At 32.7% G+C, this 72,089-nt stretch overlaps 1 protein-coding gene and 1 long non-coding RNA gene across 2 annotated transcripts; one reads left to right on the forward strand and one right to left on the reverse strand.

Moving 5' to 3' along the window:
* Nucleotides 1-3,322: 3,322 nt before the first annotated feature.
* Nucleotides 3,323-59,604, forward strand: LOC129220393 (SEC14-like protein 2). Its single transcript, XM_054854807.1, has 13 exons — nucleotides 3,323-3,461; nucleotides 6,863-6,932; nucleotides 19,649-19,692; nucleotides 29,296-29,358; nucleotides 29,443-29,536; nucleotides 29,614-29,708; nucleotides 44,775-44,853; nucleotides 44,938-45,018; nucleotides 45,142-45,228; nucleotides 53,482-53,580; nucleotides 54,218-54,225; nucleotides 56,436-56,736; nucleotides 58,277-59,604. The coding sequence occupies exons 1-13, from the start codon at nucleotides 3,405-3,407 to the stop codon at nucleotides 58,381-58,383; spliced, it is 1,185 nt and encodes a 394-aa protein (XP_054710782.1). The 5' UTR covers nucleotides 3,323-3,404; the 3' UTR covers nucleotides 58,384-59,604.
* Nucleotides 59,605-66,612: 7,008 nt separating this feature from the next.
* LOC129220038 (uncharacterized) lies at nucleotides 66,613-67,437 on the reverse strand. Its single transcript, XR_008580446.1, has 2 exons — nucleotides 66,971-67,437; nucleotides 66,613-66,891 (listed from the first exon to the last, which is right to left on the reverse strand). It is a non-coding gene; the product is annotated as an uncharacterized LOC129220038 (long non-coding RNA).
* Nucleotides 67,438-72,089: the final 4,652 nt, after the last annotated feature.

A 72,089-nucleotide genomic window follows, 5' to 3' on the forward strand; every position in this document is an offset into this window, starting at 1 on the left:
CTATCCCAACTCTGATTTATTATTGACTGGCATAGCCTCCCAAAAGGTGTTTCAATTTTCTTGCATTGAAGTGCACAATTTCAGGTTTCTTCTTTATAGTGGAATTCCTCTGGGTCCCGAACGAAGAGGAGAAGCATACATGTTAGTTTCCAGCTGAAAATTCTTTTCCAGGAAATTGAATTGTTTGAACCAATTATTTTAATGTTGTAGAAGCGATTTCGGGAACCTTGCAAGAGAACTGAACTTTGACTATGTCCTCTATGTAAGAGGACATGGATTTCAGAATTTCCACAGATTGTGCAGCAGGAAAATCTGCTTCCTGTTCTTTGCAGGAAAAAGTCCATCTCATTATGCTCGTAACAGTCATTTTGTTGTTGGATGGAGCAACAACCTGTTCGAAATTGTGGAATTCAAAAACATTTCTTCCAGACTTCTTCATCTCCTGCTCTGCACCATGATGAACAAAGTTGGTGCTCCTGAAAGTGTGCCCCTGTTTGAACTATCTTCTTGCTGTTGATCAGTTCAGTCATGGTAATAAAAAGGCATCCATTTTTATTCTGGGCCATGCAATGGTACATATCAGGAGACTATCATTTTGCTGTTTCTCTTCAGTTCTACAGCTTTGACATGAGGCAATTTCTCCGGCCTTTGGCCTGGCGATAGCCTTATGCCAGAGCACTGGGATCTTCCTCTTTTTACTGGACACATTTAGAGTCTTGCTTTGATCCTCCATGACAATGAAAGTTTCGTGAAAAACCACCATCTTTTTTGTGCAACAGACTTTTGACTAAGAATTCAGGGCAGCTTTATGACTTTCTGCAAGCCAATGCTGCGTATAATCTGATATGGATCAGGATTCTGAACTGCGTTTTCAGAGCTTATCTCGTAGCAAGCCCTGCCATCTTTAACGTTTTTCAAATGAGTTTTCCATGACTTGCATGCATTACAGTCAGATTCAGTCAACTTGAGAGTGGTAGCATGGTTAGGATGGTTTTGACGCTCATATTCTAGATAAGTACAAGTAGTGCATTGTTCTTGTCCGATACTCATGCTGGTCACCTCTTTTAGGTAGGTTTTATAGCTACATGGTTTGTCTGGGTGTTTTTTAACATAATCTTTGTGCATATCACAAACTGTTAACTCACTTGGTTCTTTCCTGAAATGACTTATGTTTGGAAGACATGATAAAATATGGCTTCGTATAGGATCTCTATCAATTTTGTTTCCAGGAGTTTTATGACCGCGTAGTGAGTGCCGAGGTGCGATCGAGTCGAGCCCAGCAGTCTTAAGAGCAGTTGTAACTATCCTGTCATTCTTTGGGTGGAACCCAAGAGTACTCAGAAAGAAAACTTTGCACACAGGATATGTTCCGGTGGGTATTTCAAGAGAATAACTTAAAGTAAATTTTCGCCGCAGCGTGTCAGTAGTCTTCCTTTTTACAGATTCTTTTTTTACTCTTTGGAAGACCCAGCATTTTTTCTCGTGGTCGGACATTTTTTTAAATTCTTCTAAAATGTTCTTTCTTTCCTCAAGGGAAATCAGGCTGTGGCAGTTTAGTTTGCAAGTACTTGAATTGCAAGGTCTCCTCAGCTGCAGTTTTTCTGCATCTCGGGCAATGCGTTGAGCCTCAGTTCTACATCGCTTTTTTGTAGGCTGTTCCGGACGAGGGGTCACATAATTTATTGTGTCCTCTGGAAGCAGAACTTTAGCAGTCTGCGTGACATTATGAGTAAAGGATGGATTGGATAAGTGCTCTTGCTTCGAATTCTGTGACAGCAAGTAGTCGACAAGGCTAATGCTTTGATCACTTATCACCTTTTCCAAAACTCCATTATGTTCTTGTGTTGTCACTTTACAAGTGGAAGATCCTTCATCCATTTTTAAAAAAACTACTAAAATCACTAATGTACACTTTGCAAGAAAGCAATATATCACTGTAGAAATTCAGATGGTTGCAATGTTCAGTGCATTAAGAGTAGTTTTCCCTGAACTAATTAAAGTGCAGCAGCTCAGTAATAAATCCTAAAAAATATGTCTCGATAGTTGAAAGTAACTGTATTTTAAAAAAATACTAAACAAAACAAATTGAATGGAATCATTCTTTTGCTACATTTACACTTATTGTCCACCTAGTTTTGCTCATGCATGATTATCATATGTTATCTTCTAGAACTGCATGTTAGCAACAAATAGTGTTTAGTTTTCGGAATATGGATATGAAAAATGAATGAAGTTAAAAAAATATCTGATGAATATAATTGCAAAATTGCAAATGAAGAGCTAGCTAAAAGCAGTTGATCTGAATAACCACTTTTTTAAAAAAATCCTTTTTTTTTTTTAGCGGCAACTAAACACGCATCTTTGTACACAAAACTGAAGTAGATTACGAAAATGCAAAAAATAACAATCACAAATTTATAGTTTGCCGTTTACGTGGAGCAGTGCGAAGGAAATACGCCTAACTTCTCATTTGAGAATTGGAAACAAACAAGAAAATAATTTTTCTTGGGAAATCGTGTAAGTCAAATATCAATAACAACACTTGTGAAATGCGAAAATGAAAAGGAAACTATTATCGCTGATTGCCGTCTACTGCTGGTATTTATTATTATCGAATCAATAGTGCCATCTAGAAAAGAATATTGCGGCATCGCGTAAAAAAAAAAACACATAAGAATGGAAGTTTTATGTTTAGATCAGGAAAAATAATATAGTTCCTTTAGAAACCCAAAACCGTTTGCAAATTTTCATTCACATTACAAAGATTGAAAAATTAACAAATAACCAGGCTTTATTTTCATAATACTTAGAGTCCCTACGTGAAAATTGCTCAAATTTTTCACCTGTTAATTCTTTCCATTCAAAATTTTTGGCGTTTAATCAAATGACATGCTGGAAAAGAAATTTGAATAAAAGATATGAAAATTGAATGAATAAGTAAATTTAAATGAAACAGTCTCTCAAAAAGATAATCACTTATGCCTTTGAAACAAGATTAAACTGTCAAGCTCTGTTTCAAATTAAAATCTAGTTTTCGTGAGAAATAAGTTAAATAAATTCAACAGTATTTTTCAAAGAGTTGGTTTTATTATTTTTTTTTTAAGTTTGAAAATCTCTCTTGTTTAAAATGCACTGCGGTCTTTCGATTTTTTCTCCCCTGCTGTTGCTGCATAAAATTGGGATGTGCGAACTCCACTCCACTGTTGATTTGAGGTCATTTTCGGTTTCTGGAGCTGTCAACTGTTAACGAAGTTGATTTCAATTTTAACCTGTCATCAGTAATAATTTTTAAAGTGAAATTTAGTCTAGATATAAAGATCTTTTTATCTGTTTTCCAATCAGTATCTTCCTGAAAATTGGCTAATCTCTTGTTGTTTTTACCGTAAAAATTTAATACCTTAGAAATGTCAAGTGGTAGAGTTGGAGATCTGAGTGAGGAGCAGTTAAATGCTTTGGATAGTGTAAGTCAATTTCCGCTTTACTGAAATAAATAACGTACTTCTAATGTATCAGTTTCTAAAAATATACTTAGGAAATACATGTAAACCGAATCCAAGTTTTTGATAAAGTTTAGTTTTCTTAGATTAATGTTCAACTTCACTACTGTATTTCAAACTTCTTCACTTTTATTTTTTAGATTACCAGACTGATAAAGGCTCTTTTTTTTCTTCTTAGTCTTGCGTTTTGTATAAAAGCAAACTACATTCTTCATTGTAATATTTTAAGTTGTGTTTGATTAATCGACTTTCTTCCCTGTTTTAAAAATAAGAAAACCATAGTTTTTTTTTTCCTAAGTGAAATGAATTTTGTATGTACTGAACTGAACAGTGCTTCTTATTTTCTTCATTGTGTAATTTTAAATATTTTGCTTTCCCTCCCCCCCCCTAACCCCATTCTTTTTTTTTTTTTTTCTTTCTAGTAGTAAGTTGATAAATTAACACTTGTCATTTTCTAAATTTGTACAATTCTATTAATGTGCATTTTCTAACTCTTTTCAAAAAAGAACATAGTCTCTTATTCTGAAAAAAAAAATTAGTTAGCAAAATAGGAAATGAGTGATTGAACTGTTTTATAATCTAAAAATTTGTTTGTTCATATTTCTAAATTAAAAAAAAAATTCTATTTTACACTACGTTATTTTACATTATTTCTATAAATAAACACATTCATAAAAGAAACTTTTATCTAATTACAATTACTTACTTTCCAATATCTGCTATAAAAAGATATCACAATAGTGTTTCCCCCTAGATCTAAAACGGAGACCCATTCTAGTGGACAAGGGAACGAAATAGCTATATCTCAAAGCAGGGTTGTTTGGCTTAAACCACGTTGGTTTAAACCATAGTTTTAACCATGGTTTAAACCAATTGGTTTTTTTAAAAAAACCATGCAGTTTTTTTTAAAATGGTTTTTTTAAAAAAAAAGCCAAAAAAAAAATTATTTTACAGGTTTACATTGATTTCCCCACACACATATTGAAAAATGTAAAATTCCATTTATGCTAAGTTCCTAGCTAAGTTGCAGAGATAAATACTAAAATTGCAAAGTTGCTTCTTCAAAATGTATTACAAGCTTTAATCGAAAAAAAATATTAATATATTTTTTATTTCATGTATGTGCCATAAAGCAGATTTCAGTCAACTTCCATCATTATGCTTAATTTGCATGATTAGTTAAGATTTACTAAGGATTGAATCTTTTATTGTAGATGCAATGCATTATATTGCTCACTCCTGTTGCAGGGGTGTGACATTTTTGCCCATTTATTTGTACTTTCCTGGAATTTTAACTTTGATTTGTAAGGTAATCAACAGTCTAACTTAATTGTTTGCACATAAAAATTAAGATTTGTTCTGCAAGTGAACACAAATAATATATTTTGAATCAAATTTAAAAAAAAGTTTATACTTCATATTATGATACATATAGTTCCTTATATTATAATGTAGGAAGATAAAAAGACAAATTTTTAAATTCACAGAACAAAATGCAAATGTATGCGTAAAAATTGATTGAGAAATATATAAATCTTCACATATAAACTACACTTTCTATTGGTGTTTTTTTTTTTTTTTTGGATTCTGTGTGCTCAAAAGATTTTGATTGGCTATACACCTATGCTGCTTTATGACTATTGGGTGCAGATAATTCTTAGTTTTTTCCCCCCCTTTTGTTCATTGGAATTGGGATTTTGGTATTTGCTTTGCCTTAGCTAACCTGTGCAGTTTACAAAAGTTACTTACTCATATTGTTTTAAAAAGAATGTCTAATTCTGGTAGAAAAAAAAGACCTAATCTGGCTTTCATTTGATGAAATCAAAAATGAAGCCAGTATTTCGTATCATAAAGGGTCTATATATACATGCATACTAATATGTTAATCAAGTCAAACATTTCAATCAATATTTCCCCGCAGAAAGCTATTTTAATTTAATTTAGTTACAAGATTTTGTTCTAATCTCTTAAATTAATCAAGAAATTAGGTATAATGTGACTATTGAATAACTGTTAATTACATGGAACCTTAATTACCTTCCGAAAATTAATTGTTTTTCTCGCAAATACTATTTAAACCAAAAAAACCGTTTTTTTTTACCAACCCTGTCTCAAAGCCATGCAGAGTGAATTTTATCTTTTGAGCTAGTGAACTTGCTTTTGTAATAAAGGGTTGACAAATTTTGAAGGGATAAGAGGGCTCGTTTAGAAATGCAAAAATGAGGGCCGGGGATATCAAATGTTGTCTGAAAGGTAGCCGGACGCAATGCCTTCCTAAAAATGTTTGGAGGAAGCACTACCAGGGGTCCCACTGGGTGCTCACAAAGCTGGGTCCCAAAAAACCACTGCTTTTGAAAAAGTGGGTCAATTTTGAAAATACTGGGTTCACGTAGCTGCAAGGTCAATGAGAAGAAGCACACGCAAAAAACATGAACTAAAAAGCCCGCGGAAATAACTGCCTGTGGCGGTGACCTTGATAAGGAAGAATCAAGAGGGGAAAACGCGATAAGGAGTGGATTCTGGTAATCCTGCTCCTCTATATTTCTAGAGATTAGGAAAGAGTCAACTCCTTTTCTCTGATTTTTCTTTCAGGAAATTTGAAACCTAATACTGCTGTAGAGAAATATCGTGTCCCGTGGGACGCATTCAGTTTCAAATATCGGGTCCTTTTCTCGAAAACCGGGTATTTTACGTGCTGTGGCGCGTCAGCGGGACCCTCTGACTACACAAACTTCAAAAATATATGTATAAAAAAACCTTGAATAAAAACGTTATATTTTGAATTTTTTCTGCATAATAATATTTTTTTTGCAGTATAACTTCGATTTAATGATACCTGATTTAATAATTTTCTCAATTTAATGATCAATTTCGTTGGTTCGGATTTGACTGTATTAAATGTATATGCCACTCGATTTAACAATAACTCTTTCTGGTCTCTTAGGAATCGTTAAATCGAGGTTATACTGCAGTTATTTTGAAGTGCCAAACAATTGCATTATTTGTCTTCCCAAATCTTAGTACCCAGCAGTGTGCCTGTACTGATTGGTAAAAGATACCCGTTTCTGCCAGCCGATTTTTCTCCCGCTTTGGTACAATCGAGCCTGCTTATTGGAATACGGTTTAAAAGAATATCCTGCTTAATGTTTAAAGTTTTTAATGGGCCAAACCATTGTAATTTGTCATTTTGATCCTGGATAATGGAATATCTTATTAGATTATATTTATTTATTTATTTTTTGGCAAATTTGCTATTTCATTAAGCAAGCACACTAAAAATTGATTTGATTAAAAGTTTTTTCTTGCCTTGACTCCTTAATTTTTCACAATTTTTGAACAATCTAATTGTGTTTTATGTATTGCAGTTTCGTTCGTCTATGGAAGATATATTGAGGCCTGAACATGATGATTATTTTTGTCTTCGATGGCTTCGAGGTAAGTGGTGCTATGTAACTATGCACTTTTGCAAAATAAGTAATTGAAATATCAATAAATACTAGTGCTAAGCAATATATATTGCTATATTGTAACCTCAGAGCAACCAGCAAAACATCGAATCACAAGAATAACAGTCAGATATCTTACTGTTACTTTAAGGTGGCAATATTGATATGTATTTACTACCACAAAAACACTGTTCAGATTTCAATACGTCTGATGTATCTTCAGACCAGACTTAATTATAAGCTATTTGGTTGAATTAGATAACGCACCTTAAAAAATTTTTGGGAATTAATTGCTACCAATGTCACCTATTCTGCACTACCCATCATCAAAAATCGAAAAATATTTTTTTTACTAATTTTGCTAAAAACATCAAAATGCAGCATTTGATCAAAAGTTGCGGTAGATCAAGCAATTATCCAAAAAAATTTAAATTTTTTATATGCATTTTTTCCACACCAGCACTCATTAAAATTAGAACTAACATTTTGGGATAACCCTGTAATGTCACACACATAAGTTGTTCAGTCTTTTGATATTGTGGCACTTCATGCATTTATTGAAACCAATGTTTAAATATTGTTTCTAGAAATCTTTAAAATTTTATTGCATTACACAGAAGTAGAGACAAAGTTCTTCTTGATGTTTATTGTTTACACAATAGAAATTAAGAAAAATTAAAAATTAAAAGAAACCCCAACTGAGTTGCAACTGTAGAATCAAGAGGGAAAATTGAAAATCCCTTTAAAAGCCTTATGCTGTTAAAAATCAATTTCAAGTATTTTACTTGCTAACAAATAGAAACTGGCAAAAGATAAGAAATTTAAATCATTGCATTGTATTTCATTTCTTTGTCAGCCAGCAATGACTTCGATGATCAATCACGTGAATAAGCAGGGTGGCAACAGATCAGGGAGATCAGGGAAAAGTCAGGGAACTTTATTAATCTGGGAAAAGTCAGGGAAATATCAGGGAATTTTGAAAAAAATAACAAAAAATCAGGGAAAATTGATTTTATGAAGAAAAAAAAATTTTTCTTTTTGCTTTAAAAAATTCAGTGCTTTAATTCCCTACGCATTTTCTGCCAATTATCTGTTCAAAAAAAAAAGTAAAATTACTGAGGTGCGATTATACGCTGCCGCATATTTGTGCATCTTTTTCCCTCAACGTCAAAGTATTGAATCTTACTTATTAACCACAGGATAAACTTTCGAAGATTGCTTCTGTGTCTGTTAGGTTGTTTATTTTACCTAGCTTGAATTTTTCTTTTATGCTTTCAATGCTACGTAAAATAAACAACCATACAGGCAAAGAGGAAGCCTTCATTAATGCCTTAGCTCCTTTGCTTTTATTCCATTGTCTAGAAGTAATTAGCGTACTGTAATCACGATTTCAAGAAGAAATCTTTGGTTTTTGAATTAATACTATAAAAGCTTAAAAGTTATTACTTCTTCGCGTTTTTAATTTAATTGCTAAAATTGAATTTTCAATTTAAAAAAACTTTGTTTTTTGCCGTTACACTATTTGTTGTCACAGCAGATTATAAAGGTTTTCTTTTCTTCAGACTTAAGTGATTCTTCAATTTTATAATCAAGTTGTATTCTTCTTTTATATATTTTGAAATTAACTAATTGCTTTTTTTTTCTTGCATTTCAAAGTTGCTTGTTGCAAAAGCAATCTAAGATTTTTTTTTCGTTACATACTGAAATCATTTGAAACAGAGTTAACTTATATACTTAAGTAAATATCTTTATTTTTTTTATTGTTAAAATGCTGTATTCATTCATTAAAACCTATGTTCTTGATTAGAGAAAAGCTCCCTATGAATGGATGTCAAATGGTTTCATCTGTTTTGCATAAATGTGTCAATTAGTTATATAAGAATAACTACATTACTTCTATTCTTTCACTATTACTTATACTTGCAACAATTATTATACTGTTTGAAAACTTAGTTCAAAATAATTTCAATTGCTTTTTAATTCTATCATAAATACACATCTGTTTTTAAGAGTAATTTTAATAGTTTCTTAAAATTCTAATGCTAAGTGGTTTCTGGAAGTAAAGTTTTTTTTTAATTTTTTATAATCTTTCCATTGTAGAAAAATTTAATATACTGTTTTGTAGGGGTTTTTTTCCCAAAAAAATTGACTTGATAGGGTTTTTTTTAAAACCATTTTATTAAAAAAGTAGCATCTTTTAAAAATATGTCTTTAGTTCAACAAGTTACACAACTTAAAACGTTTAAAATACTGCAATTTATACAAACATACAATGGATTTCAAGTAGAGCAAAGAAAGAAAACTATTATGTCATTGGTAACGTGAATCAGGGAAATTTGAACTTAATGTCAGAGAAATCAGGGAAAAGTCAGGGAACTTTTTTTCACAGTTCCTGTCGCCACCCTGATAAGTCGAATTCTATGTAACATGGAAGTTCCAAACACATTCTATCAGCCGCAGAAAAAAATTATCTTTATTTTGATATTAAATGTTAACTTTTTTAATATGTTTTCACTGAAAAAATCATGAAAAACCTTTTAGAGGTTTTTAATTAATATCTTTGTTAGTTGTATAGGGAACGCTGTGAGCATTTAATGAAAAAAAAAAAACTGAATCTCTCAATAATGTTCCTAAAACTGAAATGTCTCCTAAATCGTTAACCGAACAAACAATTCAGGAATGCCTTCCTGGAAAACTAATGCCAAGGAGAAAGAAAATTGCAAAGCAGCTTTTCTTACACAATACTACTGCAGCAGTTACGAGGAAACATGATTCATCATCTAAGATTCAAAGCCAGTCCCTCAAAAATGCACTTGCTCCTATGTTGAAAAAGTATCGAATTGGTCATTCTGCATTAGTATCATTTTTAGGTATTAAAACTGGAGTAAGAAAATATGTTCCGCTTGCGAAAGATTTAAGCGAGATTAAAAAAAATTCAGTGAAATCATTTTATCTTAGGGATGATAATAGTCATGCTACAGCAAGAAAGAAAGACCATTACAAGAAGTAAAATCAAGAAACAGAAAACGATTTCTTTGCGATTCCATTGAAAACTTATACAAAAAATATATAAATGAAGGTGTGTAACACTATATCGTACTCTTCATTGTATCTTGCCGACCATTCCATGTCATAATTCCTACTGTTAAGGACAGACAAACCTGCATGTGAAAACTTCATTCCAATGTCCAATTTAAAGCTGATAAATTGAAACAGTTAAAATTGATTGGTTCCAGCAACCTGACTGATTTAGCAAATTCCTGTGTTTGTGATGCAAAGAACATAAATTGCATGTATGGAAAATGCATGCAATGCAAGAAGATGGCAGTCCCAGTAAGCTCTTGCAGTGTACTACAGATTACTGACACCCAAACAACTTGGTGGGAGTGGACAACAACTTCAACAACGAAAACTATCATTGTTAATAAAAAGGAATGAGACCAAGAATTTCAAGAAAACTGTGAAAGTACAGAAAGAAGGTACAAGAGAAGAACTTGTAAATAGCTTTAGGAGAGAAATAAAGATGTTGTGCAAGGACATTTTTAATATGCATCAACAGTATCATGCTTATACAGATTGTCGTGATAATCTAAAAAAAAAACGAAGTGTTACTACATGCATAGCTGCCAAGTGCTCCGTTTTTCCCGGAGTTTCTCCGATTTTTATTGCGTACTCCGAAAATCCGATTTTTTCCAAAAAACTCCGTTTTTTTGACTTCGCTTGTACACTTTTCGATTTTTGAGGAAAAAGAAGAAATTTCCCTATCCTCAAAGGCAGGAATTGTGCGCAAACTCAACAAAAGAGAAGACAATTTGATGCTTTGGAAGCTTAGTGTCAGGATAAACACTGAGGGGGAGCGCCGATTGGAGATCGTCGTTTTTTCATCGAGCATTTCAGCTACGTGTAAAACGTAGCCGCCATATTTGGTCATTCACAAGATGGAAGTTAGCAGACGATACTTAAGCGCCTTCGTTTTCAAAGACAAAGTAGAATTGGGTGTTTCTTTTAACTGCAAACTAATGAAAATAAGCAAAATGTGCTGCAAAATGTTTTTTTTTTTTGGTTATTTTAAATAATTTTATTGAGAAATATGAAAAGAGTTATACCATTTAAAATTTCATTTTATCCTTATTGCTTTGGACACGAATGTGCTAAAAATTCGCAATTAAATTGTAGTTTCATGGGGACTTTTTATTTTTGAATTATTTTCATGCTATAAATTCAAAATTTTATATCTGAATTTTTGACTTAGTCGCCATATTTGGTCATTTGCGAGATTTTAGTACACAAGACTCTTAAGTGGCCAAGTTTTCATAATTGGAATTAGTTGTTTATTGGAATGCAAACTATTGAAAATAATGCAAAATAGGCTTTTTTTTCGGAAAATTCAAAATTTTTTTCTTGAAAAATGCAAAATTTTTTCTTCAGAATATTATTCTATCCTCATTGGGGTTTAGACTCTAATGTGCTAAAAACTCGCTATTTCGTCTAAATTTTAGTTTTTTTAAGGCTCATTAATTATTTATAATTACTTTTAATGCAACAAACTCAAAAATCTATTGTCTTGACTTTTTCGCGTTGTTGCCATGTTTTGTCATTTGCAACATGAAGTAGACAAGACTATTAATAGCCTAAGTTCCCGAAAACAGAATTAGTTGTTTGTCTCAATACAAACTATTAAAAATAACAGAAGGCAAAAAGTTATGTTTTTTTTTTAAATAATTTTCTTGAAGGGGAAATTTTATCTATTTGATCCTTAGTGCCTTGTAGGCTTTGCTATAAACTGAAACTATTTCATCTAAATTGAAGGTTCCTGCTGACTTCTCATTCATTCATTTTTTTAAATAAATCAGAAACCTATTTTAACTTAAATTTTCCATGTGCAAAAAAAGTATTTAATATCTCTCTTTAAATCCTATTCATCTATTTTTTTTTTTTTTTTTAAGGGAAGTTGTAAAAACTGCTTCCCCCACTCCAGTTTATATTTCAAAACTTAATGACATTGGTGGCCACTAAGTTTTTGGAGTCGAGTGCCACTGGCCACTTTCAAAATTTCAGAGTCTTGACCTTTACTATGAAGTTGCTTTACTTCCAAGTATAAGAAATAATTGTTTTTTTTAAATCTTCAATATGTTCTTATGCATATAGGATATGTATAAAAGCATATTTTTTAAAAAGGATTGCAGTTTTATTAAATCAAACAGTAATCATGTTTTTTTTAAACTTTTCAATATGTATCTATGTAATGTTGCTTTTTTAATGTAAAATAATTTTGTTTTAAACTTGGTTGTAGTTTTGTTGAAAATCTAACATGAAAATTTAGAAAAGCATTTTATAAGTGCTTAGAATTTATGGAAACTTATGGTACAGAAGGAAGGTTTAGCGCAGCCCACGATTTCATGCTCCTATTTTAGCCCTCAATGCTCCTATTTTTTCCCTTAAGTGCTCCTATTTTTTGTATCTTGAGGTTGGCAGCTATGTACATGTAGATTTTTCAGAAAACTATTTGTGTAAGATGAGTGCCGAAATTCAAAGTTTTCACTTCTGCGACTCCAGAAACCAAGTGACACTTCACACAGGTGTAGCCTATAGTGCTCACAATAAAGTACCTATTTCCTTCTGCTCGGTTTCTTCCGACAAGAGCCCCAGCAGCCATATGGGCGCATTTAGATCCTATTGTTGGGCCGAAATCCCATAGTGGAGTGAGGTACAAAATGTTGTGTTTGATTTGGTGGACTTTTAGGCTGTAGAATATAGAAGTAATAATAGTTGAATTCATTATAGCACATTGAATGTTTATTAAATAAAATAGTACATATACAATTCTAATCTAAGCTTAGATATTTAGTCAGGAGTTAAACATTTATATTCAAAACATTAATGATTTCAAAAATTAAACACATCATAATTCTGCTCTCCAAAGAAATTAAACTTTAATGTACTGGTTTAAATTAAGTAATGGGAAGTGGGAGCTAGTATAGTACGTACCAAGATTTGGAACTGATGTGATATACCCCACCCTTGGCGACTTTTTCCTGTTAGCGCCAAGAAAGCGTCGCCAAGAAAACGATGTATGATGACATATGTCATACATCGTTCTTAGCGAAGCTTTTTTAGTGCCAACAGGAAAAAATCAGATAAAAAAACATGATCAAAGAACTTCAGAACACAATATATATAAAAACAATATAAAACAACAAAAAACATCACGAATATACACTTCAAAATACCAGAAACTAGAAAGTTTTTGTACACAAAGAACAATTTCTAGAAAGTAATTAAAATGCTTAAATTGACAAATTACAATAACAGCTCACCAATGAAATATGTACCAATAGAAATAAAAGCTATTTTCCAACATGCATTTCATCAAACAAAATCTTTTCTCATACTCTGCTAAAAAAGAGCAAAGTGATTCAAATTGCGATGTTTAAAGCGGAAAACATCCCCAAACATCAATAACTATTTCAGCCAAAAAAACGCTTAGTTACTCAAATGTATGATGTATGAAAAGTAAAAATGTCTCAACAGAACCATCCTAAACATAAACAATACAAAAATACTATACATTTATTTGCTATCCAGACATGCTTTCAAAATACCTATTATATTTTACATAATATAACACCTTTATATTTTTATAAAATGCTGTCAACTTATTTTCAGAAATTCAGTACCTACAGGAGGCACGTTCATAGAATGTCTAAATAATTCGTGGCATCGATAAGAATTAACTTTTAGAACAAAATAACCGTACTATTTTTGTAAAATTAATTTACATACAGTAAAAATAAAGTTAAAAACTAAAAGAATCCCTCAAGGATTTGTAAAAACAAAGAATTTCGAAAGTGAGAGTTTTTTTTAATTCTTAAATAAAGAACTTACCTTTTTATGGTATACATCCTCACACTTAGTCTAAAACAATACATTATATGACAATGACACGTTACAGATACACACCACGTTGGAGTTAACTTTTAATTAACGTTCAAGTTTGAAGAAACTGACATTTTATAATGTTTTTACTTCAAAACACAACTACTGAATTGAAACTAATACAAAATAAGCTTTCCTGTAAAGTATATTGCATGAAACAACACCTATCTTTCCTGCGTGAAACCGAGTAAACAACCCAAGTGAACAAGTTTGAACAAGATTGCCTTCGGGTTGCGAAACACGGGTTAATTTCGCCAGGGATGCCATGCTTAAAAAGTTATCGCCTCATTGGCGAGAAAAATATTTCAATTTTGTGCAAAAAATCGGATGTCGCCAAATGGGGGGGTTTATCACATCTGTACCCAAGATTTTGGTCCTTTCTCCATTAAGTAATCCGAAGGCACTCGCGGGAGCGCGTTTCTATCATGACTCCGGACAAAACGTCTCGGAGAAACACTAGAGCTCGGAAAAGCTCTTCTGCCCTCAAAACTCTATCCTCTCTCCTTCCCGAAAAATCCTAACTCCCCATTTTATACCGGAGAATGCAGTTCCCTGATCGGGACACATTCTCCGAGGATCATAGTTCAACATCTGGAGAGCCAGCTTCCAGGAAAACCCTATGTTTTATGGAGTACGGAGTGTCGCAAAGTGTCGGAATGGAATTTTATTATTCCCAAGTCTTCTATTTTATGGGCTCGAAAATGTCAGAACTTCAGAAGTTATATCCTGCAGCTGTGACTGGGGGACGGGAAAATGTTTGAAATCTCCGAAAGAAGCTAACCCCTTTTGACCCAATGCGGGTGTCGCAGAGAGAGGAAAATGCCCTTCTGAATTCCAAGTGTCGTTTACTCAAAACAAGCGATGGGAAAACTTTCCCGCCAAAATGTGTTTACTTCTAATTCTCTATTTTATGAGATGCAACTGTTAGCATAATGGGGGAGGATGTCCCTTACCAGGCCTGTGGGGCAGAAGGTCAAAATCGGGCCCCACCACTGCCGTCTCGAGTCAAGGCCGCACGGCTGGTCTGTGACGTCATCACCAAGGAGCGAACGTTAGTAAACTCGCGAGAAGTATTGAGCGCTAGATGTAACTTTTCTACATAACTTCACTGTTTTGTTTTCTTTCTTAAATTATATAAAACTATTCGTAAATTAATTTTGGAAATATTTCAATGTTAAATGTTTTCAAAAAAAAAAAAAAAAAAAAATCTATTGTGGTAGAAGTAAAAATAATTTAAACATTTTGATGCTTATTAGTTGTACAAGCATTTCCCTTTAACTCTTTAAATGTTATAAAAGATTTTAAAAGATACAACATCAAACTTTTGTTTTCATGAATCTTTCTTAATAATTAGAAGACAGTGGAATGAAAGATTCAAAGCTTCTTGATTTAAAGTGCAAAATCATTCTTATTTTTCTTCGTGTGAATATGCTAGATAATTTTTGTAGGTTAAAATAAAAACAAAAATTCAAGACTACATTTTTATTTCGTACAAAACATCAGTAATACGTAACCATTTGTGAAAAAAAAAAAGAGAATTATTTGACACATTGTTTTTAAAAATATTTACATAGCTCACAATAGAATTCAGCATGAGTAGAACCAAAACATTAGTATATCTTTTCAGACAAAGTCAAAAGTTCATATTAACACAATTTTTATTTCTTATTTAAATTAGAATTTACTAAAAAATTCACTACACTCTTTTGGTTCTCATACATCACACATCGGTTTCACAATTTTAAAAATCACTGTTGAAAATTGCATCTTATTTTGAAATATTACAGGAAAAAAAATATGTTTTTGAGATTTACTAATAGTCTATCCTTTAATTGCATAAGGTGCTTGTTTTAAGCGAAATAACTGCAATATGAAGAGACAGATGTTAATGCTAGAGAAAACCACCGAAATAATATTTTTTGTAATGCATGAAGTAGTACAGGTCTTAGTCAAGTCGATTATAATGAAACAGTTAACCACTTGCACCTTTAAATAATTTCCTCGACGGAGTGGAACACTGCATTTGCTAGACATATCCTAATTGAGAAAAACAACCACTACAATTAGAGAAGTTATGTCATAAAGAAATCAATACTATTTTAAATTTAAAGGGAAAAAAAGAAATTTATTTGTATAAGCATGCAATATATTTTAAGGGACAGTAAAGTGTAGAATTTCCTCTCAAAAATATGCAATACCTAAAGGGTATTGCATATTTTTGCTAAGGTGATAACATCTCAAACTAATTTAAACTGGATTAAAGTTAAATAAATCGAAGTACAAGAATGTAAGGAAATTTTGTGGTAAGAAATATTTTTCACGCTGTAAAGCAAAACATTTGCAAAGTCATACAAACTATTTTTACACGATGCAAAGATAATGATACAATATATTCCTGAAATTTTACTAGCAGTAACTAAACAAAATTTATTCTCAAAGAAGAAAGAAGTATAGTACTTTAAAAACATAGCGTTGCTATCGTTTAAATACATACAGACGTTACGATTCGCGTTAGGGTTAGCTGTTACGGCATTTGGCTCGGGAAAACATGCCTATAAATCAAATTCAGAACAAATTCCCTTCACATTTCTTTTACTATCTTTTAAATTTGCAATAAGAATACAGAAAGATATGTTGATTCTTACCTATTGAGTTCCTTTACTATCACAGCATCGAGTTGGTTCACACTGCCGGTCAAACGGAACAACGTGCACTGGAAGATATTTGCTTTGCGTCATGAACCGCGAATGGAAAAAACTCGCCCCCTCCTGATGACGTAGTAGCCCCTTCCGCTTTCAGAAGCGTGGCCTTGAGTCGAGACGGCGGTGGCCCCACACAGTAAAGATTAATAAAAGAGAAAATGCCAGCGATTGATACACTACACTTTTTTCAGATGGGCACGTAACCCAATATCATCAAAAGAATTTTTTTTTAACTAAAACAAGCGCTTGTTTGATTATGAATTTAAACAAGGAACCTGTCCTTTTTTGAGGCTGGTCATGGAAAGGGAGCAGCAGATGGAATTGGGGCAGTAATTAAAAGGAAAGCAGATAGGCTCATTACTCATGGTAATGACTTGATGAATGCAAAAGAGTTATACGAGTGATTAAAGACCGACGACTCAAAAGTAAAGATGTTCTACATTACGACAAAAGAAATTGACAAGATGAGTCTGCACTTGGTTCAAAAAATTCCTGCTTTAAAAGGAACTCTGCAAGTGCATCAGCTATTTACTGAATTTTCTGGGCAACTGAAATACTGTGATGTAAGTTGCTTTTGCTCTCCACAAAGAGTGACTCTGTAACTGTTTTCCATACTCTGATTTTTCTCTAAAGTACGAAAAAATATATTTCCCAAGCGTAAAAGCAACAAAAGAAAACAAGCATTCATTTCAGATTCTGAAAGTGATGATGTGGATATGGAAGAGATTTGAGAAGATGAATCGGAAGATGAAATGACAAGTGCCAAAAATTCCTTGTATGAAGATGTGCCAATACATGTTGAAGTGATGGCATCAGAAATTAAAAAGGGAAAATTTTTATTATTCAAGTTCTTGGGAGGAGCTCGCAAAAAGTACCATTATAGATATGTTGGTGTAGCACAAGATTTAGATAATGGCTTTGTACAGGTCATGTATTTAAAAGTGAATGACAATTCTGGAACTTTGTACAAATCGGATGAAAATGATGTTTCAGACATAGAGTTCAGCCAAATTAAAAAAAATTTGCCCACACCTTTTCTTTTGCAAAAAGGTGATCGGATAATGTGCAAGTTTCCTCAAGCAATTGATGTTTTCAAAAAATAATTTGATAAAGATATGTTTAAATTTGAAATAAAAGGTTTTTTTGCCTTATAGTGCTTGGATAATCTTTAAAAAAAAAAAAAAAAGAAACAAATTTAGATTTAGTTTGTGTAACTTCTGTTACCATGCGGAAAAAAATCTAAAAAAATTACATATTGATTATTATGCATTTATAAAATTATTTATATTCCTAATCAATGTCTTGACAGGGAGTAAGTATTATTTTTAGAATATAATTCATATTTTTAATTTAGTGGAAAAGTTTAGTGTATAAAACTGCATCATAGCAATATAAACTACTTAGTTTTATTTTTTTCTCTTCTCCTTTAATATATTTAAATAAATTTTCAGTTTTAATTTAGTTAAGGACATCACTTTAACTCAGAAATTAAAAGTTTTCTTTTGTCACTTGCTTTTGTAAATAATGAAATTCAACATTTTGTCCAGTAGCAGAGATTACAAATTCTCGCACTTATGTCGTTTCAAACATATTTTCTGTTTTAATTACAAAACATTAAGATCTGATGTTATCTATTTCCTAAAGTTGAAACCTTATGAATTAATGTAATGCAATATTTAAAACAAAAATACAAAAAAAAAATGGAAATCTGCGAGTAAACTTGGAATGACCCGCCTTTTAAATATAATTGCTTTTATGTAAGTGAACATGTGTAAAATAAGCTATTTTCTATGTGAATGCTTTTAAAAATAGAGTCATGTTTCTATGATTCCAATTAGGGCTAGGCGATGTAGGAATTTCTACATCGCGATGCATCACCAACTTTACATTGCAATGCAATGATGCAAGTTTTTTTTAAACTAAACATGCCTGTTTAAGTTTTACAAGATATATACAAGGTATAAAAATTATATATCATGCCAGATACGAATTAACAGATTTCAGCACTAGAAAGAAATTCATAATAATATAAAGCAGTGCTAAAAGTGCAAGTTTGAGAAAAATATGGAAGACAAATTTTGAGATTACAATGAGCCTCTTTTTTCAATGAAAAAAGATGTAAGTAAATGGATGCAAAGTCATGCATTCCATTCAAAAGCTCAAAAAAAAAAAAAAAAAAAAACCTCCTTTTAATCAGTAGCGGGAGGGGGGGGGGGGCGCACTGGGTGACACTCAAAGAGGTTTTCATTGTTTATAAAAAATGTTCATTCTTTTAATTCTGAAATTTTCTACCAAAAAACTTTTTAATCAAACAAAGTAAACAAAAATAGAATGCACAATGGGTGAGGGGGGGGAGGTACATCTATCATCAAGGACAAACTTTGCATAGAATGGTTTCGTAGTTTATATTTGTCTTCCAAACTTTTGCTATGCCACAAAAATAGAATTGAGTTGGTTCTGAAAATTGTATACATTTCACATTTACATAAAACATTTCTAAAGTTATTTATTTATTTTTTGGGAGGGGGTGATACTACCAGTTATCGACCTGTGTAACAGTTGTGCTAGGAACTCCACTTCTTGTAACACCAAAATACATGTTGCTTTTTTTACTGCAATTTTGCTCTTTAAAATTTACTTTTTTTCTGGCAAGTGACTACATCTGGTAAACTTACTGTTCATCAACATATCTTTTGTCCATAACCAAGAACACATATACATTTCTTGCATGTTTCGGAAGAAATGATGGTCTAACTCTTTGCACTATCATTGTTAAACCAGATTGGATTGACTCACGGCTAATTAAGATTAGTTTGAAAAAATTAGAGACTAAAACGGCAGCAACGTTGGACCAGTGTCTATACATCGGAGCAATATTAATGCACCGGTTTAGAGAAAAATTCTAAACCGGTTTAACGATGTGGGATGCACACCGGTTTTTGGCAATGCATCGCCCAGCCCTAATTCTTATTATAAAACTTAGAATTCTCGTAAAAATATATTACTTTGTTCCTTTTTTTCTTTTTAAAACATTCATTCTAATTGTGAAATGACTTTTTTTCATCAGCTCGAAAATTCAACGCTACCGATGCTGTGCAAATGTTACGAACTGTAAGTATCATAAAAACTACATATTCACTTTCAGCTGTAATTATTTTTGGGAGTGGTGTTTTTCTTTATAAAGAGATTTTGAAATACATTAATTTTTTTTTTTTTGATTTAAAGTTCATGTAGTGAAATATTGAAAGGGTTCAACTAGTTATTTCAAACAATATGTGGCAATGAAGTGAAAGGAAAATGAAAACAATAATGAAATGAAGTTAAGATTATTTTAAACATTCTAATTTCAATTATTAGTGTAATTTACAAAGAGCAAAGGAAAAAATTATGATTTATCGGTGTTATGAAATTCATTTCTCAAATATACAAATACAAATACAAATGTGACGACCAGCAACAGGCACTGGGCCCAGCTAGGCTGGTCCTAGTCAATTAATTTGTCCCCAATGAAGATCAATGGCCCTCTTAAAGCTATCCACTCCCTTGCTCATTACCGCCTCTTCCGGTAAGCTATTCCAAGTGCCCAAGACCCTGCTAAAGTAGTAGTTTTTCCTGATTTCCAAGTTAGCCTGAGATTTAAATAGCTTAAAACAATGACCCCTTGTCCTGCTTTCCCCGCAAAAATTTAATCCATTTACATCTTTCATTTTGATAAATTTAAATAACTGAATCATGTCCCCTCTGACTCTCCTTTGCTCCAGGCTATACATGTTAAGCCTATTAAGTCTGGTATCATAATCTAAATCTGAGAGTCCCCTTACTAATTTAGTTACCCTTCTTTGAACCCTTTCCAATACAAAAATATCTTTCTTCAGATAAGGCGACCAAAACTGAACAGCATACTCCAAATGAGGTCTTACTAAACTCCTATATAAAGGCAGAAGAACTTTCTTAGATTTGTTTGAAATAGATCTATTGAAGAACCCAAGCATTTTGTTGGCTTTGTTACTAGCAATACTGCACTGTTGACTAAACTTGAAGTCCTGATTTATAAAGACACCCAGATCCATAACATTTTCTGCCTGATTTATGACTGAACCCTGTAAACGATATCTCATACGCTTATTTCTGTGACCTAAGTGTAGCACTTGACATTTCCCTACATTAACTGCCATACCCCATTTATCTGCCCACTTAGTAATATGATCTAAATCCTCTTGCAGCTGTTTTACTTGTTCTTCATTTTCGACAATCCCCATAACTTTTACATCGTCAGCAAAACAATTCATGCTTCCAGAAATATTTTCATTGATGTCATTCATAAATATAATAAACAAAAGAGGCCCTAAAACTGATCCCTGAGGAACCCCACTTAAAACATCACTCCAATTAGAATGATTTCCTCTCACAACTACTCTTTGCTTCCTACCAGTAAGCCAATTTCTAACCCAAAGTAAAGTTTTTCCTCCTATTCCAATGTCAGCTAACTTGCTGAGAAGAGCAACATGCGGTACCTTGTCAAAAGCTTTTTGAAAATCAATATAAACAACATCCACACATTTTTTGTTATCTAAAGCTGAGGTAACCTTGTCGTAGAAATGCAATAAATTAGTAGTACAGGATTTACCTTTCCTGAAACCATACTGCAAACTAGTCAACAGACTATTAGCCTCTAAGAACATCATGATCTTAATTTTTATCAAAGTTTCGAAAATCTTACAAATCACCGAAGTCAAACTTACAGGTCTATAATTCCCAGCAATACCTTTAGACCCCTTCTTGAAGAGTGGCGTTATGTTAGCCAGCTTCCAGTCCTCTGGCACCGTCCCCGAGTTATAAGAAGCATTGAAAATATTCAAAATAACATCCACTAATTCCTCTGCACATTCAACTAAAATTTTTGGATAAATATTATCTGGTCCCGGAGCTTTAGTTGCTTTAATCTTTTTCAAATGAAATAAAACCTCCTCCCTGGAAAATACAAAATCCTCAAGCTGTATAATAGCTTGTGTCTTGTTAGTGTCAACTGTTGAGATACAGTTATCGTTAAACACACTGGAAAAAAAGTTATTTAGAACATTTGCAATATCCCTATCGTTTTGGATTAAATTTCCATGCTCATCAACCAAAGGCCTAATTTGACCGTTTCGAGCTTTCCCAGAATTAGCGTAAGCAAAAAACCTCTTAGGGTTCCCATCAATGTCATCTGCCAGCCTTTGCTCCAATTCCCTTTTCTGAATCCGTACCAAATACTTAAAATTTCGCCTTGCCTTACCATACTGGAGCCTCTCCGCACTCTGACCAGTTTCTTTAAACTTACGAAAAGTGGCTTGCTTATAATTAAGAGCTTCTTTAGTCTCCCTGGAGAACCACATGGGCCAAATTTTGGTACTAACACCTTTTCTCCTAAATGGAACATAGTCCCCAACGGTTTTAGCAAGTTTATCCTTAAATTCCGTCCACTGCTGATCTACGTCGCTATTTTCCAACCCTGACGAAAAAACCTCTTTCAAGCTCTGCCTAAGTGCAACAAAATCGGTGTTCTGAAATTGGGCACAAACCTAAAATTATCATCTTTGCACACTTCAAATTTAACCCGGAACCTAATGCTGTTATGATCACTATCTCCAATATGCTCCCCTACACTCAACCCCTGAACAAGACTACCTATGTCACAAAAAACTAGATCCAAAATGGCCTCCTCTCGAGTTCCCTGAGTTACAACTTGATCTAAGAAACAGTCACCAATTACTTTTAAAAAGTCCTCTTCTTTGCCATTACCAGGATAAAAATTATTCCAATCAATACCCGGAAAATTGAAATCCCCCATTATGATAACGGATCCCTTACTGGACATGTCACTAATAATACGGTACATCTGTTCATCTTGTCCCTGGTTTGAATTAGGTGGCCTATAAATGTTTCCAAAGCATAGCTTTATGCCCTTACTGCTCATCAACTCCAGCCAAACCATATCAATATCAGTAGGCTTATCATTTATGACCAATTCATTGCAAATAAAATTGTCTCTAACATAAAATAAAACCCCACCACCTCTTTTACCTACTCTATCCTGTCTGAATAAGTTATACCCAGCAATATGTAATAACTCTGCATCAGATTCGGTAGCCCATGTCTCTGTAATTCCGATAACATCCAACTTCTCATCCATAACTATGCTTTTCAATTCATCCATCTTGTTCATATAAATAATGCAGAAAATCCTTCAAAAATAAATTTGCTAGCTATTGACAAAGTATATTATTATTTTATCAATTATACGTAGTGATGTGGATCGGGTAAATACCCAGCGGGTAGGTAAATATTTTTTGGGTATTTACCCAAGGCCTGGGTAAATACCCAAAAACTGGATATTTTATAAAAAATGCAGAAAAGTGAATGAGAATTTTTTTTTAAAATCTAAATATGAAATAATTGGTGAAACTGATATATACATAAGTATTACACAGTTTATAATTTTTTTTATTGATAGACTTGATGAAATCATGAAAGAAACATATCGTGAACCAAAGAATCTTTCTTTTCAATGTCATAATTGGAGAAGTATAAGCAATTCATTATGAACTTCAGGATTTCAAAATCACAATCTAGGTTAGTCATATCCAAAAATAAAAAAAAGGAAGCATGAGGGATGTTTGGAAGAATAAACTGAGAAGTTATTAAGACACTGTGGTGTTATTGATTTTATTGATATTTAAGTGATAACATGGAAAATATAGAAACAATTTTCACATTAATAAGCAAAAAAAAAAAGCAAAAATTTTCTTTTCTGTTGCCTTGCTCATTTGCATTTGCTCCCCTGTAGGGTGGGAAGGTAAATATTTTTTTGGGTATTTATCCGAAGGCAGGGTAAATCCCCTAGTAATTGCTCATTTTTCAAAATTTTTTTAGGTAGTATTAAAAGGTGACTATTTTCTTTTTTAAACATAAACCCTAAAATAAAAGATTAAAAATTTTAAATGAATTTTAAATGTTTATGTATATTATGTGTGTGTGTATATATATACATATATATGTGTGTGTGATACAGAATACACCTGAACAATTGAACTAAGTTTGGAGGAAATTTCTGCATAAGATATAAGTAAATAAATAGTAATGATAAATTGAGCGACATTTCGTTACATTTTGGTGTCATGCAGGGACATATTACTGGGTTATAAAAGACTAGGACCTAAAAAATTGATGTTTGCTTTTTTTGTAACCAGTTAAGCTTTTTTCTTTTTGTAGAATGGCTTTTTATATCTGAAATTTGGCTATCAACATTGATTAGGCGTATCCAACACATTTAATGTGAATATCATATTAGATTGCTAACGACCAAACGGCACGACCTTGAGGGTCACAGATTTCGACAAAATTCTAGCAATAGGTCCATTCCCACTAGGTATGAGCGCAGGTAAAGCGGTTTGACTGCATAGGTCCTGGTTTGGCTGCAACGAGGGCCCAAATTTGCTAGTTTGGCCCTAGAAATGCAATGGCGTTTCCATTGGAATTTCAGACTTCGACACTATGTTCGATCTCCCAACACCTTTGGCATCTTTTGTTAGTAAATTGAGTATAAGGGAGAACACGTATTTATTTATGGGCACTATCTAAATTATATGAAATATCCAGTAAAAGTAAATGTTTTCATCAGCAAACGATAAATACTTTTTACTATCACAAGATTAATATAAAACGAAAATAATTAGTTTTTCATTTGAAAACGATAAATATCCTGTAACTATGTTATTTTGGCATTCGAGTTATTGAAATTAAAAGTAATAACCAATTTAAATTTGAGAACCGCTTATTAAAAATTAGTATCCAACATAATAAATTTGAAATTAAGCATGCAAATGGCTCATACTGCAGTACAGTAGCAGAAAATTGGATAAAAATGGTAATTTTAAAGGAAACTCCGTCGCATCCTGGATCCAAATTATCAACTTCTGACCCCCGTTGCAGCCGAAATAGGGCCTATGCAGTCAAACCGCTTTACCTGCGCTCATACCTAGTGGGAATTGACCTATATCTAGAATTTCGTCCAAATCCTTGACCCTCAAGTTCGTGCCGTTTGGTAGTAAGCTGTTTCACAGAATAATTCTTTAAATATGTGATCAAAATACAATTTTTGGGCAAAAATTTATTGTTTTGTATATGGTTGGTTGTATATATACATAATGGAATATATACAGAAAAGTATTTTAGTTGAATACAAATTTTTGAAATAAATACCCGGGTATTTACCCATTTTGGGTATTTACCCGGGTATATACCCTGGGTATTTACCCCTAAAAATAAATACCCGGGTATTTTACATCACTAATTATACGTCATAAAATGCATATCTTCTATTCGTATTTCAATCTTCCATTTAAAAAAAGTATGTATTCAATTTTATGTATTCGATCATTCCAATGACTTTTGCCCACTGAGGCATGATTTTTTAAATGCACTGTGAAACTATCTGTTGCACTGTTCGAAATTCAAATAAACTGTGGGAGGCACCCCTTCTCTGACCAATGACTGTTGAAAGAGGTAAAACAAGTAACTTAACCGCTTACATATGTCCAATGAGGTATTGTCCGCACAAAATCAAAATATTTTACCTCATTCCATTGACTAATTTCCTAAATCACCACAAGATGGCATTCTAAAGTTCTCGTACTGTCTATATGTTCCAGAATGTGTCAACACTTCCCAAATACTAAATGCCTATCGCTTTCTGGCTTTTAACATAGAGCAAAATGATCCCAGTTTGGTACTCTCGCTACTGCCATCTATCGAAAGTCAAAAATATTAGAAATTAATTGCAAAAACAATTGGTTAACTTCTAAATTTAAATTTTGTAATTAAACAATTAACAATTTGATTTGAATTGGTTGGATCCATCGTCATCCATGTATTGCTGCCAGGTAGTGTTGATACGGTTCCGGCGGAGGATAACTTTCTCAAGCAAAGGTATAGACATTTAGTATTAAGGAGGAGTTGGTTTTTATACTTTCCAGTCATGAAATACTGGTTGATTCTTTAATATTTTTTTAATGCAGTGGACTCTCTCATATCGGAACACTCATGGGACCAAACAAAACTGTTCAGATTATGTGGGTGTTCATTATAGAGTAGAGGCGTACCGAGTACTCGGTAACTACTCGGTACTCGGCATACTCGGCCAATTTGCCGAGTACTTGGTACTCGGCCAAATTTCGATCAGATACTCGGCCAATACCGAGTAGTTGCAAAAAATTGAATATTGTCCAAGACAAATATTAAAATTTATAAAAAAGCGCAAGCATATTTAATATTCTGCAATCATTTACAAGTCGATTTTAAATTTTGAGAATAATGAAGTTTTTAATGCTTTAATGGAATAAATCTTTATTTTAATGTCCCCAAAGTTAATAAAACTTATTTATTAAAAACTGTGGAAAAAGGTAAGTATAAAAAATATGGAATTTTTACATTAAAAATAGATTTTTGCTACAAACAAAAATTAGTTATAAGAAATATAAAAATTCCTTTGCTTAAAAAAAAGGGAAATAAAACAACATTAAAAGCATAGTACAGGAACGCTGCAGACATATGTTTTGGCGTTACAGGGAATTCCTTTTTCAATGCACAAAATGTGAGCTTGTAGATTTAAAGGCATCCGACAAAAGTCGGATTTTTTTGTCGAATGTCTTAACATTCTTTAGCTCACATTTATGCACTGATAAAGACGTTTCTTGTAACGCAGAAACACGTGTGTGCAGTGTTCCTGCACATTTGCTTTATTTGATTTTAAAAATTATTTATGTTTGGCGGACTAGAACTAAAATAGATTGGTATAGTTGTCTTAATTCCAACTTGATTAATCATATCTTTTATTAATTTAGTTTTAATTTTAAAAAGAATTTTTTTGTAAAATTTTTGACATAAACAAAATTTTTTAAATAATGCGAAATTAAATTTCAGCAGGAGTTTAGTTTTAAAAACTTTTATATGGACAAAGAGGTCTATACTACTATTCCAATAAGTTCAAAATTGATCACGTGTGTGTCAGTGGTTCTTCTTAAAACATAATTGGTACTTGTTAACTCGGCCGAGTAGTGAAAGGCCGAGTACTCTGTACTCGACTACTCGGCCAAAGTGGTACTCGGTACGTCTCTATTATAGAGGGATACTTGGTAATGCATGTATAGGTACTCTAGCACAATTAGTAGGGTCGTGGGCACTTGGAACAGGATTACCGGAAGAGGTGGTAATGAGCAAGAGGTAGATACCTTTAAGAGGGCCGCTATCTTCATTTTTGGGATTTATTAACTGACTCGGAGCCTGTTGCTGGTCGTCACATTTGTATTTGTATATTGCATTAAAAGACTATGTTCAGTACTTTGCCTAGTGAGCTATACCAGTTACTGAGATAGAGGTGCTGAATTTTACATTGATGGCTAGTTTTATGTCTAGTTCAACTGAGTAGAACCTAAACCCTTACATTTCTATTAAATTTAAAAAGTTTTACATAACATTTAACAATAAAATTTTTTATATAACTTTCAATACAATACCTGAAAAAAAAAATTCAAATCTATTTTTGCATTGTGTATTCCAAGCAAAGTATCCATCCTGTCGTCCAATTTTTTAATCGAAAAAGTTTCCGCCTGATTCTCGGCCGAATATTGCTTGAAGGTAATCGTGCTTTAAAGGTCTTGAATACTACTTGATATGAAGGTCATAGTCTTAAAATATTGTTCAGTTGCAGAAACATTAGGATCTCTCTCATACTGCTCAGATGAAAATGATTTTTGTGATGCAGTAATATGCATGAAAAGGATTTTTTTTCTTCCCCTTAATCAGTGAATGCCCTTTGATCACTGATAAAATTGTGAATGTATTTCAGGCTTTCAAATTTGATTCATAGGAATTCCCGAGTACGATTGTGAACATGTTCAGTATATAGAGAGGTAATAATTGAACCAGGATTAAAACTAGCGTTCATAATACTGGGGTGTTCAGAGAGTTCAGCCTATGTTAAATCTGTGGAGTTTCATCGGGACCATCAAAATGTGTTCAGAATATTGGGGTGTTCACATTAGGGAGTGTTCAGATAGAGAGAGTCCACTGTATACATTAATTTACATCTTTATCAGTTCTTTTAAAATAATACAAAAATTTTAGTAGCTTTTACGTTTACAAAAAATATATAATAGGGCGCCCACTATTTCAGTGGGCAGGTTTTATAAGTTAAAAAAATCATGCAATATTTTTGTTTTCAGATAAATATAATTTTTAACTGTTTATCTCGAAAAATAATACTAAAATTTTGTAATAGAACAGAAAAATTGAGAGAAAAATGTCAGTTTACTTTTATACAATATACACATAAATGTGAAAAAATATGTATACAGTAGACCCTCGTTTCTCGCAGATGAGTTTTGGTTTTACACGGATGCGGCAATGCAAACAGATAAAATTCTCCCCTCTTTCAAAATCCAAACTCTTAAAGATTGCAGATTATGCATAATCAACTGCATTTTGGCGCTCTAAAAATCGAGCTTGGACACTGGAGACATTTTATGTGATTGGTTCCAGAACTCTTTCCAGAAATAAAGTTATTAAACTCACACAGTTCAGAACTTACTGGAAGAAGAGCTTTTAGGAGTGACAAAGGAGGATAAAACCAATGAGGATACCGACGCCGGTGATGCACAACCAAAAACGTTCACATTGAAAATTTTAGGCCATTCCTAGACAATAAAATGACCTTTCTTATTTGTTAGTGAAGGAAGATTCTATCATGGAAATGACGCAGGTGATGATTCATGCGTTAATGCTCTGCCAAGAGTGACCGAGAAAAATTCTTAAAGACTGCCAAAAGACTATCATAGCCAGCTCCTCTTTATAAACAGGACACGAAATGAATTTATGTTTTCTTTATGCAAATAGTACATAAAAGTCAATATAAGTATGCATTAAACTTATTATACAATTAGTCATCACTAGAATGAAGTATTTTGTTATCTACGGAACCAAACCCCTATTTTAACACTAGTATTTGGATCTCAATTTATGTGATTTTGATTTACTCGGCATTTCCGTGGAACGTAACCCCCGCGTGAAACGAGGGTCTACTGTATGTTATTTCTTATTTCCACATGATACGCTGGAAGTTCATATTGTTCGGAAATGCTAATCGCATGAATGACAAGAGCAGTAAAGCAAGTCTATGAAAGGTTAACTTACAACTACGCAGAAAAATAAATATAAACTCAAGCATAAGAACAAAAATTCCTGAGCCCTCCAGTGCCATCTAGCAGCAAAAATAAGCTTCAAATGGTGTTTTTTGTAACTTACATGGGGAAATAACCGGATCAGTATTGAAATAGGGGGGGGGAGAATACCTCCCCCCCTTCCCTTATTTCATGTGACCTATAGTCAAAACTGATTCCCCGCTCAAATCGTGAGAGCAGTTCATGGAGGATTAAGCAATTATTTACACTATACACAGTCACTCTAAGCAGCAGCTACAGTGATTGCAAAATTGGACTTTTCAATACATTTTTCTAAATTTTTTCTTCAGAATTTTGAAAGACCAAAGATGTTTTACTTTCTATTGTGTTCTGCAATTGTAAATTCAAAAGAAAGTTGCAGTATGCATACATTTTTATTGACTTAAATATTATTTGTTTCTTATTCATGATTTAAAAAAATGTTTGTTTAATTTGGTAGAGCCTGCAATGGCGGAAACAAATTGGTGCTGAATCTCTGATTGATGATTATGAACCGCATGAGGTACATTCATGTAGTATTTCTTTTTCTTATCTCATTTTTCTTTCATTTTTAAAAATTAATTTTTTTACTGTAATAACTTTTTAGGTCTTAACAAAATATTTTCCTGGGGGCTTAGTTGGACACGATAAAGAGGGATGTCCAGTATGGATTATTCCTTTTGGTCATATGGACATCAAAGGTAATTTCATTCTGAAATTGTTAAATGTGTAATGTATGTATATTTCCAGATATTATAATATATTTGTATTCCGTTAGGTATGTTCTATTCTGTGAAGAAATCGGAATTTATAAAATATGTCATGAAGTTAATGGAAATAAGTGAACAAGATATGAGAGATCAATCAGAAGAAGTAAGTATTTTGTTGAAGGAACTTAACATTTTAATATTTGTTCAGTCATGCTTCAATTGATATTGCTTTAAAATGGCATTATTCAGTTATTTGTTATAAATCAGTTATTTTGATTCAAAAGTGAATTGATATTCCCCCCACCCCTCACAAATTCTTTTTCACATCAGTGTCTCAAAATTTAAGGAAAATAACTGAAATATATATTTTTAACTTAATAATGGGAGTAATAATGTACAATCATTTCAGAACATTAATATATTTAGAATAGTGAGTAATTAATTATTGTTAATAAGCTTCAAAAAGAGGTTTTACTTTTTATGCACAAAAGATTGTAACTACAGTAAATTCCCGATTATCGGCGGAATAGGGTGGCACGGCAACCGTGGATAAGCAAAAACTGCAGGTAATTCAAATAAAAGGTAAAAATTGATATTTAGGGTATACAATACCAAAAACAAAATAACACTCGCACATACATTTAAACTATAACTAAAAACATTGCTACATTGCATCTACTAATATTGAATATAAAAATTCTATAAAATCTAAAAGAAACAATAACATAATCATAAGTTTTTAAAAAAATTGTGAAAAGACCCGTGTATAAATCTACCGCCGATAATCAGGTGTTTACTCTATAAATCAATCAGGCATGGCAAGTTTCTTCTGAACCAAAAAAAAAAAAGGTAAAAAACCGCAGAAAGAAATAGATTTCTTCCAAGTGGACGAACTGGAAGGAACTTTTACTTGTTGAGAATTTACCATACATAAATTTTAATTTTGTGCTATAAAGTAAATGTATCTTGGAAATAAGCCTTAAGTAGACCTATGAAAATTAATGTCACTTTATAAATTGATAAGCTATTTAATGTTACAATCAACTTTAATTCAAGCAGCACACTTTTGTGAACTTATGATAAAGTCATACCTGCAGAATCAACGATTTTTCACTGGAGCTTCTCGCTTTTTAAGCCTGTTTTCCAGTTCTCCGCTTAGTTATAATTTTCTCCCATTTTTCAAAACAATTTAGCTGAAAGTATTGAAACTGCTAATTATAACAAAATTAATTAAATAAAAGATTAATCTTAAAATGTTTCCAATGCACAATTTACTTTTTTTTTTTCAGTTTCTGTTTTTTGAAGTAATTTTTTTTTTTTTATTATTCCTCTTAAAAACAGCAGGTTAACAACTTATAGTCCACCGAGCTGACCAAGTTCCACATTTTTGCTTGCCCTGCAATATTTACTTTGCTTCACTGCAGTAACCCCTTCGGGAGCACTGCAGTTCACCCTTCGGCACACAAGTGGACCTATACAAGAATAACTTCCTGCAGTTGACAAACATTGTCAGCAGTGCCCGAGCACAATTTAACATTAACCATGAGTACAAGTTTGGTGATGTGTTCAAGATGGAAAATATTTTCATCCCCCCCCCCCCTGCCCGCATACGGGTTTAAGGAAAAATTGATGTGTATTAATGTTGTAGATTTTGAACAATGCCAGTTTTGGACTTGGTGTTTGATTTGAATTTTAAGCCTTTATTAAGTTGTAATATTAAAGCATTTTGATATCGTAATTCCTATAAACTGGCAATAACGGGAGGTCTGGGGACTCTACCCCAGAATTTTTGTTTAATTGGAGTCCAAAAAATGCTATGCTAGGCCATTTTGGTAAAGTACAGGGAAAAAAGGGGTTCAGGGACTCTTACATCAATTTTCAAACTGACAGTCCCAAAATCACAATATTGGGCGACCTTCAAAAATATTACAGAAAGGGGGGGGGGGGGAGGCTCTGGGCTCCCTCCGAAATTGAAGCTTTAAAAACGAAATTGTACTCCATCTTTCTTAACATTTATACACTTTTTGAATGCACTATCGAAGGGGTGGAGTTCAGGAACACACCTTCGGCAATATTTCGAAATTGAAGTTCCAAAAACGCAATTTTAGATAATGTTGGATAATGTTAGGGGTAAAAGCGTTCGCAGCTCCCCACCATTAGTTTTTTTGCCAATCGTAAACATTTAATTGCAGCAATAAAATCGCTTAGGACATAAGATTTTCACTTTTGCAACATAAATCAGTTCTAATCGGAAAGTCTATCCAAGGTAGCGCCAACAAACCAGAAAAATAGGAAAGGTGGGGGAAGGGTATGGCCAACTAATGATAATGAAGTGGCACCATTCAGTCTTCATTTGAAAAATAATTCTTTTATAAGATAGCAGGTGGTGAAATTAGCAATAAAAGAATAGCTTCAGTGAAGTAGATATATTTTTTAAACAAGGTACATTTTCCAATATTCATTAACTAAAAAAAAAAAAATAGAGGAACTGAATCCTAACCCCAGCCAGGGTGGACAAATCACATTCCTCTTAAGGCATTCAAATATAACCTAAAGTAGCGCTTTAAATATTTCAGCATCAAAAAATTTTCGAAAGATAACTCCCGAACCCCTTTTTCTGAATTCACCACAAATGTCCTAAATTTCAATTTTTAAGGCTTCAGTTTCTAAATTTTTTTTCTAGGAATAGTACCCCCTTACCTATAAACATGACTTATGACCACCTAAAAGTTTTAATACTTTAATTTTGGAAACTTTTTGAAAGAATCATCCTACACCCTTCCCTCTTAAGTCATCCAAAGATAGCCCAAAACAAAGCTCTCAAAATTTCAGAAACGGAAATATTTCGTGCTGGGGTGCGGAATACCCCGCTTCCCCCCTCTCATTGTGTTTACTGAACACAGTGTAAGTTTGTGTTTAAGATTTATTTTTCTATTGAGAGAGTAACTCTCTTCCACACATCGCCAAATACAATCCAAAGTTTTAAGACTTCAATTTCAAAAATGTTTCGAGAAAGTCCCCTTAATTCTCTAACTCTTAACTTGCTCAAAAATAGCCAAAATAGCATTTCAATATTTCAGCACGGAGAAATTTTCGCGGAGGGAGCCCCCCCCCCCCTCTGAACTCCTTTCTATAAGTTCACTAAATTTGACTCAAATTTGGGGTTCCCCCTTCTCATCACTGAAGATTTAAGAATTTAAATTCTAAAATTTATTGGGAGAAATCCTTCGAATTCCCTCTTCTTATGTCCTCCAAAGATTATTTAAAGCTGAGCTCTGAATACTTCAGCTTCGAATATTTTTAGAGGAAGGGAAACCCCAAACCCCAAGACGGTCTAAAATTGCCCTTTTAAGAATCCAGTTTTTGAATTTCGCCTAAAGAGAGCCCCCTCCCTCCCTCTTGACCTTGCCAAAGACAGCCTAAAAGTTTTAAGACTTCAATTACAAACACTTTTCGGAAGAGGGTTCCAAATTCCCTTTCACTTAAGTCATTTAAGTATAGCCTCAAATAGTTTTTAATACATCAGCTACAAAACATTTTCATGTTTGAGCACCAAAACCATCAATCATAAATTCACCAAAGATTGCCTAAATTAGTGTTCTTAAGATTCCAGTTTTCGATATTTTTTAAAACCTCCTCCTCCCCACTTTTACATCATTAAAGACAGCCTAAAACTCTTGGACTTTTAAATTTGTAAAAGTTTGCAGAGGAGAAATATCGATCCATTCCTATCCTCAAAAATAACTTTCAATTCAGTATTTCGATATTTTATACTGGAGCCCTTGAGTTGCCCCCCCCCCCTCGTCCCTCTTAGATTGTACACGTTTACAAGATGTAAACGTTTTAAGACCTCACTATCGTCGGTTAATTTGCGGACTGTGGGTTAATCTTTGCAAGAGCAGCGTTTTCGCAAACTCCAGCTGCCATTATTTTTCTCGTTTCCTTTCTCTCTCTCTCTCTCTCCCCCCCTCCCCCCATATTCTTTCTAGCGAGTGTTAGATTCAATGACATTGGAATTTAGACAGAGCTATACCTAAAAAAAGTCAAATGGCGTGAGTCTAAAAGTCACTCCTCCAAAAGCACGTTGAAAACAAAATAAGCCCATGACAGAAAATCGAGAGAATGTCGATGTAAATTCGTGGTTATGGAATGGTCCAGTAATTAAAGCATACTTTTTAAACGCTCAATTTTTCTTTTTTAAGTAAAAACTGAAACAGAGTTCGTATGCTCCGAGAAAACCTGGAATTGTCAGGGAATATGAGACAGGTAAAAATGTCAGGGAAAAGTTGGGGAATTTTCCAAATTTGCCCCCCAAATTTTTTTTTTCCAATTTTTTTCCCAGGGAATTTTGTTCTATGAGATCTAATTTTCATTTTCATCGATGTTTCCTAAAACAAATATTAAAAATTGTGAGGCAAAATGATGTTAGCAATAAAAAAAGTGGCGACCCAAAAAAACTTCCGCAGCTGCCATTTTTGACCCTCAATAGTTCCTAAGAAACAAAATTTCTTGGGTGAACAGGAATTATGCACACACTCAACAGGGAAGATGATAATTTACTGCTTCGGAAGCAGCATCCTGAAGATGGGAGGGTTGATCGGAAGGTCTTTTCAGCTATGTGTGAAACACAGTCGCCATTTTTTGATCATCCACAGGATGGAATTAGACACGATCCGTAAATGCCTAAGTTTCCAAAATCAAAGCAGAATTGGACTTTTTCTTTAATTGCAAACTGTTGAAAATAACGCAAAATGTACTGCATTTTTTTATTATTATTATTATTATTATACAAATACAAATGTGACGACCAGTAGTGTTCACTCTAGAAAAAAAAGAACAGGGTGCTGGCCTTTGAAAGGGCACTTTTTTAAAAAAGGGCACTATTTCAATGCGGTGTCCCCCCACCCAAGACCAATGATGCACCACTCAAAAAGTACTGAGCGCCCCCCCCCCCCAAAAAAAAGAGAAATAACACTTAATAGCCTTGCAAAAATTTAAAGTATAGTCTGCACCATGACCCCCCCCCCCCCCTCGATCGCTGTCACCACTAACTTTAGTATTAAATATGATTTCATCAGAAAACGCTCTTGTCTTCAGAATAAGGTTAGCTCTCCCCCTCACACACACACATGCCAACTAAGCTAAGCACATTTTCCACACTCCATAGGACATTTAGCTAACGCTGAAACTTGGCTTTGGGTGTTTTTCAACACTTTTCAGGCCATAATTTTAATTACCTATAAGTGTAAAAAAAAAAAAAAAAATCTAGGCATTTCAAAACCCTTTGAATTTTAATTTAAGAAGAACAGTATTTAATTACCGTATTTTCGGGAATAAGCGCCGCGACACTTACAAGAAAAAAAGTAAAAAAATTAGCGGTGCGGCGCATATAACGGGTGCGGCGGATACAGTGATTTTTTTTTTTCAAGTTTTAAAAAAAAGTTGAAAATGCTGCTAACAGATGGCACCACATCGTTTGCTTTCCTTTCGCGAAATCCTTCGCCCTTGGGCGACAAGTAAAGCAAAGAGGGGGGAGGGAAGGTGAGTCAGCGATCACACGTGTTTCACTGAGGAGAGAAATGCTGATCCACGTGCGTGAGCAAGCCTTATCACGTCGGAGCGAAGGAATTCCTTCGACCTTGGGCAACAAGCAAAGCAATGAGGGGGGAGGGAAGGTGAGTCAACGATTACATGTGTTTCACTGAGGAGAGAAATGCTGATCCACGTGCGCGAGCAAGCCTTATCATGTCGGAGCGAAGGGACAGGAAATCCTTCGACCTTGGGCGACAAGTAAAGCAAAGAGGGGGGAGGGAAGGTGAGTCAGTGATTGTACGCATTTCACTCGGGAGAGAAACGCTGATACACGTGGGCAAGCAAGCCTTATCGCGTCGGAGAGAAGGGGTCTGGGAGAGGAGGGAGCAAAAGTACTAGTAAGAGAGAGGGATGGATTTCCAATTTATAAAGGGAATTTACCACCTCCCTCACAAAAATGGGTTGCTTGGTCAAGCAACCTAATGGGAAACTTGTCTCCTAGCTCTAATTTTATTATTCACTCACATCATCGTGTTGCATCCTTTGCTGTCGTTCGTACGTTCTTGGCTTATCTTTTTTTACGGAATTTTTTCAGAGTTGCTTTGAAATTGCTCCTAACCAATTCAAAAGTTATACTGCAGCCTTTAAATTTAAGGTAGTAAAGGCAGAAGCAATTGTAAATCATTTTGCTGCTAGAGAGTTTGGCATTGACGAGAGATGCGTTTGCCGTCGGAAATCAGATAAATTAACCATGAAAGTGATAGACAAACGAGGAATGCCGAAGGCAAAAAGTACAAAATGGGGATTTTTAAAAATATTTCACTATCGTTAATTAAAAATACTAACGAGAAATAAAATAAATATTTTTTATTTACATTTAATCCAGCTTTCTTTACTACTGATTGCGCTTTTAAGTCGTTTAATGCCGAGTGCGAGCTTATGGAAGGTGCGGCGCTTACACCGGGTGCGGCACTTATTACCGAAAATACGGTACTGATCTCCCCTTCCTACCAAAGAAACTGCCCAGTAATGTGCATTGTGCCATTAAGTATTTTAGTAGACATCAAAATTGTGATGAGTGTAAATTCTCCTTTTTAAAAAATATTACACTTCAAATAGAACAATTAACTTAAAATTTTGTGTGCAGTGCTTCAAAAATGCAGTGGTAGCAAGTTGCAAAACTTAACAGACTATCTGAGCTTTATTTCCTAGTCTTGGAGTTGTTCAAATTCATAACACAAATGTGTTGACACATGTATGCACTCCTAAATGCAATGCATAAGCAGCTTGGGCCATGCTAAGATTTTTATCTCAGACAATTTCTGTGAAAATTTAATATACAGTCGACGCTCATTATAGCGACCACACATTATAAAGACCGTCCCATTATAACGACCAGTGGTTAAAGTCCCAACTTTGTTCCTATAAACTCTATGTTAATTTGCTTTCGTTATAACGACCGTTCTGTATCGTCTAATCCAATACAGCGACCGAATCAGCGGACGCTATTTCTTGTGTTCTTTCCATTAAAACAAATTTGTAGCTTGGAATGACATTATTGTTTACGGACATCTGCCTGAAGTTTTCAATGTCAAATCCAACTTTAAGAGGGGTGGAGGGGGGGATTACCATTCACCACAGCTAGCACAGAAAAAATAATGGGAGGAAAAATCGAGAAATTTCCAGATTCCTTAGAAAAGGGAGTTGACAGATGTATTGGTAGTTTGGTGTTTGAATTTAGTGGTTTTAAAGATTTGGGGTTCTCGAGGGACTTTTAAATGTTTCTTTGGAAAGCAAGAGAAACACAATTTATCACCTATATCTGAAACAGAAAATAATGTTTTGCAAACATCACGTCTGCTAAAAAGGCAGACCTCTGTTTCTGGTTTTATCTTCAGAAATTGTTGTAGTAGTAGTAGCAGATTTGAAAGTGTGTAACATTTTCCTCCCTATATTTTCTACTTTAAAACTTGTTTAATATTCTGTCATAATATTTTGCACACGACTTTTCTAAAAATTCCTATGATAAAAAATATTTGGGCATTTACTTGGGCATGCATGATGACGGTGTACGTTTTTTAAATTTATACCTCTTATAACGACCACTCGTTATAAAGACCTTTTTCTCTGGAACAGAGATGGTCGTTATATCGAGCGTCGACTGTATCTGCATTTTAATTTTGTGATTTTTTTTTAAAAAATCAATTGTATAATATTTATAAAAGAAAAAGAAACAGTGCAAGATCATTTTAGTTAGAAAAAAGCACAAGTATGTCAAAAGTATGCTTTTTATTATGTCAATAAGTGTTTTAAATAATCTGTTATATGAATCACACACACACATATACAAAGATAATAAAAATACTTAGCAAAAGGGAAAGAATTGAATGAACGCCCTGTCAATGCGATATGTTTCCATTTCAAACGGTTTCATAGGGGGGATGGGGGTGAAAAATACCCTTGCATTTTAGCCCAGTAAGCTTTGTGCTATGTTCTTCTTAGGAAACAATCAGAAAGTTATTTTTCCAGAAACAGATGTGAAAAAATTGCTACACAATCACTAGCAATAGGCTAAAATTAGCTAAGCCTAATATCCACGTGCAAACGAAAAACGGACGCAAAGGGCTGAAATGTTAGGAAAATGTCCTATTCCCTCTCCCATTGTTGATTCTCAGAAGATCAAGGATGGGAAGGAATGAAACATAGATCTCTCCCTTCCCAGAAGACCCTACTCCTTCCCACAAGCTTTCAAATACCCACCCTCAGTAGAAGGAAGAACATGCCTTTTGTTTCCTACTGATAAGCCTGTTTGAATTCTGAGAATCTCATCCCCTCTATGCCTAGGTATTTGCTTCCCCTTTTGTTCATGGGGCTGTTTTCAGGGTGAAATTCTGGGAACAAGGATAACACATGGGCGTTTTTGCAGACGATCGCTGGACAAATAAAATTGCCGATATTGCGGCAGGTCGAAACGATGGTTGAGGCATCTTTTTAAAAACACAGAGTTGCAATTTCCTATTTTTGAAAAGGGCGGGGCGCATTTCGCGATCTAAAAAAAGGGCAGGGCGCATTCTGCTGATATGGAAAAGGGCAGGGCGCTGCGCCCTTCGAAAACGGCCTGGCAGGAACACTAACGACCAGCAACAGGCTCTGGGCCCTGCTAGGCTGGTCCTAGTCAATTAATTAGTCCCAATGAAGATCAATGGCCCTCTTAAAGCTATCCACTCCCTTGCTCATTACCGCCTCTTCTGGTAAGCTATTCCAAGTGCCCACGACCCTGCTAAAGTAGTAGTTTTTCCTGATTTCCAAGTTAGCCTGAGATTTAAATAGCTTAAAACAATGACCCCTTGTCCTGCTTTCCCCGCAAAAATTTAATCCATTTACATCTTTCATTTTGATAAATTTAAATGACTGAATCATGTCCCCTCTGACTCTCCTTTGCTCCAGGCTATACATGTTAAGCCTATTAAGTCTGGTATCATAATCTAAATCTGAGAGTCTCCTTACTAATTTAGTTACCCTTCTTTGAACCCTTTCCAATACAAAAATATCTTTCTTCAGATAAGGCGACCAAAACTGAACAGCATACTCCAAATGAGGTCTTACTAAACTCCTATATAAAGGCAGAAGAACTTTCTTAGATTTGTTTGAAATAGATCTATTGATAAACCCAAGCATTTTGTTGGCTTTGTTACTAGCAATACTGCACTGTTGACTAAATATGAAATCCTGATTTATAAAGATACCCAGATCCATAACATTTTCTGCCTGATTTATGACTGAACCCTGTAAACAATGTCTCATACGCTTATTTCCATGACCTAAGTGTAGCACTTGACATTTCCCTACATTAACTGCCATACCCCATTTATCTGCCCACTTAGTAATATGATCTAAATCCATCTTTCAGCTGTTTTACTTGTTCTTCATTTTCGACAATCCCCATAACATTTACATCGTCAGCAAAACAATTGATGCTTCCAGAAATATTTTCATTGATGTCATTCATAAATATAATGAACAAAAGAGGCCCTAAAACTGATCCCTGAGGAACCCCACTTAAAACATCACTCCAATTAGAATGATTTCCTCTCACAACTACTCTTTGCTTCCTACCAGTAAGCCAATTTCTAACCCAAAGTAAAGTTTTTCCTCCTATTCCTATTTCAGCTAACTTGGTGAGAAGAGCAACATGCGGTACCTTGTCAAAAGCTTTTTGAAAATCAATATAAGCAACATCCACACATTTTTTGTTATCTAAAGCTGAGGTAACCTTGTCGTAGAAATGCAATAAATTAGTAGTACAGGATTTACCTTTCCTGAAACCATACTGCAAACTAGTCAACAGACTATTAGTCTCTAAGAACTTCATGATCTTAATTTTGATCAAAGTTTCGAAAATCTTACAAATCACCGAAGTCAAACTTGCAGGTCTATAATTCCCAGCAATACCTTTAGACCCCTTCTTGAAGAGTGGCGTTATGTTAGCCAGCTTCCAGTCCTCTGGCATCATCCCCGAGTTATAAGAAGCATTGAAAATATTCAAAATAACATCCACTAATTCCTCTGCACATTCAACTAAAATTTTTGGATAAATATTATCTGCTCCCGGAGCTTTAGTTGCTTTAATCTTTTTCAAATGAAATAAAACCTCCTCCCTGGAAAATACAAAATCCTCACGCTGTATAATAGCTTGTGTCTTGTTAGTGTCAACTATTGAGATACAGTTATCGTTAAACACACTGGAAAAAATGTTATTTAGAACATTTGCAATATCCCTATCGTTTTGGATTAAATTTCCATACTCATCAACCAAAGGCCCAATTTGACTGTTTCGAGCTTTCCCAGAATTAGCGTAAGCAAAAAACCTCTTAGGGTTCCCATCAATATCATCTGCCAGCCTTTGCTCCAATTCCCTTTTCTGAATCCGTACCAAATACTTAAAATTTCGCCTTGCCTTACCATACTGGAGCCTCTCCGCACTCTGACCAGTTTCTTTAAACTGACGAAAAGTGGCTTGCTTATAATTAAGAGCTTCTTTAGTCTCCCTGGAGAACCACATGGGCCAAATTTTGGCACTAACACCTTTTCTCCTAAATGGAACATAGTCCCCAACCGTTTTAGCAAGTTTAACCTTAAATTCCGTCCACTGCTGATCTACGTCGCTATTTTCCAATCCTGACGAAAAAACCTCTTTCAAGCTCTGCCTAAGTGCAACAAAATCAGTGTTTCTGAAATTGGGCACAAACCTAAAATTATCATCTTTGCACACTTCAAATTTAACCCGGAACCTAATGCTGTTATGATCACTATTTCCAATATGCTCCCCTACACACAACCCCTGAACAAAACTACCTATGTCACAAAAAACTAGATCCAAAATCGCCTCCTCTCGAGTTCCCTGAGTTACAACTTGATCTAAGAAACAGTCACCAATTACTTTTAAAAATTCCTCTTCTTTGCTATTACCAGGATAAAAATTATTCCAATCAATACCCGGAAAATTGAAATCCCCCATTATGATAACGGATCCCTTACTGGACATGTCACTAATAATACGGTACATCTGTTCATCTTGTCCCTGGCCTATAAATGTTTCTAAAGCGTAGCTTTTTGCCCTTACTGCTCATCAACTCCAGCCAAACCATATCAATATCAGTAGGCTTATCATTTATGACCAATTCATTGCAAATAAAATTGTCTCTAACATAAAATAAAACCCCACCACCTCTTTTACCTACTCTATCCTATCTGAACAAATTTTACCCAGCAATATGTAATAACTCTGCATCAGATTCGGTAGCCCATGTCTCTGTAATTCCAATAACATCCAACTTCTCATCCATAACTATGCTTTTCAATTCATCCATCTTGTTCCTAATACTGCGAGCATTGGTATAGAAAACTTTAAGCATGTCTAAGTTGCTTTTATTTAACACCCTGAAATTTCCTAAATTACAATTGTTAACATTACTACTCTTGTTCACACTTTATTTCCAGTTCTAGCAATACCCGAAAAAAATTCATTCTCTCGATACCTGATGCTTGAACCATGACCCCCATTCCAACTTAGTTTTTTGACTCCGAAGCCCCTAAAATTAATCCACTAACCATTTTGACCCCTGTAGAGCTCAGATGCAGGCCATCCCTAGCAATCCAATCTCGTTTACAATGACTCCATACATCAATGAACCTGATACTGCGCTTTTCGCAAATTGACTTCAGTAGCAAGTTCATACACCTCGCACATTGATTTAGCCAGCTCCTATGCACTCCATACCTGGGAAGCAAACCAACCACTAGGACATTCGTCAAAAAGCTGGTTGCTTTATCCAACAGGGATTCCCATTCCCTAGAAAACTCTTCATGTTTACTGTGGCCTACATCATTTGTTCCCACCCACAAAGTAACCATGTCCTCCTTATTCAATACTCCCTTCTTTTCAACAACCATATTAATGTCTTTTACCCAAACCCCTGATAAACAACACCTTGCCACCTTACGCTTTACTCTCCCAACTGCGTTACCCAACTCCCTTACCATAGAGTCCCCCATAATTACACCCTTAGTTTCCCAATCTAACTCCTCATTTGAAACTTCCCCCTGAATCTCTGGAACATTTATACCCTCTACAACTGGCCTACACCCTAATGCTAACTGGGCTTCCAAAACTAGCATCTTAAGTCTTAAGTCTGAGAGTTCAGCACATTTAGTGCAAATATAATCCTCCTCAAAAACAGACTCATTTTCCCCCTTATACAGGCAGAACATATGACATAAATCACAAGAGATCCACCTGTCCCCCTTCCCACTCTTTACCTCTTTCATAATGCATATAACACCCATTTCTACTCAGTGAATATGTTCCAAAAGGCAAAACAGAAAGATAAAAATGCAAAAAAAAAAAAAAAAAAACACAGAATAAATACTAAAAACAGCAGTAAATAAACAGAGTTTCTACACCCGATAAAGCACACAAGATCAAAACCAGGAGATCACCACATGTTAGGCTTAGCTCCAAAAATGCAAAAACACTTCAAGAATACAATAACAGCAAAAATGAGCCCCCAAAACACAATAAAACTAAATTATATGATAAAGTGAAGTAAAAAAACCTAAAACTAGACAGTAATAATGAAAAATTATAGTAAGAAAACACTTATCAAATTAGCAGCAATAACACTCCCTGCATCACAGGCGCCCTCTTATTTTAAATAATTTTCTTGAGAAATGAAACATTTTGTTCTTAAAACTTAAATCTTACTTTTTGCCTTGGACGCAAATGTGCTAAAACCTTTTCAATTGAATTGTAGTTTCATGAAGATTTATTTATTTTTTAAAGTTGTTTTCCTGCTACAAATTCAAAAAAATGTTTCTTATTTTTTGAGCGTAGTCGCCATATTTGGTTATTCCCAAGATCGAAGTACACAAGACTTTTTAAGTTCCTAAGTTCTGGAAAACAGCATTGGATGTTTATTACAATGCAAACTATTGAAAACAACACACAATGTGCCTTTTTTCCCCGGATACTTCATAATTATTTTCTGGAAAAATGCAAAATTTTATCTTCAGAACAGTTTTTTTTTATTCTAATTGATTTAGACACTTATGTGCTAAAAACTGACTATTTTGTCTCAATTGTAGTTTTTTAAGGATTATTAATTTTTTATAACTACTTTTATGCTACAAATTCAAAAATCTACTTAGGTATTATCTTAAATTTTTCACTAGTTGCCATATTTGGTCGTTTACGTGATGGAAGTAGACGTAAACTTTAAAAAACAGAATTGGATGTTTATCTCAATGTAAAATATTGAAAGTAACATGAAATTTGCAATAAATTATGAATTTTTAAAAATTTATATTCTAGAGAAGAAAATTTTTATGAAAGCATCCTTTAATATGCAAAAGAAAAAAAAAAAGGATGATTATTGGCATTGGCCTATGTTTGACGGATATTGATTTTTGTTGTTCCGCATTGCATGGTATGCCGATCGATGCAACAAGTAAATCATATTTATACTGAAAAATAGCTTTGTATTTTGCACAATATTTTTTTGTGTTATATACTAATAAGAAAATAAAAAGAAGAATTGTAAACCAAAAGCGGTTTATAATTGCTGCGCGACTACAGCAAAACGCTAATATTACGCATGACACGTGATATTAAAGAACCGCTAAAACAAGTTGAAAGTAGTTTGCTTTCAACAAGTAGTAAACCAATTAAAAGCATTTTGAACAAAGTGTTTGAAAAAAACTTAAAATTTTGAGAGAGAAAGGAAAGAAAAAGAGATCTAAGATTTTTTTTTTCAATATTTTCAAACCTAAGATTTTATTTTATTTTTTAATCTAAGGGGAAAAGTTTCAGTTCTTCCGCATTGCTACTTTAAACAATTTTAATTATTTTTAAAGTATTGCTTTTTAAACTTAATTTTTTAATGAAGGGAGTAACCTGGAATTTTCGAAAAAACAACCAGGAAAAGTCGGGGAATTTTTTTTTAACCGCAAGTGTATGAACCCTGCACCATCCCGACTTCTGTCTCGTAAATTTTGTCCAAGACGGAAATCGGTCCTGAGACGGAAGTTCTTGCTCCCATGACATTAACCTCTTAGCTCGTGGAAACAACATTAATCAACAGTCTTCAAATAGTATTATAATTTTTCAAGTATGAAAACTCATTAAATAGAGAAGTGATAATAAATAATGTGTGAACTCTTGAAGATGAGTCTAGGATAAGTCACCAAACAGAAGATTTTGGTTGTAAACTATGACTAATAATAATGTACATTTAAACTAATTTGATATATTTCTTAGCAGAAATGGAAAGGTATTTCCCTGAAATAATTAATTTCCTCTAATCGTAACAATGTTTCTTCCTAAAGTTGTAACAAATTTGACTGTAGTATACCTGTCAAATCTAAAGTTTCTTATTAAAAGTATTTTATTTTCTCAAAAATAAAATTTCTAAAATTAATGATGTTATCTATTTTATAGCAAATGCAACTATTAGAATATATTTTTGCTAAATTTTTGCATTTGAAGTTTTAACAACTACCATATTTTCCTGCATATTGTCCCGCGGTGGCATATAATCTGCAGATCCTGAAATCGGCCTGAAGAAAAAAAGTTCTTCTTATAATATGCGGAAAATACAATGTAAAAAAATGAAGTTTCGATTTATCATACAATTTTACAACTAAATTAAAAATGTGAAGAAGAAATAACTTTTAAGGTGTAATCAAAATTAATCTTAAGAATAATGATTTCTTCTTGAAACTGATTATAGCCCGAATCGAATCGTGAAAGAAGATTCAAGCTATGTAAAAAAAATAAAAAAAACTATAGGTAGCGAAAAGCATTCAAGCTATGTAAAATAAACAACATAAAGGCAGCAGTTACGTCTCTTGGTGAATCCTTTTGGAAATGTTGAGGTTCAATGCGCGCATTGTTGTTGAAAAAAAAAAAATCACATATAATCCACACCACATTAACTTTGCACTTTTTAAACAGATAATCCGCAGATTATATACAGGAAAATACAGTATTTTGTTTTTTGTTGGTTTCATCCGCTGGTGTTCCGCTGTCCTGAAAGAAATTGTTTTATTCCAGAAGATACCCAACCCTGAAATAAATTTGACAAAGTGTTTTTTGATTAAAACTGTAAAGTGTAAATTTAATGTGTAAATATTTTTTCAGCTTGGGAAAAAAGTTGAAACTCATAGCATAATATTTGATATGGATAACTTCACAATGAAACAAGTTGCTTGGAAGCCAGGTATTTGTTATGTATTTTCAATATCGATGGAAATTTCCTCGAATTAAACTTGTATGTTTAATTTATTCTGTAACATATTTCCAGCGGTTGACATGATGACTCAACTAGTAAAGCTGTTTGAAGATAACTATCCTGAAAGACTGAAGAAGGCTTACGTTATAAATGGTTTGTAATAGTTTGTTTTGCTTCTTAAAAACTATGGATGCATTTCAAATATCATTTATAATGTAGTATATTATGTGTGTGTGTGCGTGTGTGTGTTTAATGAGTTTGTTCTTCGCTTTTCAGCACCTGCATTTTTTCCAATGGCTTATGCTATGATAAAACCTTTTCTTAGTGAAGAAACTGCTAAAAAAATTCATGTTTATGTTAAAGGTGAGTAAATGGCTTTTTTTTTTTTTTTTTTGTCTTTGATTGGGAATTGTTTTTTTATTACATAATCAAGAGAAAATTACCCTCTTAGAGGAAGAAAATAATTTAACTGCATTTAAATTTTAATTTATTAATTAATTATTATTTTTTTTCTAAAATATGAAATCACGTTCTTGATTGTTAACCTTTTTGACCTATGCTATTGAAAAAGTATGTAAACTTCTGTTGTGATTCATCAGGGGTCAGAGTTGTCCCACATGTCTGCAGAAAAAGTGAAAGTTCTTTTTAAATGGAATAGAACGTTTTCTGCTAAGGCTTCTTCACAAATCAACCACATGTCACAATTCTGATTAAAGGACACGGAAATAATGTATGATAGAATTGAATCCTTCTTCAAGAATTGCATGTGGTATGATGTTACTCTGGCAGTTTTGTTGATCATGATCTGAGTGTGCGACACAATTAACGGCCAACTTGAAAATTCATTTTTAGATTACCCAGGGCCCAATTAACACTTTTAAGCCCAGTTTTGTAACTGTTAGTAACCATTTATCCAGAAGCTATTTTTACTACTGAAAACAATATTGAAATCTTAATTAAGGAACTGCCTAAATGGTACAGTGTGGAGAAAAGTAGTTTGAGACCTGTTGCTCTATTGTATGCATACAGTAAAATGGACAAAATAAGTTTAAAATTTTATTTTGTTTTAATCATCAATTCTTGAAAAACATTTTAAAGTGTTGGCACACACAGAAAAGAAGAATATATTTATGTAATTATTATAATATATTTTAAGAAAAGGAAGATATTTTAGAGTGAAAAAGTTGAAAGTTACAAATTAAATATATATATTTATAGTTTACATAACCATTGAATACATATATATGAACCAGAACAAAAAAGAAAATGCATTGTTTTGCTTGATCACCTGCTTGAAAAATATTTTTATTTTTAAATATTTATTGAAACAACTTGTTTCATTTATTTTATTTGTATATTTTAACCTGTTTTGTATTTAAAAGGCAAGATATCTTTATGTAGGACTTCTTTCTTTTGATCTTATCAGGGGTGATTGTGATTCCATGAAAAAATACCTGAACATTTTTTCCAAGAAGAAAAAGTGTTTTGATGGGCATATATATACACATTACGTCTATGCACACATTATTTATATACATAACTATTTGTAGGGGCTAAAACTCGAAGTTTTAATTGGACTTAATATGTCCATGTGCATGGAGGGAATTAAATTCTTTTAATTTTTTACATTTCTTAAAATTTTTCAAAGAATGTTTTATTTTCCTAAACTGTATCTGAATCCTTAACCATTAATTACATTCATTTACTGAAAGTGCATAAAGATTTCAGAATTAAATATTTTTAGGGCAAAAGGGGCAGCATGTATTATGATCACTGTGCAGTAGGGCTAGGCGATATCCGAATTTTAATACCACAATATATTGCTCTCCAAATATCGATATTTTCGATATATATAGGACGTTAAATTCAACCTTTTTTTTGGGGGGGGAGGGGGCTGCAAAGCCTATTACATAAGCATCTGCAACAGAGAAAAGCCATAGGCCATCTTGGTGAATAAATATTTTAGCAATTTATTCTAATAATATAGCTACAGCAAGGATTTTCTTGTGTTTGTGTCGGGGGGTGGGGGGGGGGGGCGATCATGAGGCAGATTATACCACAGAAACTTTTGGAGAAATTAATTAAGAATTTAAGTCTTTTTATTAGTGGATAGCAATTCTTGAGGAAAAAGGGAGGCTTGGTAAAATTGAAAGGTGCCATCGCAGTCGGGGGAATGGGCACCCCTAGTTGCATCATCTGCATATTAAGATATGCAACAGAGAAACGCTATTAGACATCTTGAAAAGAAAATATTAAGGGTAGAAAATATCAAGTATCCCTCCTTCCTCTTCTTATCTAGCCTTTATTCCATCTCTCACCCCAGCTGTTCTTCAATAATTACCATAGAGATTGCAAAACATGACGGTAGCTTACGCTTTATACCAAACCAAACGTCTTCAATTTGGACTTTCGGCGTTTCATTAAACATCGACCTAAATTTTACAAAAGTGGGTTTTTCAAAAAATATAGGAGTTCCGGTCTTTTTGAAGATGAAGATACCCGAAATGAAGATGAAAATACCGGAAATCTGGTAAAATACCGGAACACAATCACCCCTGTCTTATAAAAAGAGAAAATTCTGTACTAAAACACAAGAAAAGGAGGGGTGGGCTATTTGTGATACACATATATTTTATGTCAAAACAAACTTAAAAATTTCTGCTGAATTCCACTTAAGAATAAAACTGCATTAGCTTTTTTTTTTTTTTTTTCTGGAGGTCCATATTGAAGTTTTAACAAAAATGAAACACATGTTTAAAATAATGTTTTAAAGCTCTTCATATTTGTTGTCCTGAAATTTTATCAAATTTTGTTCTAATTCTTTTCAAATATCCTCTCCTGTATTCATGTATTATCATTTTCTTCTACCTGTGGACAGTTATCTTACCCCTTTACATGTAACAGGGGTGCCCACCAATTAGAAAGTGTATCCTTATGCAGACTGCAAATAAAATTTTTAAGGGTTTTCTTTTTGGAGGGGGTTGTCTTGCCTTTCCACAATGAAGTCTTTATTTATTTATTTATTTATTTTTTTTTATTTATTTATTTATTTTTTTTTTTTTTTTGTGCTCATGAATTTAATGAGATTGAAAATTGTTATTTTTGGCTTTTATAACAAAGTATTTTTGCTGAAAATTGTTTTCAATGAGTGAAGTATTAAAAATGCTTTTTTATTCTTTTGTTTTCAAAAATATGCATACTTTGCTTGTTTGAAATTGTATCGTTCATAAGCTGCTTGCCTTAATATCCAGAACTTTGCTTCATGTTTCCGATTAAAAAATAATAAATCAGTCTTTGTAAGACTTTTTCCTAATTTTGAGATTTTAAGCAGTAATATTTTGTTACCACAAAATAAAAACATCAGTTTATAATTAAAACATACCTGTATATATACATTTTTATAGTAATGCTTTTTCACATAGCTATTTAATTGATTATTGCAACTTGTAGCAAAAATTTTCTTTTTTCTTTTAGTACCCTTTTTCTTTGGTTAGACAGCACTTAAGATTATTTTTGAGCTTATATACCTATTATTTCCTGATACAAAAAAGCATTTATGTTTATGATTTTATTTTCATTTGAATCAATGTTGTTTATTTTTTAGCTTTTATCTTCATTTCCTTTCATTTTTATGAAGAATAAATTTTAATTGACTCCCATTTTTACATGAATAGCGTTACAAATACGTTTTATAATGAGGTAAGGAAATTTTGCTTTGTGTTTTGTTTGCAGTTTTTTATTATTTGCATTGTAAATACTTTTAGTTAATGGCTTATTTTTGATTGAAGTCTTCTGTTATATTCCGTGTAAATATATTGTTCCTTTATTTTGATTTTAAATGAATGCCGTTACTAAAAAGATTTTTACCTCAATAACTTCATCTCCCAGTCCCAAGTTTTTGTAAGTAGGGACAGTCAAATCTTGATAACTCAAAGCTTTATAATTTGAATATTCGTTTATCTTGAAGTTTTCATTGGATCTCAAACCCTTGAGACTGTTGTGGGAGCTTCCCATAACTTGGAGTACCAATAGCTTGAATATTTTAACCAGTTCCTTGGGGTTTTAAGTACTTGAGAGTTGACTGTATATAAATGAATCAACCAAGTTTTAATTCTATTTATGAATTTTCATTTGTAAAAAAAAAAAATATTTTGAAATTAAATATTCACTTTGCAACAAAATGAAAAAAAAAAGAAAGTAAAATGTATGCAAAACATTCAACTAGAAAATATGAGTTTATTTTTAATTGAACCAAAATTTTAAAAAGGCAGTTAAAATGTAACAGTTTTTATATGTTTTGTGTTAGTATAAAACATTGATGAAACTTCGTTTTGTCAAGAGAGTGTTCTGTAGAGCAAGGATTTTTGTACGATTAAAAATTTCCAAAACCAATCTTATTAAAACAATAAAATTTACAGTAAAATGAAGAAAATATAAGCAATCTGGAAGTATGGAAATATATTCTCAGCTCTAGTGCTGTCACATCTTTGAAATCATCTTTCTTATTCCCCTTTTTTGAATAACACTACTATAAATGCAAAATACCGATTGCCCAGTTATGACAAGAAGGGAATTTGTCTGAACTCTTTAGTCTGGAATTGTCTATAAACAAACTGGCGGGAGATGTTAGACTATATTGAGAAACATCTGCCTCCAGCTCGGTTATGAACTATTCCAGACTGTTGAACTCATAAAAAGGACGAAACTGCAGTCTATGGATGTCCTAACCAGACTGTCGGTACTTTGCATGTCGTTCTACCTTAGCTTTGGCTTAAAGGCAGTACCTTACTGCTTATAACATATTATATACAAAGTGCAGCAAAAAAACTGGGACAAAGTTTGCATCATCGAATGGAAGTTAGCTAATTTATTTTTAATGAGTGTTTTTCTTTTTGTTCCTCACTTCAATTAGAAATTAATTTGTAATCAGTATTCTAGTTTGTTTTGTTTTTGAGAATTCTTACAATGTCAAGAAAAGATATGCTATTTTAAAGCTATTTAATCAAAGAGAGCGACAGTTTGTTTTCTTGATGTACCTCGGCAAACAGTGTTTGATGCAATGCGCCGTTTCAAGAAGCATGGAAGTGATAGTCAACATCCAAGAAATGCACAAAAACGAACAGCGAACACTTCTGTTAATCATCATGCCAATGAAAAACAAGTTCAATGAAATCCTTGGGTTTCCACTAGAGAGGTCGTTGGTGAAACAGGAATATGTGACCGATCAGCGAGGCTAAGGGCAATCAATAACAGAGTAGGGGAGACCGGGGTTAGTTGTTACAATTTTTTTCAATACTTTTTTACGCTAAACTATTTCAAGTATTTACACTTGTAAAACTTTAAAATGCATCTATCTTGTTTAACATTCATAACATATTTTTTAAAAAAGGATTAGAAGCCACTACTCCCAAATATCTCAAGTTTTTTGAATAGATGTAGGTTGTAACAACTTACCCCACCACCGGGCATGTTGTTACACTATATGGGGTTATTTTTGGCATTATATTTTAGTATTAAAATGAATTTTACACATTTTGTGGTTTATTCTGGTATAATTTTAAACATTCTTAATCACACTAAAAATCAAAAACTTTTTGTTTTTACAGATTTACTTCGTTAATGCTTTATTCTGATAAACTATCATCATCATAATCATTGTCCGCAAATTACAATTTTTACAAGCATATAATTTATCAAACTTAGCACATCGGTCATGTGCCCGTTTGTCACAATTATGGCATTGAAGCTATTTAGTTGGTTTTTTGGATTCTGAGTATGGTTTAGCACTCTCTATGCAGAAACAGTCTTTATCATCTTCATTCGAAGAATGCACTGTTAGGACGCACTTCTTCGCATTTTTTTTTTTTTTTTTTGTCTTTGTGTCTGTTGATTTCTTCTCTGTTAGAGACAATTTCCTTTTCACAGATTTTTGTTTCCCAGCTTCGGCTTGCAAAACATTTTTCACTGGTTGATCTGTTAAAGTGGTGCTGACCTATGGTTTCCACTTGGGAACCTTTACTTCTGCACTGCCTGCAGCGTTGGAGAAAGACCTACATTCGAATAATACATTATTTATTATTATTTTCAGTGCTATAATTATTATTTATTCAACTGTACATATTAACAATAAATTGAGTCATAGATTGAAAGAGATCAGAATTATTATTATTATTATTTCTGGACCCCCCTCCATATTGTTTACCCCTAGTTTTAAAAATTTTCGACCCCCTTCAGAATTGGGTCGTGGCCAACAGGTGTCCCTTCTCCCCCCCCCCCCCATGCATGCCCCTGCAGACAAATACTTTACAATTTCCAAAAACCATCAGCCTATTTCTGAAGAAAACAAGCTCGTGCTGCTCTTAAGATGCCAAACACTTTTGAGACAGGTCCGCAAGCAGGGCTGCAGAGTGGGAAGAAAAATAGCCGACTCCGACTCCAGGATTTTGAAACGTCCGACTGGCTTTTTTATTTATTTTTTTGAGTCCCCCTCGCCTCATAGGAAGGGGGGAAAACCCCAAACAGAGATTGAAATATTAATTCCTTTTAATGAAATTTTCGCGTTGTATTTTATTGTAAACCTAAGATGCATACAACCTTAGAAATTCAATTTGAAAATTAAATTATCCAATAGTTGCGATTTCTAAAATGAGATTGCTTTAAAATCCCATTTTTAAAGAAATTCAAAAGGATTAATTTGCTCCCATTTAATGTTTAACAAATAGATGTTAATCAAATCCTGTGCTTTCAATTTTTGAAAGCACAGAGAAGAGTGAGAGAAAGAGTTTTGAGGGGAAAGAAACTTTTTTGCTAAGTCAGAGAACGTTTTTTGAGGGGGAGTTCCCCCCCCCCCCCCCCCCACACACACACACTTCCTGGGAGACGCCCACTGGTGGGTGACACCTCAGAAATTGAAATACTTTAATTCTAAAAAAATTCCCTGATACTAAATCTTAAATTTCATCTTGAAAATTTCAACAGAAATGTTGCACTATATTGCGGAGAGAGGTCGGGTATTTGTATGTCTGGAGTAAATTTTACACAAAATGTGGTGGTATACAGCTTTGTACGAATAGCTTTCATTATACCTACATTTCTTGGCTCAATTTTTAATTTTATTGGCAGCTTCAGAATTAACCTTAATATGAAGATTTTAGGATTAACTACAATTATTGAGTGTTGTAACAAATGAATCATGTACTAATTGTATTTTGCATTATTCAGTGATAACCAAGCTTTTTTAGATAAAGTCTTTAGATTTAAAAACGCATTTATATTTTTTGGGATCTTTTGGATTTATGCTTTCATGCCAACACTTATTTGAATTTACCAAGCATCCTCAGAAGTTTCCCGACTTGCTCAAGCAATAAATACATTCCTTTTACTATTTTATAACTGAGACTGAGGTAAAAAATAAGTTATTATTTTTATTTGAAAGTGAATAGAAAATTTTAGGCAACAAAACTGTTTGCTGACAGTTGCTATCAGTTAAATAAAGTTAGAAAATATACAAACTAGTTCACTGCGTAGGTAGCTGTTACAGAAAGTTCGTTAACATTCAAGCCAGCTGGTTATCACAATGACAGTTATTTTCTTATTAGTAATCTTTTATACATGCAATAAATTTAATTGGTAGTCAGTTGTTTAAATAATGCAAGGAGAGTCTGGAAATTAAAGGGAAAAAACCCGGAGTCGGCATGTTTTCGAACGACTCCGACACCCCAAAATTAGTCCAACTCCACAGCCCTGGGCGCAAGTCACCGCGGGGAGAGATTCCTTTCACTGATGAGCAGCTCTTTACAGTTCAACCAGCTCATAACTCTGAGCAGGATGGATTTGGTCTGTAGACACTCCATGCCTCTTGGCAAATGTTGAACATCGCCAAAATCCGAAGTTGGTCTTGGTGTGTGGCAGAATTTGCACAAGTGACAAAAAAAAATCTCTGGTTTTTGTTGAGGAGGGCGTTAAAATGAATCAAAAAGTTCACCAGCAGGGCATTTTAGAAGCTGTTGTACTTCTGTGAGTCAATAAGCACTTTGGCAATGCAGACTGTATGTTGCTTTTAGAAGCTTCACACCAGATCACATTTCCAAAAAGACGAAAGTGATGCAAAGTGGATTTTCCGGATATGATATCTTTAGAGTGGACACCTACTCGCTAGACCTCAATCCCATGGATTACAATGTATGGCCTATTTTAGAGTCTGCGGTCTGCCCTAACTCACACAAAAGTTTGGACTCTCTAAATGAATTGCTTCAGTGGGAATAAGATAGGTGAAAGGTAAAAGACTTACCGTTAATTTCTGAAAATTACAATAAGCTGCTTCGCTTCTGTACAACAGCAAACGGCGGCCAGTTTCAAAGCAATTAAATTTTTTGATTACTAAAAGTCTACTCAAATTACTGTTGTTGTGTTTTGTTTATTTATTTATTTTTAATAAAGTTGAATGAAACATTGCTTGTCGGGTTTTTTTGCTGCACCCTGTATTCTTAATTTGAAAAATCACTATTTGACATGTAAAATTCATCAAGCAACCAAATTTTTAGTATAATACCTATGTAAATTTTCTTAATACATTGAAGATCACAATTTATTTGAATTTTTATATATTGCTGCTAGAAACGTGGAAAAGTGCTGTGTTTGAAGATATTGATCCAAGTGAACTTCCTTCTCAGTGGGCTGGTACGAAACCTGATCCTGAAGGGCATCCTCTGGCAAGTATTTTCTTTTTTAACCTCAAGCTTTTTGTCAATAAAAAGTACTGATGTTTTGACCTAATGTAAGAGGAACTAGTAGTGTGTTCTGCTTATTGGAGCATTTAGATCTATACAGTATTTCTGTATTTGGCGGATGTGGTTCTCCAGGGAAACTAAAGACGCTCTAAATTACAAGCAAGCCGCTTTTCATAGGTTTAAAGAAACTGGTGACTGTGCTGATAGACCCCAATATTGTAAGGCAAGGCATAAATTTAAATATTTGGTACGAATTCAGAAAAGAGAGTTGGAGCAAAGACTGGCAGATACCATAGACAGGAATCTTAATTTTTTTTTTGCGTATGCTAATTCGGGGAAAGTTCGAAATAGTCATTATAGGCCACTGATTGATGAGCACGGAATTTTAATCCAAAACGATAGGGATATTGCAAATGTTCTTAATAACTTTTTTCCAGTGTTAAACAACAACTGTGTCTCAACAGTTGACTCTATCAAGACACAAGCTATTATGCAGCTTGAGGATTTTGTGTTTTCCAGGGATGATGTTTTACTTCGTTTGAAAAAAATTAAAGAGACTAAGGCTCCGGGACCAGATAATATTTGTCCAAAAATTTTAGTTGAATGTGCAGAGGAATTAGCAGATGTAATTGTAAATATTTTCAATGCTTCATTTAACTCAGTGACAGTGCCAGAGGATTGGAAGCTGGCTAACATTACACTGCTCTTCAAGAAGGGGTCTAAGGGAGTGCGAGAAATTATGAACCTGTGAGTCTACCTCGGTGGTTTGCGAAGTTTTTGAAACATTGATAAAATCTAAGATAGTAAATTTTTTAGAGACTAATAATCTATTTCACGTAATAATCTATTGACTAGTTTTCCTGACGGTTTCAGGAGAGGTGAATCTTGTGCAACTAATTAACTACATTTCTATAACAAAGTTACCATGGCTTTAGACAATAAGAAGCCAGTACTTCTTGTTTACATTGATTTTCAAAAAGCTTTTGCTAAGGTACCACACATTGCCCTGCTTAGCAAGTTAGCTGATATAGGAATAGGAGGGAAAATTATCATTTGTGTAAAAAACTGGCTGACCGGAAGGAAACAGGGTAGTTGTAAGGGGAAATTATTCTAAATTGAGTGAGGTTTTAAGCGGGGTTCCTCAAGGATCAGTGTTAGGGCTTGTTTTGTTCATTGTTTTTATGAACGATATTCATAAAAATATTTGTGGAAACATAAATTGTTTTGCTGATGATGTCAAAGTTATGGGGATTGTAGAAAATGAAGAACAAGAAATCAGCTGCAAGAGGATCTAGATCATATTACGGAGTGGGCTGATAAATGGGGTATGGCTGTTTATGTTGGGAAATGTCAAGTGCTATATTTAGGGCATGGAAATAAGTACAAGTTATTATTTGCAAGGTTCAGTCATTAGTCAGGCAGAAAAAGTTACTGATCTGAGTGTCTTAATAAGTCAGGATTTAAAGTTAAGCCAACAATGCGGCATAACTAGTAACTAAGCCAATAAGATGCTTGGGTTTATCAATAGATCTATTTCAAACAAATCTAAAGAAGTTCTTCTGCCCTTATATAGAAGTTTGGTAAGACCTCATTTGGAGTATTCTGTTCAGTTTTGGTCTCCTTATCTTAAGAAAGATATTAATGTATTGGAAAGTGTTCAAAGGTGGGCTACAAGGCTAATAAATGGACTTTCTCATTTAGACTACGATTCCAGGCTTAGAATGCTAAAAATGTGTCTTGAGGAAAGAGACCGAGGGGACATGATTCAGTTGTTTAAATTTATTAAAATGAAAGATGTTATGGGGCTAAAGTTTAGCACTGAAAACAGGACAAGGGGTCATTGTTTTAAGCTATTTAAATCTCAGGCTAACATGGATATTAGGAAAAAATATTATTTTAGCAGGGTAGTGGAGCTTTGGAACAGCTTATCAGAAGAGGTGATAATGAGCAAGAGAGTTGATAGTTTTAAGAGGGCCATTAGGACCAGCTTAGCTGAACCCAGAGCCTGTTGCTGGTCGTCACTTTTGTATTTGTATTATTGGGGTTTACCAGATTTTTATTGATATTAGTCCTATCTGGCAAAAACAAAGTCTGTAAAGATTTTTAATTTAATATAATGTATATTAAGCTTTAAAAATAATGTGATTTTTGTGTATTAATATTAATAAAGTACTTAATATTGTAACAATGTTATAATTAAAAAAGTTGTTTTTATTATTCTAATGAGAAAAATGTGATCAAACAAAACTAATTTTATAAAAGCTTGCATTAAAACGAAGCAAACATTTGTTGTCCTGAAATCAAAATATTTCTGAATTACATGAAGAATTTAACATAGTAGCTATTTAATAAATAAAAATACAATTACGTCATTAAAAGAAATTTTAAATTCAAATTTTCTGGCATGACAACTAGTGTGGGAAACAGGGTAATTTACTGTTCAATTTTTAGCTACTAAATATTTCTATTTAATTGTTTGTTTTCCCCTCCAACGTATTTTCCTATTTTTACACCATATTTTGCTGCTTTTTAATTTTAATATGTTAAAATCTTTAATAATATTTTTCTTTTAAATACTTAGAAATTTTAATACCATGAAAAACTAAAATATAATTTTTTAAACCTAATACCTATGAAGAATGTAAAAATACTAATGATGGAATTAAATGCAAAAGCTATCTTAGGAAATTCTTAACATTACATGATAGTTTTCATAGGTTGAAAGTATTATTTGATTTAAATTGATATTAAATATTATTTTCATGTGTACAATCTTTAATCTTATTTTTTTAAATCTGTACATTTAAATTAATTTATGAAAAATATATATGTAATTTTTAGGTTTGTATGGGAGGTCAAGTCCCATGTTCCTACTACACTGCCCCGAGTCGTCGATTATCTACAGAATCTGACTTGACAAAAATAACTGTTGATAAGAAATCTGTATTCCCTGTTGAATTAACTGTTTCTGATGTTGGTTCAACTTTGCAATGGGAATTCCAGACAGAAAATTATGATATTGGGTTTAGTGTGTGGTTTAGACCTGAAGGTGGCATTGCAGAAGAATTAGTACCTTTACAGCGTGTTAACTGTCATTTAGTGCCTGAAGATGGCATGATCGTGTGTGACAAACCAGGGAAATGTAAGTTATTTTACACTTTTTGCATTAACTGTTAAGACATTTGGACTGTGTCTGTGATGAAATGTTGTCTGATTGATTTTTAATTTGCTGAAATACTTGCTTAATAGTGTCATATGAACCACAGAAGGAACACAAATCATTCCTGATTTTTTACAAATAAATAAGGTTAAAAAATATGTACACATAATATATTCCGTATAATAGATGAATCCATTCAGCTTACTTTTAAAATCAAGATAAGTTCTCTTACTATTCAATAATTTTTTAAGATTTATAAATATGTTATAATGGTTAGATAATATGTGATTTTGTTTTATGCTTTGCGTAAAGATAAGGTTTCCATCATCATGTATGTTTTTAGTGTAAAATAATATGTTGATTGTTGAACAATTACTTTTCTTAACTATATTAATCATGGTGTATAAGAAAAACTGCAAATTTTTATTTTTTTCTAAACTGTAATTTTGGATTAAAAGCAATATTCAGGGTTCGTACGCTCTGGGAAAAACCTGGAATTATCAGGGAGAATGACATAGTTAAAAATGTCAGGGAATTTCCCAAATTTGGCCAGCTAAATTTTTTTTTTTTTTTTTCAATTTTTTACCAGGGGATTTTGTTCTATGAGATTTAATCTTCATTCCTATCGATGTTTCTTGAATAAAAATGACGCTGGCAATAAAAAGAGTGGCTGCCGAAAAACGTTGACGCCATCTTTGGTCATGCACAAAATGGAAGTAGACACAATCCTTAAGTGACTAACTTTCCAAAAGCGAATTCATTCTGTAATTTCAAAATATCAATATCTCTAAAAAATTCATAAAGTTCAAAATTGTATCTCCGTCGCCAATTTCCAGTCATTGATACCACCAAAAATTACCTTCCAATGACATCAAACCTTTTAAGATTACCAAAAGCTGACCAATTTGAATCTCATTTTTAGATTTACACTACTTACTGGTTTTTAGATGTACTGTACTTAGTGATTTTTAGTGCTCTACATATTGATTTTTAGATCTACCTACATTATGTGTGTAAATGGGTGACTTGACCAGTCTTGTAAAATTCTTCTCTCCTCCCCTATGCCTTAATGGTGTGACCTAGCTAAATCTGTTCGAGTTAATCTGCTTGCATGATATGCTCGTATATGTGTGCAACCCGTTTGCAAAAATGAGCTATTCCTTTTCAGCTTTTGCATGAATTTTTTACATAGCCTATTGGTTTTAGCTCTTGTTTTCACGTATACAAGTGTTATTGATCTTTTTAAGCTATTGGATCATTTTTACCTAACTAGCGGATTATCCCCGGTTAGTGTGCCACCCTATTCCGCGGATTAATCAGGATTTTACTGTACTTATATACCTTAAAACTTATAGTGAGATAGATTTGAATTTCTAATTAATAAACATATTGTACACATAGAATGAAAGTGGCATGTCTCATAATAGGCTATCATTATAGATGTGCACCTTTCATTCTTCCTGTGAGATATTTTTGGCAAAATTAAGTTTTATTACTAATATTTTGTTTTCTAAAATTTCAGATATTTTGAAATTCGATAACTCTTTTAGTTGGTGCCGAAGTAAGCATATTTTGTATCAGGTCCAAGTTATCCCTCCAAAAAATGGCAGAAATCCTGGATATGAGTAAATGGGAAATATTATACTCTTTTTCAAACTTTTGTTGCCTCTCATTATTGTATGTTTATCCATGTTCATATTACTGTTATTGGGCGTGTTCCAATGTTGTAGTTCCTGCACTTCTAAAAAAGAAAAATGTTTAGGTGCCTTGTGTCTTTATTGTGAGTAAAACTTTGAAAAGTTTTTTTTTTTTATATTTACATTTTTTTTTTTACTTAAGGATTTAAGTTGAGTGTATAAAGTTTACTTAGAATTTATTAAATATGTATTGTATATATTGAATTGTACAGTAAAATATGCATTTGTATCATTTGTTTGAAGAGGTGTTATAGGTTATTTTACTGAAAGAGAGGTAACTTTATTTTTTTAAGATAATTATTTTGGCAGGAACAAACTTGAAACTGTTATGAATTTTGTGTTAAAACACTATCTAGAGAAGTCTAACAAATGCCTCATTTTTATTTTATTTTATTTTTTATTTTTTTATTATTATTTTTTTTTTTTACAAATAAACTGATTCAATATTGTTTTTAATAGCTTAAAAAGGCTTCTTTTTTTGATATTACAATGTTTTTAAAAAATATAAATCGTTATTTTCAGAGCATTAAACAATTTTTTAGCAGCACAGAATGAAAAGGGAAACTTATGGATTAAAGATGTTTCAAGTCTTAGTATTGAAAAGCTGTGCATTAGATAGAGGAGGATGTGCCACAGATTAAAAGATTACCTCCTAAGCAATTTCCATTATATTCTATGTTTACGGGCCATCCATTAATTACGTAAGGATGATTTTGGCATTTTTGGACCCCTCCTCCCCTTATGTAAGGGTATGTAAGATTCCCCCCCTGCTTACGTAAGATTCCATTTCGTTTTACAAAATAATAAAATGTTAAAAAAGGATCAGTTACCGACACTAAAACTCTCAAGTAAACGTAAATCAAAAATTCTTATTTTTCAAATATATTATATGATGCTATACTAATATTAAAAATAAAGCATACCATGAATAGCGCAATTCTTTAATTATATTTTACACTATACATTCTTTATAAAACAAGTAAAAAACAGCTCCTTCTAATGCATTTTTTACCTTCCATAAGCAAATGAAATATCTCTTCCAAACCACTTGAACGCGCAATTTCTAATATAAAATATTGATTAGGAAAATATTACATAAGAATGGGTTTGACCCCTCCCTCCCCTCAAAGTAAGGGTATGTAGAGATTTTTGAAACCCCTCCCCCCCCCCCCCGGGATCTTTACGTAATTAATGAATGGCCCCTTATCGCAAATTTGCATTATGTGCAAATATCTTCATTAAAAAAATCAGTTATTTGAAGTAAGTTTCTTTAAAATCGAAAAAAAAAAACCCTCAAGGTACTTTTTATTTTTGTAAAAAGAAAATATATTTACTTAATTCCTTTAAGAAATATATTGCAGTAATTTGGATGTTGGATTTTTTTTCTCCAATTATCAATTAGTTTTTCAGTTATATTTTTATCAATGAGAAAACATGAGGATTTGTTGACTTTCAATTCAGTTTTAAAAGTAGCAAAAAATTCTAAAAAGTTCAAATTAAGGTATAGCTCTAAATATATAACTTCCTTATAAACCCCTGAGTTTCAGAATAAAAAGACCTAAAAAAAACATTTTAAGAAAATAGCTGTATTTTAATCTTCTAGAAATTGTTTAATGAGACAAATTTGAATAATTTACACATTTCAAAGACTATTCGTATAGCTTTTAGTTTCAGCTCACACTATTAGGAATCTAAAATATTTGTAGTGGGTTAAATTAAAATAGATTTATGCATAAATCTCTTAATTAAATGTTTGACATAAATTGAATATTAGCACTTTCTAGATCATATAGTTCACTGAATCATAAATATATTTAATATAAACTAAAAAACAAAAGAATTTGATTTCTTAAAAAATACAAAGGAAAATATGGGCTAAAAGTTATTTAAATATATCAAAAAGATTAATTGAATTTTAGCATTTCAATTAGAAATTGTTTACAATTCAGGTTAACAAAGTGATGAATCCAACTTATTCAATTAGTACTATACTAAACATTTTTTTAAGTTGGCACTACTAAGATACGTAAAAAGCAGTCGCAAACTTTAAAATATGAAAGACAATACCGATAAAAGTACGAATAAAAAGAGTCATACTGTGGAACCCCAATTTACATATTCCGTCAGACTAGTGATAAAAAACGCGCTAAGCAGAAAAACATAAAACCCGGGTGCAAAGGTAAAAATCTGAGAGAGCAAATTGTTCATAAATTAACTTACCCAATGAACTAGTGAGAGGAATATTTACTAGTTTGTTAACTGAATTTTTTTGGATTTTAATAATCGTGAATAAAAATTGTTTTAGAGTTTTAATGCTTTGAATTGAGATGCCTTTCCTTCAGGTAAAGAATGCAGTAACTAAGCTTTCACAAATGAAAAAAAAGTTTATGATGCTGAAAGAAACTCTTACTGTGACCAATTTTGAAAAACAGTTCTACCATAAAAGCATGGTCAGATAATGCAAGAGAATTTGAAATCTATGGAATCTAAAAGCTATAAGGAGCTAAATCTCTTGTTTTCTAAATGAGGCAACATTTTTTTAAAGAAAAATAATAAAAATTAAAATACTGTACCTCAGAAAGTAGTTAAGTTCTTGTGTTTTGAAGTAAAAATGATTTTTATATGCTGCAAAAAAGCAATACGACGATTGGAGAAAACCCTTTTGGCCTATGACTGGCACAACAAAAGTGCAATAAGACAGAACAGAATGATCTCCCTAACGGCTTTAAACACCTAAAACAAATTTATCTTGAAAAAAAGAACCCGGAAAAAGTTTGTGTGAGTGTTATATGGAGAAAATGGTTTGATCTGTTTTTGGGAAAACGTTTAAGCAGATTTTCTGAAAAAATGTAGCGTAAAATCTGGACTTTTTTAACATTATTATTATAGCAATTTCCACAGAACAACAGAAAATGACATTGGAAGTGCAATTACATTTGAAACAGACAGCATAAAATTGGGGCTCCACTGTAACCCTTTTTAAATGCTTTTATTTGTACTCTTATTCATGTTGCCTTATTTTACTTAATTACTGCAATAGTCATGGTAACTTTGTTTAATCCGTTATTTTTCAATGAGCTGAATTATTTATCACATTAAGCACAAGTCATCTTAATAAAATGTGCCAAATTTGTGCATATTTTAGCTTTTACTACATGTTTAACATTTAGTGTTATGCAATGTTTAAGTGACTGCTATTAACATAATTTGCACATTAAGTTGATGCTCAATTTCTAGGGAGGAGCAATCCAGGCCGTCGACGTACGGGGCAAATTCACCCTCTTTCCGATTGTTTTTTTAAACCAGATATAAAAACTGCTCCAGTTTCAAGTTTTTGCCCTTTTTCAGAAAAAACAAATTCAGCTGTCCATTTTCTATGCATCTTTATAATTTGTTACTAAAAATTTAAGCATAAGGTATTTGAAAGAGTTCTTTACCCATTAGTTCCCCCCCCCCCCCCACAAAAAAAAGGTTTTTCAATTATTTGCTTAAATGAGCTTAATATTTTTTTTTTTTTTTTTTTTTGTAAAATCAATGTCATATTTTAGCAGGGTTCTCATTGGTCAGAGAGAACTTGGAATCGTCAAGGAGCTTTATTTTGATCAGAAAAAAAAAACCATGGAAAAGGGAAGAAAATTATTAGTTTTGTCAAAAACCTGAACTTTACTCATTGCATCAATACTAGAATGAATGTGAAGCAAGTACTTACTCAAAGAAGAAAGCAGAAACATTGAACAATTAAATATTAAATTTCCGATACTAAAATGTTGTCATAGTTTGTTTTTACTTATGTTTCAAAAGATCTCATAATTTTTAGATTTAAGCTCAAAGGCACAAATTCAAAAATCAAGTTTGTGATTTCACGAATTATTTTCTGGAAAAATCAAGGAAATTCATTTCTCAGAGTGAGTGGGTATTAAGCATTAATATATATTATATTAAAAGTTATTTTTCTTTTTGTATTGTTAGTTATGGATATTGTATTGATAAAACTTTTTCACCCTTCAAATACTAAAAATAAAGACTTAAAAATTGTGACTATGTGGAACCTTACACTCATCTCAGTGGTGTTTGTGATTCGGAATTTCCAAAAATGTTGGGCTCACAACACATTCTATAACTGAAAAATTATTTAAAAAAAAATTAATAAATGGTTTTTTCAACCGTTTTTGTTTGCATATTTAAAGAATTTTTACCGGAGCCACCGGAGGAGGGGAAGGGCGAGCTTCCTCATAGTTATCAACTATTTCTTTGTCTTCAGTCCACTATCACCCGGATTCTTCTTTGAAACTAATGCATTTTGATGTATTGTAATTTTTATCTGTCTTATGTCATACCTCCACTATTTTCACCAGATTTTTAGCTGCTAAAATGTTTCATGTGCTCTTCCCCCCCCCCCCCCCAAAAAAAAAATCAAAAAAGGACTTGAGTATTAGAATGGAACTTAAGTTCATCGTAATTGATAGTAATATTGAAAAGATATCGACATTCTTTTTTGTTGTGCAACTTTTATTTTACCCTTCCTAATGCAGAGTTTTCCCCACATTTTAGTTTTCTGCAGCTGCACTTATATTTTAATAAACTTAAAATTTAATGTCTAGTTTTAGAGCCAAAACTTGATTCTTCATATAGACTGAAAATTTTTTAGTTTGGAATTTATGTATTTTACTATGAAATAGAAGCAAATTAGATCAAGTACTTTTATACTGAACATTGATTGTTGGATGAGAACTGCAACTGTTAATATTAGTAACTGATATTCATTTGTAATATGTGGGAAAATGCTGGTACTTCAAAACTTGGAGTGCATGAAGTTAAAGTACAAAATGTATGTTAACTAATAATACAGGAGAGCCCACAAGGGGGGAGTCAAAGCGCAAGCTACACTATCGATATTTTTCGGAGGATACCCCCAAGTGATATATGTTTATGGTAATGTTTATGGTATTGCAAGCTGAAGGGTAATGTTTTATACAAATGCCAATGATATGAAAACAGTAATGATTCTTGAAAAATTGAGCAAATAATTTTATTAAGTTTTGTAAAATTTTAGGCAATTAAGATTTTGAAAATGTTGCATGGAAATTGGATAAATTTATTCAAACTATATAGAATATAAATATTTTACTAAAGCAATAAACATAAGAGCACAAAATTAATATTTTCTCAAATTTATTCTTTTAAATACCTTTTCAATAGAGTAAATTATTTTCTTAAATGTATGTAGTAAAAACTTCTTTCCCCTTTAAGTTATAAAATCTCTAAAAATAAACTTTTCTATTCCATTAACAAGATTTTCTATTTATCAACCTAATGTTACATGGTGAATTAAATCTTTACATAAATATTGTAATGTATTTTTTTGTCTCAAGAAAGATAGTGAAATTTGCGAAATTGAATTAAGATGGATGGTATTACTTAAATTTTCATTTACAGAGTGCTTCTCAAAATAGGAATTATATTTTATGTTTCTATGTTTCCCTGAAAAAAAAATGTTTTGGGTCGCAGCAATAAAAGATAAAGCATTGAATAAAATATACAAAATAAGAATGTTTGACGAAAACAAAATTTTACTAAATTTTACTTTCATGTCATTTGTAAATAAGTTATCATTTGAATATACTTTAACCTCCCCTTCCCCACGTAGATTTTTGATTTATTTATTTGTTTTGGAAGGATATCAACCATCTGTTTTTCCCCCTTCAACTTTTAGCTTTATATTTGTGTTGAGGTATCAAGTGTAAAATTGACAACAATATTGTGATTAAGCCATTTAAAATTGTTAATTAAGAATGTCTATCTAAATCAAACTATACTGATAAATTTTGAAGTGCTATAACATCGAGTACATTAAATGTCATAGTAAAGTTAAAATCTTGAATGTTATATATCGTGTGGTGTTAAAGTTGCATGTTGTCTGAATATGGCTGTATTTGGCATTTATTGTTGTTAACTAAAATGTATATTTCTGTTAATACTAGTAGTTTTGATATTTGCTCATTTTGAAATTCATGTCTTTACATAAAATATTAATATTAAAAATTTGCAAGTTTATAACACAAAAGCCAAACTTACTTCTAATACCATGTTGTAAAAACAGTTTGCAGTTGTTAGATTATAGATTGTCTAATGCATTAAGGGAAATGGGGCCTTAGAAAACATTGAAATCTTGGCTTTTGGAAGTTGCTGGATAATGGAATTCCTGGCAATAAATGTGAAATAATGTTTATAATACCGAACCTTTCTTAATGTGACTTTCAAGCTATTCACTTACTTAGAGTCAATTTGTATTTGTGCACTAAACTGTTAGACACATGTTCTCGTGGCTGCAATTGTGAATCAATTACATATATACATATGCATTTGTTATTTGAGAGCTCTTACTGCGCATTATTTATGTATACAAGTTATCTCCCCCCCCCCTTTTTTTTGTCAGAAATAGATGTAAATTGAGTGAATAATCAACATGTTAAGTGTGATGTTGGTACATTTAACAATCTCTTAAAAAAAGAAAAAAAATTAATACCGAAAAATCTTTGAAATATTGATATTTCTTGCAAATTGTAGTTCACATAAAATAATCAAAAGAAAAAAAATTTGGCAATGAATAACGAAAATTACACAAGACAAACAAAATAACTCATTTGGCTGTATTTTTTTTTAATTGGTAGTACATGTTAGTATTTATTTTGTTAAACAAAAGAAATATCTACAGTAAAACCTTACTTTGTTTCATAGTATAAGAAAGGAATACCACCTACTATTTGGCATAGAATATTTTAAGTTGTAATGAAAGGAATTCAGAAAAAAAATAGATTAATCATAGCAGTTTACCTTTAGATGTTTCATAGCTGTAGTTTGATATTCCTCTCCATTCCTTTTTGAAGCACAAACTCTGGTCTCTATGAAACAGCGCTGGTGCCAACATTGTTAAACTATTTAATACTATAGTGTGGTTCTTCTAAGTTGAGGCTTGTCAATGTTTACCTCTTCTTGGGGAGTTAAATCTAAACGGGAAGTAATATTGTCACCAATTCGATTTGAACTACTTTCCCAAAAAACTACTACAAAAGTAACTCAACTGAGCATCGGTCATCCTCTCCCATTATCTCCAAAAGGAAACATTGTCAAGGTCAAGTTTAGCTTATCAGAGCTTCACTATACAGTTGTGATATATTTGTGTGTGTAATCTTTAAAACAAAAAGTGTTGAAAACACAAGATACATTTTTTTCTTCCTGCTAGCATACTTATTTTTTTATCAGGAATAAGAAAAATTTGAACTTTCACTCCCAGTTCCGTGTAAATGTAATGGTAAATTAATTTTTAGTAGTTCTACATTAACTTTGCTTTTTGTTAATTCAAAGAGTGAAATTTTCTTTTTAAAAATCATATCACTTATCGAGTGAAACTGAAGCATATCTTAAAGATGAATTAACTGAAGAAAAATATATTTCTGTATGGTTAAAACATTTCACTGTGATTTCATCACTTGGCCATATTTATTTTTAGTTTGTACATTATGAGAGCAATACAATAGTTATGTACTAAGGCCAAGATTTTAATAAAGTTATAGAATGTACAGCTTGGAAAATGTTCACTTAGTCTACTATAAGTTAAAAAGTTTTTCAAACTTGTTTAAATTTTATTCATGTTCACTTTCAAATTTGTAGGACAAAATATTTTAGCTTTTAGTTATAATTCATACCATAGATTAACTGCGGTAAACCTTTTGATCTCTTCATTGCTACAGAAAAAAAATGTCAAATAGAAATAAAATTTAATATATAGATATATAAGAGTAAACAAACAGGGGAAAAAAACATATTTGGCACCAGATCTGATTAAATGTGCCACAAATATCCTGGAAACCAGGAATTTGCGCCACTTAAAGTGATAATTGACAACGAATATTATTCCACATTTTTAAGTCTAAATATATTACCGTATCTCATATCTGTGATGATATATATACATCTTTGTGTGAAATAAAAACAATTCATTGTGTTCATATTAAGGCTCGATAATAAATGAGCTATGTATGACTTTCATATATAGGAGTTTATAAAATTGTTTTCTTGTTACAATATTTGGAAGTTGTGTAATTGCTGTCTATTGTCATTGACTCCGTTCAAATAAGGTTAGAGCAATAAACTCTTCCAAGAAATTGAATTTTTTTAATTTTTATTTTCAACAGAAACATAAAATTTTAAAATGCAATTTTTTGCAGTGTTGTATTACTTTTTACAGTTTATTAAAACCACCAATACTATGAAGCTGCTTTGAAAAAAATAAACGCAGTTGAAATAAACCACACTGAATTGTTTTAAGAAATGCTGTTTGCGATTAATACCCATCATTTGAAAAATCTATTTTTACATAATCTGGATAACAGTCCTTCAATAGCTTGCAGGTAATTAGATGATCTGCTCTTCCATAACCCTGAAAGGATGGAATTGAATAAAAAAATTTATAATGCATTTCTAGCAGAGAAGAAGCTGCAAAAGAAGAAAAAACTTACCTGAGAATACCCATAAACATGAATAGTTTTTTCTTGTGCATTATGACGTATGCGGCCACCACCAACACATTCACATTCTAGCCCAAGTTTTTCAATGTCAGGCGTTGTTTCTTCATATATATCTCCTATGAGAAAAGAGAAGTTGAACTATCAAATTTGAAGATCTCACTGTGAACTGCTTTTTTAATTATTAAACCTGTACAATGTTTAAAAATCTTGTATTAGATACACAATTTTTAAAGTAAAAAATCCTGAATTTTTTCAAATAATTCAAATTTTTATCTGATTAACTATGCAAAACTCATGTTTGTGCCTTCTTTTACAGTTAGTAATTAATTGCATCATAGATTAATTTTTTGATTTTTAATTCTGTTTTGGTAAGGTGCAATTTAAACTACAGTAAACTCTCTATTTTCAACAGTCAGTTTATTCACCGTTCGGATGATCCACCCCGGTCTTTTCACAATTTTTTTTAATGATCATTAAATGTTTTTTCAACATTTGATTCTCTTATTATTCGTCTTTAGCTTCTATATATGTTTTTTTTTTACATTCAATGTTAGTAGACATAATGTAGTAATGTTTTTAGCTATAATTTAAATGTGTGTGTGTTATTTATATTTTTTAAGCTATTATATACAGTAGCATTGTTTTTTACCTATTATTCGAATTATCCGGGGTTTTCACTTATTCCACGGATAATGGAGAGTTCACCGTATTTTCATACCAGCGACTTTATTAGACATTTTGAGAAATGAATCAGTATTTAATCAGAAAAGAGTGGTCAGAGAGCAGAGAAGAAAATCTAAAAATTCATCAAGAAAAGTATGCAGAAGGGTAAAATTCAAAAATGCATCAAAACTCTTGAAAGGGAGGGGTTCTCCTAAAATTAAATTTTTTTTTTAATTTTTAAAGCTGATAATTTACCAATTTCAAAGATTCAATGAAATTTTTCAAAACAAATAGTACCTAATTATGCTCAAAATATTTAGGAAGTAGTAGTTAATACATGGCACATATTGTTCTCAAAACATAGCATTCCAATATTTTTACTTTCTTCTATATCTTAATATATAAAAATCAATGTATGTATATATACATATATATATCAACACACAGCCGAAACAGCTGAAGCTTCAGACTTGAAATTTGGCAGGCATGTCCGCATGATTACAAAAGTAACCACTAAGAAAGGATTTTTTGAAATCTCAATTAGTTCGGGAGAAATTAATTAAAACCTCTTAATTTCTGCGAAATTAAAACCTGTCATTGAAATTCAAATCCCTTATTTTCGAAGGCTTCCCTCCATTCAAATCATTATTCAGTACTTCATCTCAACTTTTGATCGATAGCGAACTATAAATTTGATATTGTTTTTGTATCTCACGTGAGTCTTCGAGGCTTTTCAAATCATAATGTTTCTGTCTTTTGCTTTCATTTTTTCAAAACTAGAAACGAAGTTTTTAAGAACATCACCACAGGCGGACTATCCTTTTGAAGTTAGAAGAGTGCAGTTTCCTGTTAAATTTTGCTTTGCAATAACCATTAATAAGTCACAAGGACAGACATTAAAAGTAGCAGGAATCGATTTAAGAGAAGACTTTTTTTCACCCAGCCAATGTTATGTAGCTTGCTCCAAAGTCAGTTCATCAAGCAGCTTAATAATTTTAACACCAGGAAAAAAAAAAAAAAACTAAAAATGTTGTATACAAAGAAATTCTTGCTTAAACATAGGTATAACAATAAAATGTGGATGGTCTGTGTTTGCAAAGATAATCAATACTTTAAAAGGATCGTTAATAACAGTTAAAGATCGGTTAAGGACAAGGGCATATATAAGAGTCCAGGGGCCCCGGGATCCTCCAAAAATTAGGAAAAATTATAGGTAACTAGAGGACCCTACAGACGTTGCTCTGTTCAAACTTTGTAAACTGAAAAGTAAAAAATTTCAATAAACTAGCAAGTGTTTGAACCGTTTTGTTGAAAAAATGAGTAAAAAGAAAAGGTTTTAAGCTGCTTGGTGTCAGAATGCGTATATTTATTACAACTTGATTTATCTAATGCCCACTGAGCAGTTGTTTTATTAACTATTTTTTCTCCCGTACTTGATGGTTTGTTCTTTCAGCCATGCTCAAAGGATAAAAAGCGTTCTCAGATATTAAGTGTAAAAAACTCACTACCCATCTAGAACAAACGGGAAATCCCGTTGCAACATCCCCCATATAAAAAAGAATAAAAGAATGAAAAAGATAACGTTTAAAAAAATGATAAAGGTAAAAACAGTTCTCTGAATAAGCGAAAATCACTCATCCCTCCCCCCCCCCATAACGATGTAAAATAAACGCTTTCTTCAACTAAAATGACTAAAAACTCTTTAAAAACGAAAAGCAACTCTTTGGAATTGGAAATAATTCGCCAAACAAACAAAATATACAATAAATTACATTAACAGTAGCTTTAAAATGTAAACAAATGATCACACAACTCTATTGTTTACAGCCAAAGTCGCCAAGCCACCACGTTACTGTAATCCAACCGATCAGTGAGCGAAGCCAACTCCGACCGATTAGCGCTCCGATCTTTTGAACGAAAACTTTTTAAAGTTCATATATTGCCTAATTTGTCCTTTCCACCAAAGATAAAGATCTCCCACTGCACTGATCTTTCGTGTACAGAACTACCCTGTTGTAATTTATCTGGACGAAAATAAAATTTGTTTCTTCTTTAAATTCCATCATCTTTTCCTTTAATAATGTACTGATTAGTTAGATAATCCTTAACGTATTCTTGACATTGGTGCCAAAACTCAGATGGATTTCAGCCGAGAAACAAATGTTGCTAAGTACGGACGGTACTTTCTGATCATTTCGTTAGGAAAATCTAAAGCACCGATCCCGTCACATGGTTCAACTACGACGACAGAACACACGTTTTGCGTAAACCTTCCAGTACTTTATACTTTAAAATATATCACGGGACCTAAAATCGTTGCTTTTAAGAAATGGAAGGCTTCATTCTCTCTCTACGTTTTATCTATTCTCAATTGACATATCACAGTAGGAAATTTCATTACAAAAAGCAGAACTGGCTTTCTTATTGTCCTTTGGCAACAGGTTAAATATTTATTTCAGTTCTCGCTCAACAACAGGTTAAAATAAATATTAATCATTTGGGAGGTATAACCATCCAATGTTTAAATTAATTAATTAACAAAAACGTTTCCGATTCGATCCATCGTGCTTCGAAACCATGCTTGCACACAAAAAATTTGATCAAAATTGGTCCAGCCGTTTAAAAGCCTTATGTTGACAAATGTCCGCACAGAAGATTTTTATATATTAAGATAAGTAATTATTATTACAGGGGATTTTCGAAACTAGGTGCACCAAGCACTGTTAACCCAGCTAATTCCATTACCCGAGCAATGCCAGTTACGGGAATGCTAGTCTAATATATAGAAGAAAGTATTGAATTCATGCAAATTTTCGAATTTTGACGGACTCGAACGTTTTGAGGTGTGCCGAGTCCATTTCGACCAATTTTGGAAAATGTCTGTATGTGTGTGTGTGCTTGCAGTGGCAATTCTAGAACTCAAGCAAGGGGGGGGGGGGCTAACCTCCGTCCAAGTGGAGTCAGTTTTAGATGCTCTTTTTTGTTGTTTTGGCAGGGTTGCTCTTAGCAGGGACAGATACCCCTGTTTAAACAATGAAATTCTCTACAAGGGATCCCTCCCTAAAAATTTAGGACTTTAAATATGGTTTTTTACTTGAAATGAACTTATATAGAATAAAAATAATTTCTCAAACATTTTAAAGGTCTGAAAACACTATATGCACCTCACTTGGGTATAAAGCTACAAATTACCGCCCCATGGCCAGAGTTAAGACAGAATTGCAAGCAAACACCAAAAAGGTCAGATACGGCATCCAGAGATTGCAGCTGCGCTGTTCATAAGTTAGAACAGTGCTTCTCAACCTTTTTTTCTTTGCGGCACACTTAAAAGATTTCTAGATCAACGGGACACACTGAACTTAATTTCGCAATGGTAATGTAGAAATGTTTTTATCATTCACAGGTAAAATGACGGGGGGGGGGACTTTTTTCATATGAATAAAACAATTAGAACTAACGTAGTGTATTTAAATTTATTTAGAAAGTAGAAATATTTCGAATGATAATGAACAACAAAACTACCTATATCAGACATTACAGAAAATTATACTTGATATGCAGGGCTCCCAAATGGTCCGCTTTTCCCGCCAAAGTCCGTTTTTTATGGTAAAGTCCGCTTTAGACCGCTTTTTAACATTTTAGTCCGATTAGTCCGCTTTTATATTGTTTTTACTAAAATATCATATTTTAAAAGTTTTTCATTTCGTAAAAGTTACTGTACACCCAAACACGCCGCCGCAACGAGTGTTAAAAAGGTTCGTACGCCCATAAAAAACCTTGAAAAGTTCTTGGGGAAGAAAGGTCATTTTCAAGTGCTTGAAAACCTTGAAAAAGTATGAAAAGTTTTTTTATTGCTTGAATTCTTTCAAAAATCATTGGATTGTGCTTGTAGTTCTTTTAAAAATATTTCATTAGTGCAATTTTCTGAACATATATATTTGATATGATCTATCGTGTAAAATTGTTTCCGTGTTTGAGGTTTCAATCCTTTGTTCACATTTTGATGCTTTTTACAATCCAAAGTGGTTTTGACACGTGCTTATCTTAGCTTAGCTTATTTTTCGTTTAATTTCAATAAGTAACGAAGGAATTATTTTGGAAACTATGGCAACATTGAACTTACTCGGACTTCGCGGAAAAATGCTTCTCGCGTTTGACATTTCAATCCTTTTATATCTTGTAAATATGTTGATGTTTTCCACAATTGGAAGTTATTTTGACATATGCTACCTTAGTTTAGCGCATTTTTCGTTTAATTTCAATAATTGACGTAGGAAATATTTTGGAAACCATGGCAACATTGAACTTACTCGGACTTCGCGGAAAAATGCTTCTCGCGTTTGAAATTTCAATCCTTTTGCATCTTGTAAATATTTTGATGTTTACAACAATTGGAAGTTATTTTGACATATGCTACCTTAGTTTGGCTTATTTTTCGTTTAATTTC

The sequence above is a fragment of the Uloborus diversus genome, chromosome 4 (assembly GCF_026930045.1).
Source record: "Uloborus diversus isolate 005 chromosome 4, Udiv.v.3.1, whole genome shotgun sequence".
Classification (NCBI taxonomy): Eukaryota; Metazoa; Arthropoda; class Arachnida; order Araneae; family Uloboridae; genus Uloborus; species Uloborus diversus.

Coding starts and splice junctions, on each gene's coding strand:
- LOC129220393 (XM_054854807.1), top strand. CDS start 3,405: ATGTCAAGTGGTAGAGTTGGAGATCTGAGTGAGGAGCAGTTAAATGCT. Junction 19,693..29,295: donor CTGTGCAAATGTTACGAACT/GTAAGTATCATA, acceptor TTAATTTGGTAG/AGCCTGCAATGGCGGAAACA. Junction 44,854..44,937: donor ACAAGTTGCTTGGAAGCCAG/GTATTTGTTATG, acceptor ACATATTTCCAG/CGGTTGACATGATGACTCAA.